Here is a 72,089-nt window from a genome sequence, read left to right on the forward strand (position 1 = left end):
GGAGGACTTTAAGAAGCACACAAATAACTCCCTTAAAGAAATACAGGAAAACATGAGTAAACAAATAGAAGCATTTAAAGAGGAAACACAAAAATCCCTTAAAGAATTACAGGAAAATACAACCAAAGTGGTGAAGGAATTGAGTGAAACTGTCCAGGATAAAGAATGGAAGTAGAAACAATAAAAAAGCACAAATGGAGACAACCCTGGATATAGAAAATCTAAGGAAGAGACCAGGATTCATAGATTCAAGCATCACCAACAGAATACAAGAGATAGAAAGGAGAATCTCAGGGGCAGAAGAAACCATAGAAAATATTGACAGAACCATCAAAGATAATGTAAAATGCAAAAAGCTCTTAGCCCAGAACATTCAGGAAATCCAGGACACAATGAGAAGATCAAACCTAAGGATAATAGGTATAGAATAAAGTGAAGACTCCCAACTGAAAGGGCCAGTAAATATCTTCAACAAAATTATAGAAGAAAACTTCCCCAACCTAAAGAAAGGGATGCCTATAAACATACAAGAAGCATTCAAAATTCCAAATATATTGCACCAGAAAAGAAATTTCTCCTGTCACATAATAGTCAAAATACCAAATGCACAAAATGAAGAAAAAATATTAAAAGCACTAAGGGAAAAATGTCAAGTATCATATAAAAGCAGACCTATAAGAATTAGATCAGACTTCTCACCAGAGACTATGAAAGCCAGAAGATCATGGGCAGATGTCATACAGACCCTAAGAGAATACAAATGCCAGCCCAGGCTACGATATCCAGCAAAACTCTCAATTAACATAGATGGACAAACCAAGATATTCCTTGACAAAACCAAATTTACACAATATCTTTCTACAAATCCAGCCCTAGAAAGGATAAGAGATGAAAAACTCCAACACAAGAAGAGAAACTATACTTTAGAAAAAGCAAGAAAGTAACCTCCTTGCAACAACGCCAAAAGAAGAGAGACACACCAATATAATTCCACCTCCAACAATAAAAATAACAGGAAACAACAATGACTATTTCTTAATATCTCTTAACATCAATGGACTCAATACTCCAATAAAAAGACATAGACTAAGAGACTGAATACGTAAAGAGGACCCAGCATTTTGCTGCATACAGGAAACATACCTCAGAGACAAAGACAGACACTACCTCAGAGTAAAAGGCTGGAAAACAACTTTCCAAGCAAATGGTCCAAAGAAACAAGTTGGAATAGCCATTATAATATCGAATAAAATCAATTTTCAACCAAAAGTCATTAAAAAGATAAGGACGGACACTTCACATTCATCAAAGGAAAAATCCATCAAGATGAACTCTCAATCATAAATATCTATGCTCCAAATGCAAGGGCACCTAAATTCATAAAAGAAACATTACTAAAGCTCAAATCACCCATTGCAACTCACAAAATAATAGTAGAAGATTTCAACATTCCACTCTCACCAATGGACAGATCATGGAAACAGAAATTAAACAGAAACAGAGAAATTAACAGAAGTTTTGAATCAGATGGTCTTAACAGATATTTATAGAACATTTCATCCTTAAAAAGGATATACCTTCTCAGCACCTCATTGTACCTTCTCCAAAATTGATCATATAATTGGTAACAAAACAATCCATAGCATATACAGGAAGATAGAAATAATCCCATGCATCCTGCCAGATCACCACAGACTAAGGGTGGTCTTCAATAACAACAACAATGACAGAAAGCCCACATATACATGGAAGTTGAATAACACTCTACTCAATGATAACTTGATAAAGGAACAAATAAAGAAAGAAATTAAAGACGTCTTAGAATTTAATGAAAATGAAGGTAAAACATACCCAAACTTTTGGGACATAATGAAAGTCATCCTAAGAGGAAAACTCATAGCTCTGAGTGCCTGAAGAAAGAAACAGGAGAGAGCATATGTCAGCAGCTTGACAGCACACCTAAAAGCTCTAGGCCAAAATAAGCAAATACACCCAAGAGGAGTAGAAGGCAGGAAATAATCAAACTCAGGGCTGAAATCAACCAAGTAGAAATGAAAAGGACTATACAAAGAATCAACAGAACCAGAAGCTGGTTGTTTGAGAAAATCAACAAGATAGATAAACCCTTATCTAGACTAGGTAGATGACACAGAGAGTGTATCCAAATTAACAAAATCAGAAATGAAAAGGACAACAAAAGAATCTGAGGAAATTAAAAAAATCATTAGATCGTACTACAAAAGCCTATATTCAAGAAAACTGGAAAATCTGGAAGAAATGAACAATTTTCTAGACAAATATCAGGTACCAAAGTAAAATCAAGAATAGATAAAAGATCTAAACAACCCTATATCTTCTAAAACAGAAAGCAGATATTAAAACTCTCCCAACCAAAAAGAGCCCTGGACCGGTTGGATTTAATGAAGAATTTTATCAGTCCTTCATAGAAGTCCTAATACCAATACTGTACAAAGTATTCCACAAAATAGAAACAGACAGAGCACTACCAAATTCCTTCTATGAAGCTACAATTACTCTTATACCAAAACCACACAAAGACCCAACAAAGAAAGAAAGAGAACTTCAGACCAATTTCCCTTATGAATACCAACACAAAGATACTCAATAAAATTCTTGTAAACTGAATTAAAGAACATATCAATATGATTGCCCATCATCATCAAGTAGCCTTCATCCCAGAGATGCAGGGATTTGACTATATGAAATCCATCAACATAATCCACTATATAAACAAACTCAAAGGAAAAAAATATGATCATCTCATTAGATGCTAAGAAAGCATTTGACAAAATTCAACACCCCTTCATGTTAAAACTCTTGGAAAGATCAGGAATTCAAGGTCCATAACTAAACCTAGTAAAGGCAATATATAGCAAACGAGTAACCAATATCAAATTAAATGGAGAGAAACTTGAAGCAATTTCCTAAATTCAGGGACTAGACAAGGTTGCCCACTCTCTCCCTATTTATTCAGTATAGTAGTGGAAGTCATAGCCAGAGCAAACAGACAACAAAAGGAGGTCAAAGGGATACAAACTGTAAAGAAAGAAGTCAAAATATCACCCTTTGCAGATGATAGGATGGTATATACTTAAGTGACACAAAAGATCCTCTGGAGAAGTAGAAAGCCTGATAAACAACTTCAGCAAAGTGGCTGGGTATAAAATTAACTCAAAGAAATCAGTAGCCTTCATGTACTCAAAGGATAAACAGGCTGAGAAAGAAATTAGTGAAATGACCCCCTTCAAAATAGTCATGCATAACATAAAATACAGTGTGACTTTAACCAAGCAAGCAAAAGATCTGTATGACAGGAACTTCAAGTCTTTGAATAAAGAAATTGAAGAGGATCTCAGAAGTTGAAGAGACCTCCTATGCCCATGCATTGGCAGGATTAATATAGTAAAAATGGCCACTTTGCCAAAAGCAATCTACAGATTCAATGCAATCCCCCAACAAAATTCCGACACAACTCTTTATAGTTAGAAATAGCAGTTTGAAAATTCATTTGGAATAACAAAAAATCCAGGATAGTGAAAAGTATCCTCAACAATAAAAGAACTTCTTGGGGAATCCCCATCCCTGACCTCAAGCAGTAGTATAGAGCAATAGTGATAAAAACTGCATGGTATTGCTACAGAGTCAGGCAGGTAAATAAATGGAATAGAAGACCCAGAAATTAACCCACACACCTATGGTTACTTGATCTCTGACAAAGCAGCTAAAACCATCCAGTGGAAAAAAGATAGAATTTTCAACAAATCATGCTGGTTCAACTGGATGTCAGCATGTAGATGAATGAAAATCGATCTATTCTTATTGCCTTGTACAAAGGTTAACTCCAGGTGGATCAAGGACCTCCACATAAAATCAGATACACTCGAAGTAATAAAAGAAAAGTAGGTAAGAGACTTGAACACAGGGGCACTGTTGAAAATTTCCTGACTAAAACACCAATTGCATATGTGCTAAGATGAAGATTTGACAAATGGGAACTCATAAAACTGCAAAGTTCTGTAAGGCAAAGGATACTGTAATTAGGACAAACAAATTGTGAAAACAGCTAACAAATTGTGAAAAGATCCTTACCAATCCTACACCCGAGAGTTAATATTCAATATATACACAGAACTCAAGAAGTTAGACTCCAAAGACAAATAATCGTATTCAAAAGAGGTACAGTGTTAAACGAAGAATTCTCAGCTGAGGAATATTGAATGGCTGAGAAGCACCTAAAAAGGTTCAACATCCTCAGTCATCAGGGAAATGCAAAACAAAACCACCCCGAGATTCCACCTCACACGAGGCAGAATGCCTAAGATCAAAAACTCAGGTGACAACAGATGCTTTTGAGAATGTGGAGAAAGAGGAACATTCCTCCATTGTTGGTGGGATTGTGAGCTGCTACAACTACTCCAGAAATCAGTTTGAAGGTTCCACAGAAAATTAGATGTTTTACTACCTGATGACCCAGGTATACCACCCCTGGGTATATACCCAGATGATGCTCCAATATACAACATAGTCACATGCTCTACTATGTTTATAGCAGCCTTATAATAGCCAGAAGCTGGAAAGAACCTAGATACCCTTAAACAGAGGAATGGATACCGAAATGTGGTACATCTACACAATGGAGTACTACTCAGCTATCAAAAACAATGACTTCATGAAATTAAAGGCAAATGCATGGAACTGGAAAATGTCATCCTGAGTGAGGTAACCCAATCATCAAAAACCATACATGGTGTGCACTCACATCATCATGGTGTGGATATTAGCCCAAAAGTTCGAATTACCCAAGATAAAATCCAGAGACCACATGAAGTTCAAGAAGAAGGAGGACCAAAGTGTGGATGCTTCAGTCCTTCTTAAAATGGGGAACAAGACTATTCATAGGAGGGGATATGGAGACAAAGTTTGGGGCAGAGACTGAAGGAATGGCCATTCAGAGACGGATGTGTGTGTGTGTGTGTGTGTGTGTGTGTGTGTGTGTGTGTGTACATATATATATATATATACATATATATATATATATATATATATGCAATCACCAAAACTAGATAATATTAATGAAGTCAAGAATTGCATTCTGTCAGGAGCCTGATAAAGCTGTCTCCTGAGAGGCTCAGCCAGAGCATGACAAATACAGAGACAAATGCCAGCAGCAAAACATTGAACTGAGAATGGGGTCCCAACTGGCAGAGTTAGGGAAAGCATTGAAGGACCTGAAGGAGGTTGCAACCCCATAAGAACAATATCAACCAATCAGAGCTCCTAGGGATTAAACCACTACCCAAAGCATAAACATGGATAGAAGCCTGGCTCCAGCAGCATATGCAGGAGAGGATGGCTGTGTTGGGCATGAATGGGAAGAGAAGCACTTGGTCATGCCAAGGCTGAACCCTGCAGTGTAGGGGAGGGAATGTTAGTGTGGGGAAGCAGGTAGGGGGTGTGTTTGGGAAGGGGGAACACCTTCCTAGAAGAAGGGGGTGGTGGATGGGCTAGGAGTCTTATGGATAGGAAACTGGGAAAGGGAATAATATTTGAAATGTAAATAAACATATTCCAAAATATATAAATAAAAGGAAACAAAAGATGAGAATATATTTTGTGTTTCAAATTTATTTTTTTCTTTTATTTTGTTCATAAAAACAGAAATTCACAGCACAGCCCATGGCCCATAATCTATAATATAACCTAGTCTGGTTACAATCTTGTGATCCTACTCCCTCAGCCCCCCAGTGCTGGTACTGTAGGCCTGTGATACCGTGTTAGCCTTATTAATCATTTTCAAAATAAATTTCAAAATGCATGGTATACTTTTAAGTTTTAAAAGAGACATAGAATTACTAAGGGGTGGACATACATAAAATCAATAAAAATAAGGGTACAAAGACTTGCACTAATTTTTGAAAGCCTGTTTTATAAACTAACTGTTGAAGGCTTAGATGTAGAATACTATTTGAGTAAAATTATCTGAGCCCATTAACATAGGTATGACAGAAAGGGATAAAGAGTACAAGTGACTGACATGGTGGATACTGGAATTGTAGAAGGCATTTCCCTTTCAATTAACCATTTTCCTTCTTTAATATTGTATGTCACACATGTTTATGAGAAGATAAATCATTAGCTCAAATGAATAGTAGAATTGGTTTTCTGTGGCTTCAAATATTTTTCCCTATTTGCACCATCAATATTAATATTGATAAATATTGATATGTATTGATATAATGATCTCTCTCTGTCTCTCTCTCTCTGTCTCTCTCTCCCTCTACACACACACACACACACACACACACACACACACACACACACACACACACACACACACACATTCTTGGAACTCACTGTGTAGACTAACCAGGCAGACTTACACCCTGCCCAGGAAACATGCACAGTAAAGAAATAAAAAGCAACCAAGTGTAAAACAGAGCTAAAGGAAAGTTTGACAAAAATGCCACCTCAAACAGAGACTCAGGAAAAAGCAAATGTGAGAAAAGCAGTGATCAGGCGGAGATTAGTTAATCAGGGAGATCCTGATAAAGTATATAGCTCGTCATTGGCCCTCAGCAGACTTGCACTGGAAGAGCAAAGACTGAGCAAACCAGAAGACAGAGGGAGGAACAGTGCAAGTTGAGGCTCACAGAGGAAGGAAGAGCCAAGGACAATGGAGGGTGGCTGAAGGCAGGTGGTGCTACCAGACAGTTACAGAACAGGATTCTACAGGGAAGAGACAGTAAGGAGTGGGGAAACTGCTTTTAGAAAAAAAATGTCTGAAGTTGTCTCAAATTACTTTGAGAAAAATAATCCATACATCTCAGAAGTCTTACCTACTTTAACCATAAAGAATGTTAGAACTAGAGGTGGTAGATGTCTTACAGGACAAGCTGCACACACATGGGTTCACAGTGGAGTGACAAAATACATGAGACATGTATAAGCAGAAGCTAGACACAAGAAACTGAGGAAGTGGGTATGAAGTCTCACTGCTTGTTCCTAGCTGTGGAGCTCTTGATAAATGTTAGCCACTAGGAAAGGAAGAGACAGTTTTCATGAAGAGTGTAATCACCTTAACTCAACCACAGTCCAGTGGAAGGTATATACACATCAGATATACACATAAGAGTATATGACAGCACAAAATTGGTGTGTGTGAAAGAAAGAAAGGAAGTAATGAATGGAGGAAAGGAAGGAGATAAGGAGGGTGGGGGGACAGGGAGACAAACAGACAGTGAAATAGAAAGAAACAAAGAAAAATGAAATGTTAAAAGTAAAAGGAATGAATATTTTCATTATAATTGAAAAGAAAATCATAGAAATACAAATACATAAGCTTAGCACAACGAAGTTAGAGTCACTAACATTAAATGTTATATTATGAAATGAACATTGAAAGCTCATAAATTGTTTTTGCTAATTGAAATTTCAAGGACAGTCAGGCCTGTCCATTGAGACTGTCTCAAAGCAAACAAAAAAGCAGTTGCTACATGAGTACACCAGCAAACACTGACACAGGCAGGGAAAGAGGGCAGAGGGGCTGTCCTGTCTGCACACTAGAACTGTAGAAGGCACAGATCAGTTTTATTAATTGACATACGTGCTGCTCAATGTTAGATGCTGTATAGTGCCCAGATATCAAAAATAACATCGTAAGTCCAAATGAGCTGCAGAAGTACAGTTTCCTGGAGTTCCAAACCCTCCCTTCTCAACACACAAAGTCTGATCTTCCTGTGAGATTGGTTTAGGCTGAGGTCTCTGTGGTGAGAAAGAACAAACATCTGTGGTTTACCAGAGGTGGCCCAGATATACCAAGTTGGATGCTGGCATTGTGCCAAGGGACACAGAGCATCGCAAAGACTGTCAGAAGCAGATATAGGTGTCTGATACAGCGACAGCACAAGATGTTGTAAGCACAACTGAATACAAGATCAGAGGATCTGCTGATGCAAAAAAAAATAGCAGCATGCCCATTGCCCTGAAAATGATGGAGGTGTGTGGATGTTGCTGCTGCTTGGCCATTCAGAGCCCAGTCTTGTAGTGAACATCATGAAGAAAGCCATTTAGAATTGTTCCAACTTAGAAACCACATTCCATCTGGAGCAGGAGTCAATTCCAACACCCAACCCAGTTGTGAGCTTACCATTACGCGCTTTTCAGTGTTGTCCCATTGAGACTCCTCACACATGCCCAAAATTGTGCACAGGTGCTCATGGTGCATTCTGCCAAGGCATTGAAATTACAATGCAAATAACAAAATTTGTTGAAGAATTTTTCATTCTTTTACCTAAAGGATTTGTATTATGTGTTCTGTATCTGGTAGAGATAATAGATACTTTTCTTACAAAAGGTAATTGCTAAGTTTCATATAATTGACAAAACATGAAGAATTCCACACAATATTTCTCTCTGTATTGTTCTACACTTTCAACATTACTGCTTGGATGGAAATCTCAGGATAAGCACTTTCCTTAGAATTCCTTTTATGTCCCTGTTCCTCAGGCTGTAGATGAAAGGGTTCAGCATGGGGGTCACCACTGTGTACATCATGGCACCTGCCATGTCCCTCCCAGCTGAGTGAGGGGATGAAGAGGAGAAATACTCAGCAATGATGGTGCCATAGAAGAGGCAGACCACAGCCAGGTGGGAGCCACAGGTGGAGAAGGCTTTCCATCCTCCCCTGGGGGATGAGACTCTCAAGACAGCACAAGTGATGTGGATGTAGGAGATCAGGATACAGACAAATGGGGTGACAATGATCACAGCTCCCTCTGTAAGAATCATCAGTTCATTGAGATGTGTGTCTGAGCAGGAGAGTTTCAGGAGGGGAGTTGCATCGCAGAAGAAGTGGGGGATGATGTTGTCTGCACAGAACGAGAGGGGAGCCATGAGCAGTATGTGTAACAGACAGTTCAGATTGGCTACCACCCATGACCCCATGACAAGAAGGGCACAGAGCTGATGGGTCATCTTTGTTGTGTACTGTAAAGGGTGGCATATGGCCACAAATCGGTCATAGGCCATCACAGCCAGAAGGAAATTGTCCATATCAGCAAACACACAGAAGAAATACAACTGTGTGAGACACCCAGAGAAGGTAATGACCTGACTCCCTAGTATGTGGTTGACCAGTACCTTGGGGACAGTGGTGGAGGAGAAGCAGACATCCACAAAGGACAGGTTGCTGAGGAAGAAGTACATGGGGGTGTGTAGGTGGGAGTCTGTGCTAATGGCCAGAATGATGAGCAGGTTTCCCAGGACAGTGGCCAGGTACATGGTGAGGAAGAGCAGGAAGAGGAGCTGCTGCTGCTGCTGGGGCTGCCTGGAGAGTCCCAGGAGGAGGAACTCGGAGACACTGGACTGGTTGGTGCTGCTCATGAGCCTGAGGCCAGCTACAGAAAGGAGAAGCCGAAGTCAGAAGGCCATTTTCAGGTTTGGATGATATAACCAGGTTCACATTAATCCTGCATTAGAGTTTATGAATTAAGATTCACTCCTAATTTACATGTACTCTATTTACAAATTTGAGATTTAGGCTGTGTTAGTTTCCTAGATTGTCTCATTAATTTTATTGGATATAACATACGAATATTCATGCACATCATTCTAACCTGTATCTGGTAACATTTCCCGTCTTCCTTCCACTCCTTAGAAGCTCACAGGAAAAGAGGAGTAGCTAGTTATTTTATTGATCTCAAGCTCCAACTGGTGGTCCTGTGACTCCTGCTGCTTCCTCCTCTATGGGAGAGAGTGAGCAGCACATGTTGCAGAAGAAACATTGGCATCTCTAATACCCTGAAAATAGTTAACATGCCAGTTCTATTACTTTTACCTTGGAGGTGTTGGGTAATAGTGTTCATTATTCTAAGGCTTGGAAAATCTTGGGAAAATGGTTAGGTTCTCAGAAGGTGAAGAGTAGATGATCACTGTTCCAGACCTCCGTGTCAGAAGGAGGTCCAGGAGAATAAGATATTTTCTGCAGCATGAAGTCCCACTGGGGATAGAGTCCCCAAGTATCTCATTAAATACCAGTGTAAAGGAGTTGTATAAGTCTGCTCTTGGTCCCCCTTGACCAACAAGTGTGCAACATATCTTCTAAACTCACAGTCAGAACTTGAGGATGAAGCAATCTGTGTGAAGTCCCAGAGAGAATTCCTTGAGACTGATCTAAGCCTTTAGGGTTGAAGATTTGGTTCCCACTCTTCATCCCCTCAGCACAGAAAATGAAGTCATGGCACTGTATGAGGGAAAGTTCTCTCTTCCTCACATTTGATTACTTACCACTTAGGTCTTATGTCTCATTTGCCTATAGGCAGCCCTGGGAGTAACTGGCATTACAGGGTCTGGTTCAATCCTGTAAAATATACAGTGTAAGGTTCAGTGAGATAAAAGTTAGATTGGGGGTGTGTGTAGTCCTCCATGGCTGAAGGATACCCGTCCTCAGATAACCCACATCCTTGGGAATTGTGCCTTGCAGTCCACAGTGATGTGTACAGTTCTGAAACTGTATAGACCCTTGAGCGCAGCTCCAACAGCTTTCTTTATACTCCCCATCCCTTTCTCAGAGATGATTCATGACAGGACTTCAAAACCTAGCATGGGGATATCCTCAATGTGACTTGTCCTGTCTATGTACTTCCAAAAATTTACAACCTGCTTCCACTTGATTTACAGATGAATAAGCAAAATTCTGAGAGATGACATCAAAAACTGCAAACACACAAGAGTAGTGGAAGGAATCAAGGGTAAGTCCTACTTGTTATTGAGTTCAAGATTTTGGGCACTTCTAATGTCAAGTTGACAAAAATGATACCATGTGCTGGATTGCACCTCCATCCAGACACATTTAAGTCTGAAGCAACAAGATTGCTGTCATGTTCCAGGCTAGCTTTATCTACCATACCAGATCCAGCCTCATAAAAACAAGACAGCACAAAGAAAAGCGATATTAGAAGCTGGAGGTGGCTCAGTGGTTTAGAGCAGTTGTTGCTCTTGCAGAGGGACCAGGTTTGACTCCTACCCACAGGAACAAACAAGCAAATAAAAAATAAAATAAGAAAAGAAAGTTTAATGGCATAGATGAAATGATATGAGCTGTTAGATTATTCTTGCATCCATGTGCTTAAACATCTGTGCCATCTGCTCTTAATTTGTGTTTGAAATTAACTACAATAAAGTTCTTAGTTTAAAATCAGTACTTTTCCTGGCTATGGTGATTCATTCCTTTATTTCTAGCACTTGGAAAACAGAAGCAAGTGGGTCCCTGTGAATTCAAAGGCAGTCTGGACTACACAACCAACCTGTCTTAAGAAACAAACAAACAAACAAACAAACAACACATTAGCAAACTTGGAAGGCAGTTCAGAGGGTCAAGCGCTTGCTGTGCAGGGTTAAAGTCCGCAGTTTAGATCCCAGTGCCCACAATATACCTAACAAGTACGGCAGCCAGCCTGTAATCTAAGTGCAAGAGTCAGAGAAGAGATTCTGTCTTAAAGGGGCTAGGTAACCTAGCTTAGTCAGCAAGCTCTGGGTCCAGTGATAGAGTCTGCTTCTGTAAAGAATTTGGAAAGAGATCAAAAAGGATACATGGCACCAATCTCTGAGTTCTACATGCGTGCACACACACATGGACCCCACCTGTCTACACACATAGGAGCACACGAGCATAAATGCATGGACATTGCCTTTACACATGTATTCTCACAACATATCTGTACAGTTTTATTCATGGATTACTAAAATTAAAAGAAGAGGAATATCAGAACTTCTGAGGACGAAGCAAATGATAACCTCATGACCTGCTTGAGAATAAGTTTAAGTCTGATTAAGTCGTCCAGTGCCTGTTTGTATTTGTGTAATTCTCATCAGGGAGACCAAGAAAGGATGATCTAGAGGCCAAGGTCAGCCTGGGCTACACACACACACACACACACACACACACACACACACACACACACATACACACACACACCTGGGTGTGTTGGAGTGCTGCTTGGCAGAATTTTCCACAGAGTCAGAACACATAGAAGCAATATCCTCAGAAAATATTCTTTGTAATTATGCTATCAGTCTTAATGTATTTTTAATTTTATTAAAAATTTTTATCTATGTAAGTTTGTAGGAGGTCCTTGTGCTCAAAGTAAGCCTCAGGGGGCCATAAAAGCTAAGCATACAAAGTTGTCTCTTCAAAAGGAGGGACATATATTTTGTTTTCATCCCAGAAAGATGAGAGAGAATGTGTTAGTAGCCTTGGCTCCCTGTGTGGCCTGGCCAGAGTTGTCACCCAGACCCTTATCTTGAACTTTTCTCAATCTAGACCACAGGCCTCTCCCAGGCCCTCATTATGAGTTTCTTCATCTTTAACCTGCTTCCTCAGTTAATCTACAGCTCCTAACTTTATGGAAGATGTCACTTGCAGTTTATGAGTATCCATGCAGTCACATCTGTACACATGGGATTGAGTTAGTTACACCCAGGAAGCTTGTTTTCAAATTTCCTTTCTGAAACATGTACAAATAAACTTCATTGTATCAGCCTCTCAAGGTCAATCCAACAGCTATGACCGAGGTGAGCTGAACTGTATTGAACTGCATTTTAAAATAAAACTTCCCAAAGACTGTACAAAGAAGGAGAACTTCAGACCAATTTCCCTCATGAATATCAATGCAAAAACACTCAATAAAATTCTTAAGCATTGAATCCAAGAACACATCACAATGATCCTTCACCATGATCAAGTAGGCTTCATCCCAGGGTGGCAGGGATGGTTCAATATGCAGAAATTCACCACCATAATCTGTACATTGATGTCAGTATGCAGGTGATGGCATGTACAAGATAGAATGATGCCTGTCATAGGACGGGAAGAACGAATGGGTGGAAGAACAGTTTTAGAAAGGGAGGAGACCAGAATGAGAGGAGTGAGCAGACAAGAGAACATGGAGGCTGATGTTAAGATTTCTCTCTGCACATTTACAGGTTGTTATGACTATTTATTAGGGAAGGATGTGTGCAGTATTTTGTGTTGTCCAGATGAGCTATTTTATCTTTATCAATTGGATCAGAGGTTATTGTGTGGTGTGTTCTTTCATGTGGTAATTTAATTGAATTCAAGAGAGTGTGAGGTGGCAGGACACAATGGGCCTGCCACAGAATTGGGATGTGTATGTCTGGCAACCTGCCTTGGGAACTAGATGGGTAGGGAGATTGCTGCCAGGCTTATAGAGTAGCCATTAGCAGTGTGATATGAGATGGAACTTAGCAGGTGAGATGCTTTGTTGACTGAGATGAAAATATCCCACAGATGCCATGTGGCCCTACAGTGCCAGCAATAGTGTGAGATAAAAGAAACCTTTTTAAAAAAATTATAGAGCAACAGTAGTCCACTATATAAACAAACTCAAAGAAAAAAAACCACATGATTATCTCATTAAATTCTGAGAAAGCATTTGTTAAAATTCAACACCCCTTAAGGATAAAAGTCTTGGAAAGATCAGGAACTCAAGGCCCTTACATAAATGTAGTTAAAGGCAATATACAGAAAACAAGTAGCCAACATCTAAATACATGGAGAGAAACTTGAAGCAATCCTACTAAAATCAGGAACTAGAAAAGGCTGCCCACTTTCTCCCTACCTTCTCAATATAGTACTCCAGGTCCTAACCAGAGCAATTAGACAACCATAAGAAACCAAACAGATACAAATTGGAAAGGAATAAGTCAAAATATCAGTATTTGCAGGTGATAAAATAGTATACCAAAGTGACTCCAAAATCATAGGAGAGAACTTCTAAACATGATAAACAATTTCAGCAAATTGGCTGGATAGAAAATTAACTCAAACCAGTAACTTTTCTGTACTCAAAGGATAAACACACTGAGAAAAAAACTTGGGAAAGGACATCCTTCACAATAGTCACAAATAACAGAAAATACCTTGGTATGACATGTATGAGAAAAGAGATCTGTAAGTAAGGGATTTAGCTATCCATTTCTGCAACAAAATGCTTGAGAAAATTCAGAGACTCTGTGTCTGACATCTCAGTCTACATTTGCATGGTCTTGTTGCTTTAGATTTATGAAGCTCCACATTTCAAGATGGACATGTGTGTTGGAGAGGTCTGTTCACTTCATGCCATCCTTAAAGCAAAGAAGAGCTCAGGAGAGAATTTGGGAGTCCAAAATCTCCTTCAGGATCTGCTTATGACCTGACATCTTTGCACTTAGCCTTACCCTGAGATGTCCTACCTCTTTCCAATAGCAACCAGATTTGTAACACATGAACCTGAGACACATCTATCAGAAATCCCTGAGTAAGCATTACTACTAATCCCATTCACATTAAAGAATGATAACAAGAGCTGGAGAGATGACTTAGTGGTTAAGAGACTGTCATTCCAGAGGACCTTACTTGGTTCCTAGCATTCATGTAGCAGCTAATCTGTATAACTCCAATTCCAGAAGATGCAATGCTATTCTCTGGTCTTCCAAGGAATTGCACATATAGACTACACAGCCAAACATACAGGCACATGATAGCACCTGCACCACCATGGTATCAAGAACTGGGTGTATGCCTGGGGGATTGAACAGAAGACACCGACTCGGGTTATTCGTGCTGCAAGAATGCCAATTCTTTACTGAGGTTCACAGAATATACACGCCAAGTCCACAGGGTGTAAAAAGCCCTGGAAGCACAATGGAAAAACAAGTTTATGTTCTCAGGATGAAAACAGGAACTGACCCAATGGTCTTACAGCCCATGGCCCAAATAACAAAAGCCAAGATGTAAACAAAAGTTTACATATGTGTCAGTAAGGCTAAGCAGGGGGCAAATGCTGCGGTAGCCCAGAAGGGTCCCACAAGTCCCCCTTTTCGATTTTAAAGTAGCACCTGTCTTAGGCCACTCTGGGAAAACCAATACCATTTCACATCATTGGGAGTCTCTGCCAGTCTCAGTGCCCCTGTCTTACGTGGGAGCTGATCTCAAAGGGTTGTCCATCATAGAGTAGCTACTTCTTGTAAAGGCTGAGCCAGATTTGGGCAGGGGGATTGTCTCCTGCCAAGGAGAGCAACACTTGCTTAGTTGCTGCCTGGGACTGGGAATGTTGCCTATGCATGTGACAAATAAGTAAAGCCAACTACCGCAGCATCAAGGGCCATAACACCGAAGGCTAGTGTAAGGTTTTGAACTCTACCTGGAATCACACAAACATGTGTGAAACTAGGAAAACAGGAGACTATATGAGATAAAAGTGCTGTCTGTTCAGCCATTCCTGACCTGAAGAAATACACAGATACACTGCTAGAGTTCTGTGCTTAAAGTGACAGACAGAAGTTAATGAAAAGACAGAAAAATCATTACATATATCTAAAAATGAAGATCTCAGCCATACATTGAAAGACTGGATCTACCATTATTGCGGGATTGCAGACCTCCTGATGGAATGGCATTCATAGAACAGGAAAGATCTTTAATGACAAGGTAAAAATCAGACACTCTGAATGGTTGCCGGATTGGTTGCAGAAGAGCCATTGTATTACACTCTTACAATTTTTAGTAATGAAGCATATGCTGATTATGAAATGTCAGAAATGATATTGGAGATCCTGATGGTACAGACCTATCATCCAAGCTTCTAGCAAAAATGAGACTGTAAGATAACAAATTCATGGCATGCCTTGGTTACAAAGTAAATGGAAATTCAGTCTGAGTATTTTGGTGGAAAACTAACCATTCAAAAAAAGCACAAAATGGGACAGGATGTCACCCAGTAGTAGCATGCTTTCCTAGCATGTGCAAAGCTCTTTTGATCCAACATCTTTATTATCAAAAACAAATAACAAGCAAGCAAGTACACAAACGAACAAAAAGAATGGAATCGAAGAAGGTTTTAGCATCTGTAGCAATGTTCCAGTCTTTCATTCAACTAGTGATGGAAATTGCTGAAATGGTTCTTGAACCATTGGTTACAGAAATAAATATAACAAAAAGTGTATCTGTACTGCACAGGCGATAACTGTACCTGGCCTAAGGTGTTCAGTTTGGAATGGGTTGAAAACAGTACGTATTAGTAACACACTATTGACTTACGAAACTCTAGAACAATCTCCATGATGTATGCATAGCTAATGAGGTTAGTGACTCAAGGGGAAATTTGAAAATGTCTACCTTCAAACACCTCCTGTTCTGTAAATAAAGGTCCTGTCATCTGGAAAAAAAAGTGCTGTCTGTTCATTTAAATTTAGAATTCCCAATTGTCAGCAACTTCTTTTTTCAGTTTATCCACTGTGCTTGCCTTAACAACAGACTGGGAGAGGGCAATCTCAGATACTGCAGCTGCAGTGGCTGCAGCAGCAATGGCTGTTAAAATAGCAGCAATGATGCCAAAAATCTCAGGATTAGCTGATTTTCTCCTGAATGATGGACAGGCAATGGAACTATGCCTGGGATCCTAACAACCAGGGCAGAGTCCTCTGGTCCCAAGCAGTTTCACATAGATGGCATTCCTGTGAAGAATAGTAAAGTCTATCTCCAGCATTAGTACCATTACAAACCACAAGGAAAATGGAGGAATTAAGACATATTAAAATTTTTACTAAACCTACTATTTTCAAATTTAAGGAAACCTTCAAAGGTGATAGACATATTGTAACAGGCAGTGAAATTAAAAGCTACCCCCTGTCTTAACATCAGAGGAGCAGCATCTAGGCATGTAAGAGCACCACAAAGAAACATTCCAGGATTAAGTGGAGGGAACAATGTGTCCTGCCTGCAACAGCTTGCACATAAGCCCATGTGCTGCCTCCAATCCCCCAGAGAAAAGGGGCCACCACTACACCCACATAGGATCATAACAGGAAGCAACTTAGTAGTGGCCCTCATGACAAGCCTCCCACTCCCATTCCATCTGCATGGGGTCGAATAACCAGTTCCCCATTACACACAGGTTGAGGGTCCCCCTATCACACTTCCCCAAACCCTTACCAGGGGCAAATCCCTGTTCATGCAGCATTTTCTGCACTGTTTTGGTGGCAACTACTGCTCCCATATCATGCAAGATGTTTCTCTCCCATAACACAGAGCATCTCTCTGAGCTGTCTGGGTGTACTGCTCCCAACATTCTCCTCTCCATATGAGATAATCTCCCCCAGACAGCATTGTCCTACATAATTGTAAGTAAAGGGAGCAAATTGTAAGTAAAGGGACCATAAGCAGAGCAACTCCTTAAAACTCAGAGGAATATGTTGTCTAATAAATTGACCTGCGTTGTTGGGGTCCGAGACCTCAACAACAGGATATGCTGCTCCCTGTCTAGGGGGAGGCTCAGGAAAAATTACCACTGTCCTTGGAGCCTTGTCTCCATAACACCACTCTAAGAAAGCAGAGGGTTCATAAGCAGGAGGAGCAGTAGTTCCTTCTTTAAAGAAAGGATTTTCACTAGGAGGGCGAGGTTCTGATATTTTTTAGCAACCTTGCACTTATTAATCTTCCTCTTATGTTCCTCTATTTCTTTTTCTAATGCCTCTTCTTCATCCTCCTCTTAGCTTGAATCCTGATCTGAATCAGAAATTTGTAAAGACTTACCAAAGGCATCATCCCGTGCTGCTCCAAATGATCTTTCTCTAACATTTGTTCCTTTATTTTAGCATTAATACTCAAGAGAGCACCCTTAACCAATCTTCACAAAGAGAATGTGGCAACATGAATGCTCTCAGGGCCATCTCTCTGCAGCGTTTTTTTGCAAATCTGTCTTAACATGATCCCGATCAGAAATACTAAGTCCTCCTGAATGAACAAACCAAGGACTAGTCTTTTCTAAAGTTTTAATAAAGTCCTCAGCTGTTTTTAACCTTTATCCCTGTTCCCTGCTGTTTGAGCAGAGCTACTGCCTGATCTGTTAGCTGTAATGTGGAACTCAAGGTTGCCATGGTGCAACCCTTTTACTTATTGTGAAGTAAAATTACCTTTGGTTTGTCACTGCACCACTCACCCATTATGTTCCTTCCACTTCGCTGGCTGGCTTCCTCCAACGATCCCATCAGGGATTCCTCTCTTTCCCAATCTCAGTGGGACCTCCACTTCATGGTCCCCGCATTGCCACAGTACTGAGAACTGGGCATAAGCCTGGGAGATTTAAAAGAAGTCACAGCCTTGGGTCATTCATGGTACGAGAATGCCAAAGCTTTACTGAGGTTCACAGAATATATACACCAAGTCCACAGGGTGGAAAAACCCGTGGAAGCACAATGGAAAAACAAGTTTACGTTCTCAGGATGAAAACAGGAACTGACCCAATGGTGTTACTGCCCATCGGCCAAACAGCAAAGGCCAAGATGTTCTTCTCTTAAAAACAAAAGTTTCCACATGCGTCAGCAAGGCTCAGCAGGGGCCAAACGCTGAGGGAGCCCAAGAGGGTCCCACAGCCAAAGCATCCATACACATAATAAGAATCTCAAAAACTTAAAGAATGATAAAGGAATACTATGAAGAAATCTCACGAATTCGAAAATCTAGGTGAAACAGACCAGTTCTTTAAAAAATATTTATTTTTATTTCATGTGTACTGGTGTTTATCCTCCATGTATGTTTCTGTGACAGAATAGGATCCACAGGACTTGAGTTATAGACGCTTATAAGCTGCCATGTTGCTGCTGGGAATTGAACGTGGGTCCATTGGGAGAACAGCCAATGCTCTTAAACACTGAGCCATCTCTCCAGCCCCTAGAGCAGTTCTTTTAAAGACACAATCTATATTGAGCCTTACCGAGGAAGAAATTATCTGAACAGATGTACTCACCTTGCCAGCTTGGGGCTTCTTTTCAGATGGGCTCATTTCAAGGACTATGTTGTAAGAAACAAAGCCTTGCTCAGGCATGAAGGGACTGGGTGGGCAAGTGTTGGGAGTTTTCCCTATGAACATGGAGAGTTTCATAGAACAGCCATAGCAAGAAAAATCTCTAGAATTGTGACATCACAAGACACAGAAGGCTGTTGTGGAATGACCACAGAGTACATAAACAAAAGTATTGTCCTAACCATAAAATGACCCATACTGCATGCTCCAGCATGATGACAGGAGTGGCCAGTCAGAGCTCAAGTTTATCTGTTCCTTTCTTCCAGCTGGATACATTAAAAGAGCCAATCACCAGCATCCTGATAGCAGCATCCCATCTGAAGCAGCAGCTAAACCCCAATTCCTTTCTAACATCACCCCCCAACCCTCAGAGCTTATCATAATGTCCTTTAGCATCTTCCAACTGAAACACCCCACTGGTCCCCAAACATGCCTATTCTTCCCTTTTGTAATCAGAAGTAAGAATAGCTGTGTTTGTGGTGCCTTCTGTTGGGATGGCATTCATGGTTGAAATAAAATAATTTCCTTAAAACATCTTCTGAGCAGGAGAGATAGCCCAGCAGTCACTTGCTGTTCTGCCAGAGGAACGAGATTTGGTTTCTAGGACCCACATTGTGTGATTGACATAGATCTGAAACTCAATTCTAGAGAGTCCTCTTTCATTCTCCTTGGACACACATATACAGGTAGAACACACACACACACACACACACACAAAAACATGTGGTACACACAGATGTGGTACACAAACAAATTTTTAATCTTTAAAAGAATTAATTTTTATATTTATTTTGGCATGACTAGGGAGTCAAACCTGAACTTCATATGGACTCAGGAAGTGCTCTACAACTGAGCTGTATATCGAGTGTCTAATCATTTCTCACCTCTTGACTATAACATGGATTTTATTCTCCCAAGAGGTATATCAGATGCTTTCCTAACAAAAATTCTAAGTTTCACACCATAGATTAATAAAACCATTAATTATGTATATGATTTTCTTAGCCTTATTGGTAGATGTAGATTCAAGGTAAACACTTTCCTTAAAGCCCCTTTCATGTCCTTGTTCTTCAGGCTGTAGGTGAAAGGGTTCAGCATGGGGGATACAACTGTGTACATTATGACAGCTGCCATGTCCTTCACAGCAAAGTGAGAGGATGAGGGGTTGAAATAAAGGGATTTGATGGTGCCATAGAAGAGGCAGAACACAGCCAGGTGTGAGACACAGGTGGAGAAGGCTTTCCATCCTCCTCTAGGGGATGAGACTGTCGGGACAGCACAGATGATGTGGATGTAGGAGATCAAAATGCAGAAACATGGGGTGACTACAATCGTAGTTCCCTCTGTAAGAATCATCAGGTCATTGAGATGTATGTCTGAGCAGGAGAGTTTCAGGAGGGGAGTTGCATCACAGAAGAAGTGAGGGATGATGTTTTCCCCACAAAAGGAGAGTTGAGCCATCAGCAGTGTGTGCAACAGAGCATTCAGGTTCATTAAAACCCAGGACCACTCAACAAGCAGGACACAGAGCTTATTGGTCATATTTCTTATATAGTGTAAAGGGTAGCATATGGCCACAAATTGGTCATATGCCATCACAGCCAGCAGGAAATTGTCCATATCAGTAAATAAAAAGAGAAAATACAAATGGATGAGACATCCAGATAAGGAAATGCTTGACTCCTGAGTTTGTGATTGTCCAATACCTCGGGGACAGTATTAGAGGAGAAGCAGACATACGCAAAGACAGGATCTTGAGGAAGAAGTACATGGGGGTGTGCAGGCAGGAGTCTGTGCTGATGGCCAGGATGATGGGCATGTTTCCCAGGACAGTGGCCAGGTACATTATGAGGAAGAGCAGGAAAAGGAGCTGCTGCTGCTGGGGCTGCCTGGAGAGTCCCAGGAGGAGGAATTCAGAGACACTTGACTGGTTGGTGCTGCTCATGAGTCTGAGCCTAGCTACAGAAAGGAGAAGCAAAGTTCAGAAGGACATCTTCAGGTTTGGATGCGACAACCAGGTTCATATTAATCCTTCATTAGAGTTTCTGAATTAAGAACCACTTTTATTTTCTACACACTCAATTTACAAATCCCAGTTTTAGGTTGTGTTGGTTCCTCCAAGTTAACCATTTAGTCTTACTGGAAAAAACATATAAGCATTTATGCATATATTCCACTCTTTTTTTTCTCATCTTTATTAACTCGAGTATTTCTTATTTACATTTCAATTGTGATTCCCCTTCCCGGTTTCCAGGCCAACATCCACCTAACTCCTCCCCCTCCCCTTCTCTATGGGTGTTCCCCTCCCCATCCTCCTCCCATTACCGCCCTCCCACCAAGAATCCCGTTCACTGGGGGTTCAGTCTTAGCAGGACCAAGGGCTTCCCTTTCCACTGGTGCTCTTACTAGGCTATTCATTGCTACCTATGAGGTTGGAGCCCAGGGTCAGTCCATGTATAGTCTTTGGGCAGTGGCTTAGTCCCTGGAAGCTCTGGTTGGTTGGCATTGTTGTTCATATGGGGTCTCAAGCCCCTTCAAGCTCTTCCAGTCCTTTCTCTGATTCCTTTAAAGGGGTTCTGTTCTTAGTTCAGTGGTTTAATGATGGCATTCGCCTATGTATTTGCTGTATTCTGGCTGTGTCTCTCAGGAGGGATCTACATCTGGTTCCTGTCAGCCTGCACTTCTTTGCTTCATCCATCTTATCTACTTTGGTGGCTGTATATGTATGGGCCACATGTGGGGCAGGCTCTGAATGGGTGTTCCTTCAGCCTCTGGTATAAACGTTGCCTCCCTATTCCCTGCCAAAGGTATTCTTGTTCCCCTTTTAAAGAAGGAGTAAAGCATTGACATTTTCATCATCCTTCTTGAGTTCCATGTGTTCTGTGCATTTAGGGTAATTCCAGCATTTGGGCTAACATCCACTTATCAATGATTGCATACCATGTGTGTATTTCTGTGATTGGGTTACCTCACTCAGGATGATATTTTCCAAAACACCAATGGATTATGCTCTAAGATCAAGATTCGACAAATGGGATCTCATAAAACTGCAAAACTTCTGTAAGGCAAAGGACACTGTTGTTAGGACAAAACGGCAACCAACAGGTTGGGCAAAGATCTTTCCCAATCCTACAACAGATAGAGGGCTTATATCCAAAATATACAAAGAACTCAAGAAGTTAGACTGCAGGGAGACAAATAACCCTATTAAAAATGGGGTTCAGAGCTAAACAAAGAATTCACAGCTGAGGAATGCCAAATGGCTGAGAAACACCTAAAGAAATGTTCAACATCTTTAGTCATAAGGGAAATGCAAATCAAAACAACCCTGAGATTTCTCCTCACACCAGTGAGAATGGCTAAGATCAAAAACTCAGGTGACAGCAAATGATGGTGAGGATGTGGAGAAAGAGGAGCACTCCTCCATTGTTGGTGGGATTGCAGACTGGTACAACCATTCTGGAAATCAGTCTGGAGGTTCCTCAGAAAATTGGACATTGAACTACCTGAGGACCCAGCTATACCTCTCTTGGGCATATACCCAAATGATGCCCTGACATATAACAAAGACACATGCTCCACTATGTCCATAGCAGCCTTATTTATAATAGTCAGAAGTTGGAAAGAACCCAGATGCCCTTCAACAGAGGAATGGATACAGAAAATGTGGTACATCTATACAATGGAATATTAATCAGCTATCAAAAACAATGACTTTATGAAATTCACGTATACCACTCTTACCAGTATTTAGTAACATTTTCTATTTTCCTCCCACTCCTTATTTTCAAAGGAAAATAGAAGCAGCCAGTTAATGTATTGATCTCATGCTCCTACTTGTGGACCTGAGCCCCACTATGGAAAAGAGTGAGTAGAACTTGTTGCAGAAGGAACATTGGCCTCTCTACTACCATGAAAATACCTGCACTGCCCAGTTCTATTTTTCCATCGAGTTTCTGGACAATAGTGTTCTTCATTTAAATATCTGAAAGTCTTAGAAATAGAGAAAGGTTCTGAGAAGGTGAAGAGTGGATGATCACCTTCCCAGCCCTCTGTGTTAGAAGGCAGTCTGGGGGAATTAGACAGGTATGTACTGAAGCATGAAGTCCCACTGGGGATAAAGTCCCTGAGTATCTCATTAAATACCAGCACAAAGTGTTTGTATAAGCCATTTCTTGGTCCCTGTTGACCAACAAGTGTGGAACATAACATCTAAGCTCACAGTCAGAACTTGGGGATAAAGCAATCTGCATGGATACAAGTCCCAGGAGGATTCCTGGAGAGTGATCTAAGCCTGTAGGGTTGAAGAATATGTCTCCATTCTTCTTCCTCTCAGCACAGAAAATGAAGTTATGGCATTATTTGAGGGAACATCTGCTCTTCTTCACATTTGGTCACTTACCACATAAGGAATATGCAACATTTGCTTATAGGCAGTCCTGGGAGTAACTGGCATTACAGGGTCTGGTTCAATCCTGTAAAACACCCAGTGTTAAGTTCAATGAAAGAAAATGTAGATGGGAGAGTGTGTAGTCCTTCATGGCTAAAGGCAATCCATGCTCAGAGAACGTACGTCCTTGGGGATGTTGACTTCTGAATGCACAGTGATGTGTGCAGTTCTGAAAATCCATAGCATCTTGAGTGCATATTCAACAGTTTCCTTTATACTCCCCATCTCTTCCTTAGAGAAGATTCATGATATGACTTCAAAATCTAGCATTGGGACATCCTCAGTGTTTCCTGTCTTGTCTATGTATAGTCAGAAATTTACCGCCTTTTCCCATTTGCAGATGCACAAGCAAAATTCTCAGAAATCACAACAAAAACTGCAAACACACAAGAGTAGTAAAAGGAAGTTGGGGAAAGTCCTACTTACTGTTGAGTACAAGATTTGGGACACAAAATAGAAACAGCAGGAACACTACCCAATTCATTCTATAAAGGCACAATTACACTGATACCTAAACAACAAAAAGCCCCAACAAGGAAAAATAACCTCAGAACAATTTCTCTTATGAATATTTATAAAAATCAATTAATTTCTTGCAAAATGAATTTAAGAACACCTCAACATGATCATTCACAGTGATCAACTAGGCTTCATCTCAGGAATTCAGGGATGGTTCAATATATGGAAATCCATCAATGCAATTCACTATATAATCAAATTCAAAGGAAAAAAACACATGATTGACTCATTAGATAGTTAAAAATCTTTTGACAAAATACAACATACATTCATGTTCAAAGTTTTGGAGCAAGCAGGAACTCAAGGTACACACCTAAATATAATGAAAGCAAAGTACAGCAACAGCGAATATTATACTAAATGGAGAGAATGCAAAGCAACTCCATTAAAATCAGGAACTAGAAAAGGCTGCCCAGTCTCTCCCTACCTATGCAATATAGTCCTCAAATACCTTGCTAGAGCAAATACAGAACACATAAGAGATCAAAGGGATACAAATTAAAAAGAAGAAAGTCAAGATATCACTATTTGCAGATGATATGATAAGCAACTGCAAAAATTCTACCAAAGAACTCCTAGAGCTTGTAAACAACATTAGCAAAGTGGCTGGATATAAAATTCGCTCAAACAAATCAGTAACCCATTTATCAGCAAAGGATAAATAGGTAGAGAATGAAATTAAGGAAACAACATCATTCACCACAGTCACAAATAACATGAAATATATTGGTGTAACTCTAACCAAGCAAGTGAAAGATCTATGTGCCAAAATTTCAAATCCCTGAAGAAAGAAATCAAAGACCTCAGAAGATCTCTCATACTCATGGATCAGAAGGAGTAATATAGTAAAATTTGCCAGCATACTGAAAGGAATCTACAGATTTAATGCAATGTCCATCAAAATTCCAACTCAATTCTTCATAAACTTAGTAAGAACAATTCTCAAATTCATTTGGAATAACAAAAAACCCAGGATAGTGAAAACTATTCTCAATAACACAAGAATTTCTGGGGAATTCACTATCTCTGAACACAAAGTATACTACAAAGAAATAGTTATAAAAACTACGTGGTATTCGTACAGAGTTTGACAGGTAGATGAATGGAATAGAATTGAAGACTCAGAAATGAGCCCACACACCTATGGTCATTTGATCTTTGACAAAGAAGCTAAAACCATTCAGTGGAAAAAAGACAGCATTTTGAACAAATGGTGCTGGTTCACCTGTGGTCTGCATGTAGAAGATTGCAAATTGATCCATTATTTTCTTGTACAAAGCTCAAGTTCAAGAGTTTCAAGAATCTCCACATAAAACCAGATACAAAAGATCTAATAGAAGAAAAAGTGGGAAGAGCTGTGTATACTTGTGTACAGGGAAAAACTTCCTGAACAGAATACAAAATGGCTTGTGTTTTAAGATCAACAATTGACAAATGGGACATCATAAAATTGAAAAGCTTCTATAAGGCAAAGGGCACTATCAATAGAATGAAAAGGCAACCCACAGGTTGGGAAAAGCTTTTGTAAACAATCCTACATCTGATAGTCATCTAATAACCAAAATATACAAAGAATTTAAAAGTTAGACTCCAGAAAAACAAATAACCCTATTAAAAATTAAACTCCAGAGTGATACAGAATTCTCAACAGAGGAATCTCAAATGGCTAAGAAGCACCTAAAAAAAATTCAACATCCTTAGTCATTAGGAAAATGCAAATCAAAATGGCCCTGATATTCTACCTCAACACCAGTCAGAATGGCTAAGATCAAAAATGCAGGTGACAGCAGTTGCTGGTGAGGATATGGAGAAAGAGGAACACTTGTTCATTGCTTGTAGGATTTCAAGTTGGTACAACCACTCTGGAAATCAATCTGATTGTTTCTGAGAAATTTGAAAATAGTTCTACATGATGAGCCAGCTATACCATTACTGAGCATTATCCAAAAAATGTTCCAACATATAAAAAGGACACATGCTCCCCGAGGTTCATAGCAGTCATATTTATAATATCCAGATGCTGGAAACAACCACCAGATGTCACTCAACAGAAGAATGGATAAAGAAAATGTGGTACATTTACACAATTGAGTACTACTCAGCTATTAAAAACAATGTCTTTACAAAATTTACAGGCCGATGTTTGGACCTAGAAAGTATCATCTTGAGTGAGGTAAACCAGTCACAAAAGAACACACATGGTATGCACTCACTGATAAGTGGATAGTAGTTCAAAATCTCACAGTGCCCATGATTCAATTCACAGACCATATGGAGCTTAGGAGAAAGGAAGACCAGGGTGTGAATGTTTCATTACCACCTTTATAGGGGAACAGTATCATTACTGGAGGTGCAAGTAGAGGGGGACCTGGGACAGAGAGAGGAGAGGGAGGAAATAAAGGGGTAGTATCAGGTACTAGAAGGTATAGGAGAAAGATACAGAAGGTCAAGAAATCAAATACAAATATGTATCAGGGTGAGGGATAAGGAACTGGAGGTTCCATATGCCAGGGAAAGGGTGGACATCAGCCAAAATCCATGCAGCAAAGTGAGAGATAGAACTTGTAGAGACCACCTCCAGCAGATAGGCAAGGTCCCCTGTGGAGGGATGAGGGCATCACCCATTTCAAAGGTTTTAACCCAGAAATATTACTATCCAAAGGAAGAAAAGGGAAAAAATGATCAGAGTCTGATAGAGGGGCCATCAGGAGACTGACCCACCTTGGAATCCATCCTGTCTGTAGACATCAAAACCTATACTGGTGCTGTGATCAAGATGCATTTGCTGACAGGAACCTGGTGTGACTGCTCTTTGGGAGGTCTGGCCAGCAACTGACCAATGCATATGTGGATGCTTGGAGCTAACAATCAGACTGAGCTGAGGGATTCTGTGGCAGAGCTGTGAAAGGACTAGAAGAGCCTTCTAGAGGGTTTGCAAACCAAGAGGAAGAACAATGTAGGCCGTCTGGACCACCCAGTGTTCCCATGGACTAGACAGCCAACCAAGGAGTATACAGTGTACCATGTGTTGCGGTAAAATTTGAAAAATGTTTCTTTTATCCCATACTAGTGCTGGCACTGTAGCGTCAAATATTATCTGTGGTATATTTTCATCTCAGTTAAAGTGTCTCACCCGCTAAGCTCCATCCCATATCACACTGCCAATGGCTACTCTCTAAGCCCGGCAGCAATCCCTCTACCCATCTGGTTCCCAAGACAGGTTGCTACCATGCCAGGGAAACACACCCCAATTCTGTAGTGGGCCCAGTGTGTCCCACCACCATACACTCTCTTGAACTCAATGAAGTCACCACATGAAAGGAGAGACCACACAATAACCTCTAATCCAACTGATAAGATGTAATTGTCCATCTAAACAGCACAAAATCCTGTAAACATCCATCCCTTAAGAAAAGTCATAAAACCCTGTATCTATGGAAAGATGCATGGTGAGGATCATTCCCGCCTGCTTCGGGATTGAAGTATCAAAGAAAACACTATCCTGGAGGGGTAGTGCAACTAAGCTAAAGTGGTTATGAGGAATGAGGGTGGGGGTTGGGAGGACAAAGGATCATTGAACCAAGTAATTGTCCCATGGGTTGTACAGTTTGAGGTTTTAAACAGATTAATCTAGCTAGACATCATGTTTTCCTTACTATCATGTAACTTTCCCCAAGTTCAGTAGCCATTTTGCTTTGGCAAGAGAGTTTATCTGTAGCTGGGAGGTCCCAAGTTTGGGGGATGACGGTCTCAGCTGTTATCTGTGGATCTCAGTTTGTGTCTCCGGGAGTCATCAGTCAAATGGGGTGTGTGGAGAAAGGTACCTTTGTTGACCCAGGCAGGTCAGAGGAGATGGCATTCAGTCTTGGATGGATCTGTGGAAACAGCACTGAAGAAAAACCTGTAGGGTGATCACAACAGAGAAGTGTGAAGTCTGCATAGGATGGGTAGTGTGGGTTAAACCTGTGATGATTTGCTTGGGAGCACTTCATGGTCTGCTGTTATGATCCTAGAAATACAAGTGTGTTTGAGGAATTTAGTCATGGAAGGTGTCTTTTAACTCTGCTTTGAATGGCTGAGGAAGAAAATAGCTTGTTAATTATGTATCTCCATAGGCAGTAACAGTTTGTGAAAAAAAACTGATTGTTAATTAAGGATTAAATAATGGTTATCAGTATAGTTGGTTTGACCTGTGGGAGTAGATAAGATGACTTTTAAACCTTATAGGAAAATTGGAAAATTTGGGGACTTAAATCATGAATGCTAGGGAGAAAATAAATATTTTAACAAAGAGACATGGAAATTTTAGGTTTGAGAGATGGCGTCTTAAGGCAGATAAGAAAATGAAAAATTCCAGGGCATCTGGTACTGATTCATTCACCGGCCCTCCGAATGACTCCGGATGTGTGTAAACGAGTAACAAGCCCTACCCCTGTGATGTTTGTCCAAGTCCTTATTGTATACTGTTCTAGTCATTGTGTCCTGCAGATAGAGTTCCAGGGAACTGGAGCAAAGCCTATCCAGATGTTTATCAGGTGCAGGAGCTTCATCAACTCTAACAAACATTTACCCTAAAAGGACAAAGAAGAGGCCTGCTTTGGGAACAATGAGGATGACCTGACCATCCTCCGGCCTCAATAGCCATGCTCCAGGAACTAGCTGACCATAAAACACTGTCATGAGGACAATCCTGTGACTTTGAGAGTTTCCCCTTGTGACATTTTTGGTATTTCCTTCTGACATACCCCCATCTCCTGGAGCTTGTGACTTCTTCCTTTAAAAATCCCTTCTCCCAGCAACTCGGGGTCGACACCTCTGTCTCCTGCGTGGGATACGTGTCAGCCCAGAGATCTCCGTAATAGGTCTCCGTAATAAACCTCGCCTTTGCGTATTACATCCAAAATGGTCTCTCTGTGTCTGGGGTCCACGATTTCCCGAGACTTGAGTAAGGGTCTCTCTTCAGGGATCTTTCACTACCAGTTCTGCTCCTTTCAGCTTCTGACACGTCAGTTCCTCCCACTGGACTGAGCCAGTAGTTGACTGACTAGCTGGTAAGGCATGCAGGGGAGCTTCTGGCGGCGATGTTGGGAGAGCAGATCTCTTCTCGAAACGGTGGTGTTACAGCTCTTATGATAGAAGTTCTCAGACAATGGAATAATTCCTGCACACCTTTAATTTTGAACACAGTACTTAAATATAGTTTTTGGATGGGTCAGTGTCTGACAGCAGGTACTTCCTATTGGTTTGGGCTGAGATCTTGGGAAGACCTCATCTACATATTTGGTGGTGTGGTCCTGCTTCTGCATCTTCTCTGTCTTGAGCCTACATGACCTGTGGTCATGTCCTCACTTGTGGAAGAGGGGCTTGGGGCATTGCTCTACGAAATTGGTCTGTCTCAAACCTCAAAAAAAGAGTTTATGGGGGGCTGCAGCTAGTAAAGCCTTGATCTGGGAGGCTGGGAATGCATCTGCTCTCCCTATTAGGGTTTCCCGGGATTCAACCTGTCTCGACCAGGAATCAGGGTATCATTCACAGCTCAGTGCCCCACAATTTTCTAATTCCCATATACTGTACATTTCCATGTTTCAAAAGATAAACAGAATTACTAAGGTGTGGACTACCTAAAATTAATAAAATAGAAATATAAAAACTTGAAGTAATTTAGAAAATTCTTTTATAAAATAGATATGACAGAAAAGAATAGAGAATGCATGAATGGCATGCACTATACTGGGATTATGGAAGACATTTCCCTTTTTATTAACCATTTTCCTGCTTTAATATTGGATGCCACATATTTTCATGAGAAGATAAGCATCCACTTAAATGAGTAGTGGAATTGTTTTTCTGTAGCTTCCAATAAAATTTCCCTATTTACACCATCAGTACTGTGATTCTGATATATATATTGATATCAAGGTCTTTACATCTCTATTTCTGTCTCTGTGTCTGTGTCTCTTCTTTCTGATTCTGACTCTGTCTCTCTGTATCTCTGTCTCTGTCTCTGTCTCTGTCTCTGTCTCTCTCTCTCTCTCTCTCTCTCTCTCTCTCTCTCTCTCTCTCTTTCTGAAACAAGGTCTACACATAGTCCCACTGCCCTGGAATTCACTATGTAGACAAAACTGGCAGACATACTCACTGACCAGAAAAGAAACAACAAGCCAGCAGGTGTAAAACAGAACTAAACAAAAGTTTGACAAAATTGTCAGATTAAACAGACTTCAGGAAGAGGAAATGTGAGAAAAGCAGGGATCAGGTAGAGATAGAGAATGAGAAGATCCTGATCAAAAGAAACAGCTTATTAGAGGCCCTCAGTAGACTTGTACTGGAAGAAGAAAGAGTGAGCAAAGCAGAAGACAGGGAAAGTGTTAGCACAAGCTGGAGATCAGAGAGAAAGGAAGAGACAAGGACAACAGACAAAGGGCAAAGACAGGAAGTACTGCCAGACACATGACAAGATTCTACAGGGAAAGAAAGGAAGGAGTTGGGAAATTGCTTTTACAAATAATGTCTGAAGATTTCTCCAATTGCTTTGAAAACAATAATCCATACATCTCAGAAGTCCTATTAACTTTAAACATACAGCGTATAAGAACTAGAGGTAGTAGATGTCTTCTGGGCCAAGCTGCACACATGGGCTCACAGTGGAGTGACAACACATCTGAGACGTGTGTAAGCAGAGGCTATAAACAAGTAGCAGAGGAAGTGGAAATGAAGTCTCACCGCTAGCCCCTAGCTATAGAGCTGTTGGCAAGTGTTAGCCACTAGGAAGAGTCTGTTTTCTCTAAGAATGTATCCTCTTCTGTTCAACCACAGTCCAGGGGAAGGCCACACATCAGAGTATATGGAAGCAGAAGTTAAAATGGTGTGAAAGAAAACAAGCAGGGATGAAAGGGAGAGGGAGGAGAGTAAGAGGGAAGGATGAATACAGGAAGGGAGGAAGGGTGGTTGGAAGGGAGAGTGAGAGACAGAGAGAGTGAAACAGACAGAAACAAAAAATGAGAAGAAAAGATAAAAATAAAAGGAATGAATATTTTCATAACAGTTGAAAAAGAAAAATCTTAAAAATAAAAATACACAAGATCAATAAAGCCAAGTTTCAGGCACTAACTTTGAAAGTTTTACTATGAAATAATAAACTATTTCCTAAGTGAAAGATTCAGGCTTGCATGGAATGTCTGTCTCATACAAAACAGCAACAACAGCAAGAGCAACAACAACAAGAACAAAAGAGTTGCTACCTGGGAACACCAGCAGACATTGACAGAGACAGGAAAAGAGGACAGAGGGACTGAAAGGTCAACCAAGAACTATAGAAAGCACAGCTCATTTTTATTGAATCAACCTATTTCCTGCTAAATGGTAGATGCTATGTAATGCCCAGATGTCATCATATAACATCACATATTCTGAGCTCTGTATCTGGTAGAGATAATTGATGTTTTTCTTAGAAAAAGTAAGTTCTAATTTTCAGATAATTGACAAAGTATGAAGAATTCTTAGACAATAGTTCCCTCTGTGATGTTCAACATTTTCAACACTACTGCTTAGATGGAAATCTCATGTTGAGCACTTTCCTTAAAGCCACTTTCATGTCATTGTTCCTCAGGCTATAGATGAAAGGGTTCAGCATGGGGGTCACCACTGCATACATCACTGCAGCTGCTATGTCCCTCCCAGCTGAGTGAGAGGATGAGGGGTTGAAATACACAGCGATGATGGTGCCATAGAAGAGGCAGACCACAGCCAGGTGTGAGCCACAGGTGGAGAAGGCTTTCCATCCTCCCCTGGGGGATGAAACTCTCAGGACAGCACAGGTGATGTGGATGTAGGAGATGAGGATGCAGACAAATGGGGTGACCATGACCACAGCTCCCTCTGTATGAATTATCAGCTCATTGAGATGTGTGTCTGAGCAGGAGAGTTTCAGGAGGGGAGTCACATCACAGAAGAAGTGGGGGATGATGTTGTCTGCACAGAAGGAGAGTCGAACCATGAGCAGTATGTGCAACAGACAATTCAGGTTGGCTACCACCCATGACCCCATAACAAGAAGGGCGCAGACCTGATGGTTCATCTTTATAGTGTAGTATAAAGGGTGGCATATGGCCACAAATCGGTCATAGGCCATCACAGCCAGAAGGAAATTGTCCATGTCACCAAGCACACAGAAAAAATACAGCTGGGTGAGACACCCAGAGAAGGAAATGGCCTGACTCCCAAGTATATGGTTGACCAATACCTTGGGGACAGTGGTGGAGGAGAAGCAGACATCCACAAAGGACAGGTTGCTGAGGAAGAAGTACATGGGGGTGTGCAGGCGGGAGTCTGTGCCGATGGCCAGGATGATGAGCAGGTTTCCCAGGACAGTGGCCAGGTACATGGTGAGGAAGAGCAGGAAGAGGAGCTGCTGCTGCTGGGGCTGACTCGAGAGTCCCAGGAGGAGAAATTCAGAGACACTGGACTGGTTGGTGCTGCTCATGAGTCTTAGTCCAGCTACAGAACAAAGAAGCAGTGGTGAGAAGTCCATCTTCAGGTTTGGATGCTACAACCAGGTTCACATTAATCCTGAAGTTAATTAAAAATTAGATTTTCTGTATTAAGATCCACTCCTATGTTCCACATACCCATTTTAGAAATCCAAGTTTTAAATAGTATTGGTTCCTTTCAGTTTTATTGGATATTACATACACACTTTCATGCACATCACTCTTATCTGTATCTGGTAACAAATTTTGTCTTTTTCCCACTCCTTAGAACCTCAAAAGAAAAGAAAAGCAGCCAGTTATTTGGATCTCAAGCTCCAACTGGTGGAACTGTGACTCCTGCTGCTGCCTCCTCTCTGAGAGAGAGAGTGAGCAGCACTTTGTGCAGAAGAAACATTGCATCTCTAATACCTTGAAAATGCCTAACATGCCAGTTCTGTTATTTACCTTTGGTGTTGGGTAAGAGTGTTCTATATTCTAAGGCTTGGAAAATCTTGGGAAAATGGCTAGGTTCTCACAAAGTGAAGAGTGGATGATCACTGTCCCAAACCTCTGTGTCAGGAGGAGGTCTGGGAGAATAAGATATTTTCAGCAGCATGAAGTCCCAGTGGGGATAGAGTCCCTGAGTGTCTCATTAAAGACCAGAAGAAAGTAGTTGTGTAAGTCTGCTCTTGGTCTCTCTTGACCAACAAGGATGAAACATATCATCTAAGCTCGTATCAGAACTTGGAGCTGAAGCAATCTGTATGGAGTGAAGTCCCAGAGAGAATGTCCTGAGACTGATGTAAGCCTTTAGGGTTGAAGAATCCATTCCCATTCTTCATCCCCTCAGCAAAAAAAAGTGAAGTTATGACACTATCTGAGGGAAAGTTCTCTTTTGCTCACATTTGATTCCTTACCATATAGGACTTATGTCTCATTTGCCTATAGTCAACCCTTTGAGTAACTGGCATTACAGGGTCTGATTCAATCCTGTGAAATATAGAATGTAAAGTTCAGTGAGAGAAAATTTAGATTGGGGAGTATGTAGTCATCCATGGCTGAAGGATACCCATCCTCAGACAACCCACATCCTTGGAAATTGTGTCTTGCCAGCCCACAGTGATGCTGCTCCAACAGCTTCCATTATGCTCTCTGTCACTTTAATATTTATTATTCATGACAGGAATTCAAACTCTAGCATGGGAACATCCTCAATGTGACTTGTCCTGTCCATGTACCTCCAGAAGCTTACAACCTTTTCCCACTGGATTTATAAATGAATAAGAAAAACTCTGAGTACTGACAACAAAAACTGCAAACACACAAGAGTAGTGGAAGGATGTTTGGGAAAGTCCTACTTGCTGTTGAGTTCAGGTTTTGGGGCACCAATCTCCGAGTTCTACATATATGTGCACACACATGGACCCCACTTGTGTATACACATAGACACACACACAAGCATAAATGCATGGACATCACACACACACACATGTGCCTCACAACAATTTTATTCATTGATTACTAAAATTTAAATAAGAGGAATATCAGAACTTCTGAGGATGAAGCAGCAGATAGCCTCATGCCCTCTTAAGAATAAGTTTAAGGGATGAGTAAAGCCTGTATATACTTGTGTTAGTCTCATCAGAGAGACTAAGGAAGGATGATCTAGACACCAATGTCAGCCTGGGACACACACACACACACACACACATACACACACACACGTACACCTTTGAGAATTTTCCACAAAGTTAGAACACAAAGCAAGAATGACCTCAGAAACTATTCTCATAAAGATGCTATCAATCTTAATGGATTTTTAATTTTTAAAAAAAATTTATTTGTACAAATGGGTAGGAGGTCCTTGTGCTCACATATAATCCTAAGGGTACCATAAAAGTTAAAATTATAGGGTTGTCTCTTCAAAAGGAGAAACTTATAAGCTGTTTTCCTACCAGAAAAATGAGAGAGGATATTGCTAATAGCCTTGACTCCCTATGTGGCCAGAGTTGTCACCCAGGTCCTTATCTTGAACTTGTCTCAATCTATAGCACCAGCCTCATCTTTACCCTGCCTCATCAGTTAATCTACAAACCATATTTTATGGAAGATGCCACTTGCACTTTCTGACTTTCCATTCAGTCATGTCTGAAGCTTTCTTGTGCACAAGGGATTGAGTTAGTTACTCCCAGGAAACTTGCCTTCAAATTTCCCTTCTGAAATATGTCTAAAATATACTTCTTGGTATCAGACCTGCTAGGTTGAACCAATAGCTACAACTGAGTTGTGCTAAACTGTATTGAACTGCATTTCAAAAATATCTTCCCAAAGACTGTAAAAAGAAGGAGAATATCAGACCAATTTCTCTCATGAACATCGATGCAAAACAGTCAAAAAATTTCTAGAAATCTGAATCCAAGAACACATCAAAAAGATCATTTGCTATGATCAAGTAGGCTTCATCCCATGGATGCAGAGATGGTTCAATATATGGAAATCCATCAAGGTAATCCACTATATAAACAAACTCAAAAAACAAAACAGATGATCATTTCATTAGATAGTGAGAAATAATTTGATGAATTTCAACACCCCTTCATGATAAGAGACTTGTAAAGATCAGGAATTCCAGGCCTATGCCCAAACATAGTAAACACAATATACATCAATCCAGTAGTCAACATCAAACTAAATGGAGAGAAAATTGAATCAATCCTACAAAAATCGGGGACTAGACAAGGATACGCATTCTCTCACTACCTATTCAATATAGTACTCGAAGTCATTGCCAAAGCAATTAGACAACAAAAAAGGTAAAGGGGGTAAAATTGGAAAGGAAGAAGTAAAAATATCACTATTTGCAGATGATATGATGTATATGATAGTATACTTAAGTGACCCCAAAATTCCACCAGAGAACTCCTAAACCTGATAAACAATTTCAGCAAAGTGACTGGATATAAAATCAACTCAAACAGACCAGTAGCCTTCCTCTACTCACAGGATTAATAGGCTGAGAAAGAAACTTGGGAAATGACACACTTTACAATAGCTAGAAATAATATAAAATCCATTGTCTGACTCTAACCAAGCATGGGAAAGATCTATATGACAAGAAATTCAAGTGTCTGAAGAAAGAAATCAAAAATGATGTCATAAAATGGAAAGATATCCCATACTCATGGATTGGCAGGGTTAGTATAGTAAAAATGGCCATCTTGCCGAAAGCAATCTACAGATTCAATGCAATCTCCCTGAAAATTTTAACTCAATTCTTTATAGAGTTAGACAGAGCAATTTGCAAATTCATTTGGAACAACAGAAAAATCAGGATAGTGAAACTATACTCCACAATAAAGAACTTCTGGGGGAATCACCATCCCTGACCTCAAGCAGTATTACAGAGCAATAGTAGTAAAAAGTGTATGATATTGGTACAGAGACAAGCAAGTAGATGACTAGAATATAATTGAAGTCCCAGAAATGACCCCAAACACATATGGTCACGTGATCTTTGACAAATGAGCTAAAACTATCCAGTGGAAAAATGATACCATTTTCAAAACATGGTGCTGGCTCAAGTGAAGGTCGGCATGTAGAAAAATGCAAATAACCCCTTTTTATCTCCTTTTACAAGGTTCAAGTTCAAGTGGATCAAAGACTTTCACATAAAATAAGATACACTGAAACTAATAGAAGAGAAAGTTGGGAAGAGCCTCAAACACATTGGCACAGGGGAAATTTTCCTGAACAGAACACCAATGACCCATGCTTTAAGATGAAGAATCAATGAATGGGACTTCAGAACATTTCAAAGGTTCTGTAAGGCAAATGACACTATCAATAAGATAAAATGGAAACCAACAGATTGGGAAAAGATGTTTACCAATCCTACATTTGATAGAAGGCAAATATCTAATATCCAAATAACTCAAGAAGTTAGACTCTGGAGAACCAAATAATCCTATTTAAAAATGGGGTAGAAAGTTTATAAAAGAATTCTCAAATGATGGATATTGAATGGCTAAGAAGCATTTAAAGAAACGTTCAACATCCTTAATCATCAGGGAAATGCAAATTAAAACAACCCTGAGATTCCACCTCACACCAGTCAGAATGACTAAGATCAAGAACTCATGTGACAGCAGATGCTATTGAGGATATGAAGTAAATTCCTCCATTTCTGGTGGGATTTCAACTTGGTCCATCCTATCTGGAAATCATGTTGGTGGTACCTCAGAAAATTGGACACAGTATTATCTGAGGACCCAGCTATACCACTCCTGGGCTTATAGCCAAAGGATGCTCCAACATATAACAAGGGCACATGCACTACTATGTTCATAGCAAACTTATGTATGACAGCCAAAAGCTGCAAAGAGCCCTGATGTCCTTCAACAGAAGAATGAATACAGAAAAGGTGGTACATTTACACAATGGAGTTCCACTCAGCTATTAAAAACAATGACTTTATGGAATTCTTAGGTACATAGATTGAAGTAGAAAATATCATCCTGAGTGAGGTAACCAAGTCATAAAGAACACAAATGATATGCAATCATTGATAAGTGGATATTAGCCTCAAAGCTGTGAATACTCAACAGTTTAAAGACCATATGAAGCTTAAGAAGGAGGAAGACCAATATGTAGATGCTTCAGTCATTATTAGAAGGGAAAACAAAATACTCATGGGAGAAAATACAGGGATAAATGGTGGAGCGGGGTCTGAAGGAATTTGATCCAGAGACTGCCCCCCCCTGGAGATCAATATCATATGTAGCCACCAAACCCACATACTGTTGTACATGCCAAGAAGTACATGATGACAGGAACCCAATTGATATAGCTGTCTTCTGAGAAGCTCTGCCAGAGACTTACTGAAACAGATGAGGGTGCTTGCAGCTAACCATCATACTGAACACAAGGACTCCAATGGAGGAGTTAGAGAAAAGACTGAAGGAACTGAAGAGGTTTGCAACCCCATAGGAAGAACAACAATATCAACAAAATCACCCAGATCTCCAGAATACTAAACCACTAACCAATTAGTACACATGGAGGGACCCATGACTCCAGTAGCATATGGAGCAAAGGATGGTATTGTCTGGCATCAATAGGAAGAGAAGCCCTTGGTCCTTTAAAATCTTGTTTCCCAAGTATAGTGGAGTGCCAGGGTGTTGAGGTAGAATTGGGTGGGTTGGAGGGGGTGGATGGGAAAGGGGACATCTTCATAGATGCAGGACAAAGGGGGGAGGCCTAATGGAAGAACAGGAAAAAGGGGAAAACATTTGAATGTAAATACATAAAGTATCCTATAAAAGAAATAGAAAAAATCTTCCTTGGATTGTTGCTTTGCTGGCCTTGGAGTCATAAAGAGGTCACACAGACCCCTTTGTGAGTGTTTACCTTGAATGCATGTATGTGCACCACATGCATGCCTCTTGCCCATGGAGAGCAGAAGAGGATGTCAGATCTCTTGGAAATGGTTTTCCTGACGGTTGTGAACTACAATGTAGGTACTGGGAATAAAACAAAGGTCCTTTGAAAAATCAATCACCGCTCTTACCTCTGAGCCTTCATTCTAGATCAGATGCTTAAGTACACTTTATTTCTATCAATATAGAAGTCGATGTGGTTTATCAGCTCCTGTGGTCAACAAAGTAGACAAGAGTTTTATTAACTTTTGAGCCATGCCAGGCTGATGACAGGCTGAAAGTTGTTTTATGTGAGGATCCTCATCAGAGGATCCACAGTGTCAGAGGGATAAACTTCATAAAATAACCCAGTCAACAATAAACAAGAACAAACACAGCAGGGGGAACAAGAACCTCAATATGCAATGATATATTCCCAAAATATCCAGTATTTGAAAACAAAATGAAGATTGCAAAGAAACGGGCATTTACATGCAAATATATGTATGACTTTTACATCAGAAGGACAAACAAGAGATATGTCCTCTGGCAAGAGCAGAAGCCATCTTTAACAAAAATATCTCCAAGTAGCCATTGTATAAATGTTGACAGATGGAAAGGTGAATAATATTGAAGAAGTAAACAAAAATATGAAAACAATGACAAAAAATCAAATAGGGAATAAAGATCCAAAAATTATGGAAAAAAGTTAAATGGGAATTCTGATTTGGAAAGTCAAAAATGGATATAAACTGTTCACTAAGGCTGTTCAGACTCTGACCAGATCTGAAGGGACCCGGTCAAACAGCTCCCTGCACCCAAATTCCATGGGAAGGATTGCTAGACCTTCAGAGAGGCAGACACCCAGCTCTGAGGAGCGAGTTCAGGCCTGAGATAAGAGGTAAGACCAAATTTTCTGCTCTAAGTGACCTGACTGGTGGACACAGGACACACGCCCACAGGAACACCTGAAGACCAGTAGACAAGAACTGCTACATGCCTGAAAGCAGAACACTCTGCTCACATAACTGGCTGAAAGAAAACAGGAAAACAGGTCTATAGCACTCCTGACACACAGACCTATAGGACAGTCTAACCACTGTTCTATAACAGAAATAGCAGAACAAGGTAAGACCAGAGACAATATGATGGCAAGAGGCAAGTGCAGGAACCCAGGCAAAAGAAACCAAGACTACATGGCATCATCGGAGCCCAATTCTCCCACCAAAGCAAACACTGAATATCCAAACACAACAGAAAAGCAAGATCTAGATTTAAAATCACATTTGATCATGAGGATGGAGGACTTCAAGAAAGACATAAAGAACTCCCTTAGAGAAATGCAGGAAAACACAAAATAAATAAGCAGAAGCCTATAGAGAGGAAACACAAAAATCCCTGAAAGAATTCCAGGAAAACACAAACAAACAGGTGAAGGAATGAAAAATGGAAATAGAAGCAATAAGGAAAGCACCAAGGGATATAAAAAACCAAAGGAAGAGACAAGGAGGCATAGATACAAGCATCACCAACAGAATACAAGAGATAGAAGAGAGAAATCTCAGGAGCAGAAGATTCCGTAGAAATCATTGACACAACTGTCAAAGATAATGTAAAACAGAAAAAGCAACTGGTCGAAAATATACAGGAAATCCAGGACTCAACGAGAAGATCAAATCTAAGGATAATAGGTATAGGAGAGAGTGAAGACTCCCAGCTCAAAGGACCAGTAAATATCTTCAACAAAATTATAGAAGAAAACTTCCCTAACCTAAAGAAAGAGATGCCCATAAACATATAAGAAGCCTACAGAACTCCAAATAGATTGGACCAGAAAAGAAACTCCTCCCATCACATAATAGTCAAAACACCAAATGCACAAAACAAAGAAAGAATATTAAAAGCAGTAAGGGAAAAAGGTCAAGTAAAAAGTAAAAAGGTCATATAAAGGCAGACCTATCAGAATTACACCAGACTTCTCACCAGAGACTATGAAAGCCAGAAGATCCTGGACAGATGTCATACAAACCCTAAGAGAACACAAATGCCAGCTCAGGTTACTGTATCCAGCAAAACTCTGAATTAACATAGATGGAGAAACCAAGATATTCCATGACAAAACAAAATTTACACAATATATTTCCATAAATCCAGTGCTACAAAGGATAATAAATGGTAAAGCCCAACATAAGGAAGCAAGCTGCACCCTAGAAAAAGCAAGAAACTAATCACCCTGGCAACAAAACAAAGAGAAGAAAAGCACACAAACATAAACTCACATCCAAACACGAATATAAGAGGAAGCAACAATCACTATTCCTTAATATCTCTAAACATCAATGGACTCAATTTCCCCCCCCCCACAAAAGACACAGATTAACAAACTCGATATGCAATGAGGACCCAACATTTTGCTGTCTACAGGAAACACACCTCAGAGACAAAAACAGACACTACCTTAAGGTGAAAGGTTGGAAAACAACTTTCCAAGCAAATGGTCTGAAGAAGCAAGCTGGAGTAGACATTATAATACCGAATAAAATCGATTTTCAACCAAAAGTCATCAAAAAAGATAAGGAAGGACATTTCATACTCATCAAAGGAAAAATCCACCAAGATGACCTCTCAATCCTAAATATCTATGCCCCAAATATAAGGGCACCTACATACGTAAAAGAAACCTTACTAAAGCTCAAAACACACATTGCACCTCACACAATAATAGTAGGAGATTTCAACACTCCACTCTCATCAATGGACAGATCAGGGAAACAGAAATTAAACAGAGACATAGACAGAATAAGAGAAGTCATGAACCAAATGGACTTAACAGATATTTATAGAACATTCTATCCTAAAACAAAAGGATATACTTACTTCTCACCACATCATGGTACTTTCTCCAAAATTGACCATATAATCAGTCATAAATCAGGGCTCAACAGATACAGAAAGATAGAAATAATCCCATGCATCCTATCAGGCTACCACAGGCTAAAGTTGGTTTTCAATAACAGTAAGGAAGAACGCCCACATATACATTGAATTTGAACAATGCTCTACTCAATGATAACCTGGTCAAGGAAGAAATAAAGAAAGAAATTAAAGACTTCTTAGAATTTAATGAAAATAGAGGTACAACATACCCAAACTTATGGGACACAATGAAAGCTGTGCTAAGAGGAAAACTCATAGCTCTGAGTGCCTGCAGAAAGAAACAGGAGAGATCAGCTTGACAGTACACCTAAAAGCTCTAGGACAAAAAGAAGCAAACACACCCAGGAGGAGTAGAAGGCAGGAAATAATCAAACTCAGAGCTGAAATCAACCTAGTAGAAACAAAAAGGACTATACAAAGAATCAACAGAACCAAAAGCTGGTTCTTTGAGAAAATCAACAAGATAGATAAACCCTTAGCCAGACTAACCAGAGGACACAGAGTATGTGTACAAATTAACAAAATCAGAAATGAAAAAGGAGACAGAACAACAGAATCAGAGGAAATTCAAAAAAATCATCAGATCCTACTACAAAAGCCTATCGTCAACAAAACTTGAAAATCTGCAGGAAATGGACAATTTCCTAGACAGATATCAGGTACCCAAGTTAAATCAGGAACAGATAAACCATTTCAATAACCCCATAACTCCTAAAGAAATAGAAGCAGCTTTTTAAAAGTCTCTCAACCAAAACAAGGCCAGGACCAGATGGGTTTAGTGCACAATTTTATCAGAAATGCATAAAAGACTTAATACTAATACTTTCCAAACTATTCCACAAAATAGAAACAGAAGGAACATTTCCCAGTTCCTTCTATGAAGCCACAATTATGCTTATACCTAAACTATACAAAGACCCATCAAATAAAGAGAACTTCAGACCAATTTCCTTTATGAATATCAAAGCAAAAATAGTTGATAAAATTCTTGAAAACTGAATTCAGAAACACATCAAAGAGATCATTCAGAATAATCAAGTAGGCTTCATCCCAAGGATGCAGGTACGGTTCAATATGTGGAAATCCATCAACGTAATCCACTATATAAACAAACTCAGAAAAACACATAATCATCTCATTAGGTAGTGAGAAAGAATTTGACAAACTTCAACACCCCTTCATGATAAGAATCTTGGAAAGATCAGTAATTCCAGGCCCATACCTAAACACAGTAAACACAATATACATCAATCAAATAGCCAACATCAAACTAAATGGAGAGAAACTTGAAGCAATCAAGTTACTGAAGTCAGGGACTACACATGGCTGCCCACTCTCTCCCCACTGATTGAATATAGTACTCAAAGTCCTAGCCAGAGCAATTAGACAACAAAAAGAGGTCAAATGGGGACAAATTGGAAAGTAAGAATTCAAAATATCTCTATTTGCAGATGATATGATAGTATACTTAAGTGACCCCAAAATTCTACCAGAGAACTCCTAAACCTAATAAACAATTTCAGCAAAGTGGTTGGTTATAAATTAACTTAAACAAACCAGTAGCCTTTCACTAATCACAGAATAAACAGGCTGAGAAGGAAACTTTGGAAATGACACCCTTCACAGTAGCAAGAAATAATATAAAATACTCGTGTGACTCTAACACAGTAGGAAAAATTTGTATGACAATAAATTCAAGTCTCTGAAGAAAGAAATCAAAGCTGATCTCATAAGACAGAAAGATCTCCCATGCTCTTGGATTGGCAGGATTAATATAGTAAAAATGGCGATCTGCCAAAAGCAATCTATAGATTCAATGCAATCCTCATCATAATTTTATATCAATACTTCATAGAGTTAGACAGAGCAATTTGCAATTCATTTGGAATAACTAAAAATCCAGGATAGCAAAAATTATACTCAAAAATAAAAGAACTTCTGGGGGAATCACCGTCCCTGACCTCAAGCAGTATTACAGAGGAATAGTGATAAAAACTGTATGGTATTGGTACAGAGACAGGCAAGTAGAACACTGGAATAGAATTGAAGACCTAGAAATGAACCTACACACTTTGGTCACATGATCTTTGACAAATGAGCTAAAACCATCCAGTGGAAAAAAGATAGCATTATCAAAAAATGGTGTTGGCCCAGCTGCAGGTCAACATGTACAAAAATAAAAATCACCCCTTTCTTATCTCCTTTTACAAAGCTCAGTCTAACTGGATCAAAGACCTCACATAAAACTAGATACACTGAAACTAATAGAAGAGAAAGTTGGGAAGAGCCTCAAACACTTAGGCACAGGGGAAATTTTCCTGAACAGAATACCAATGGCCTATGCTCTAAGATCAAGAATCAACCAATGGGACCTCATAAACTTGCCAATCTTCTGTATGGCAACAGACACTGTCAGTAGGCCAAAATGGCAACCAACAGATTGGGAAAAGATCTTTACCAATCATACATTTGATAGAAGGCTAATATTTAATATCCAAAGAACTCAAGAAGATAGACTCTGCAGAACCGAATAATCCTATTTAAAAATGGGGTAGGGAGTTTAACAAAGAATTCTCAACTGAGGAGTATTGAATGGCTGAGAAACATCTAAAAAAGGTTCAACATCCTTACTCACCAGGGAAATGCAAATCCAAACAACCCTGAGATTCCACATCACAGTATTCAGAATGGCTAAGATAAAAAACTCAGGTGACAGCAGATGCTGTTGGTGATATGAAGAAGACTCCCCCATTGCTGGTGGGATTATAAGCTGGTACAACCACTCTGGAAACTATTCTGGTGGTTCCTCAGAAAAATCGGACATAGTACTACCTGAGGGCCCAGTTATCCTACTCTTGGGCTTATATACAAAGGATGCTTCAACATATAACAAGGACACATGCTCCCCTATGTTCATAGCAGCCTCATTAATAATAGCTAGAAGCTGAAAAGATTCCCCCATATCCTTCAAGAGAGGAATGGATACAGAAAAGTTGGTACATTTACACAATGGAGTACTACTCTACTATTCAAAACAATAACTTTATGAAATTCTTAGGTACCACGTTCAAACTAGAAAATATCCTGAGTGAGGTAACCCAGTCATAAAGAACACACATGATATGTACTCACTGAGAAGTGGATATTAGCCCCAAAGCTGGGAATATTCAACAATTTAAAGTTCAAGAAGAAGGAAGACCAAAATGTTGATGCTTCAGTCCTCCATAGATGGGGGAACAAAATACTCATGGCAGAAAATACAGAGAGAATTGGTAGAGCAGGGTCTGAAGGAAATGTGATCCAGAGATTGCCCCACCTGGGGATTCGGGCCATATGCAGTCACCGAACCCAGACACTGTTGTGCATGCCAAGAAGGGCATGATGTCAGGAACCTGATTGATATAGCTGTCTTCTGAGAAGCTCTTCCAGAGACTTACTGATACAGATGAGGGTGCTTGCAGCTAACTATCAGACTTAATACAAAGACCCCAATGAAGGAGTTAGATAAAAGACTGAAGGAGCTGAGGGGGGTTTGCAACCCCATAGGAAGAACAACAATATCAACCAACAAGTACCCCAGAGCTCCTGGGTACTAAACCACTAACCCATTAGTACACATGGAGGGATCCATGGCTCCAGCAGCACATGAAGCAGAGGATGGCATTGTCTGGCATTCATATGAAGAGAAGCTCATGGTCCTGTAAAGGCTTGTTTCCCTAGTGTAGCAAAAAGCCAGAGTGTTGATATAGCTATGAGTGAGTTATACAGGTAGATGGGAATGGGTACTAGTTCATAAAAGCAGAGGGAAGTGGGGGAGGCCTGAATGGAGAGCGGGGAAAGAGGGATAACATTTTAAATGTAAATACATAAAGTATCCAATAAAAGAAAAAGAAAAAAATCTTCCTTGGATTGTTGCTTTGCTGGCCTTGGGCTCATGAAGAGGTCACACAGACCCCTTTGTGAGTGTTTGTCTTGCATGCATGTATGTGCATCACATGCATGCCTCTTGCCCACAGAGAGCAGAAGAGGATGTCAGAATCTCTTGGATATAGTTTTCCTGATGGTTGTGACTGGCAATGTAGGTGCTGGGAATAAAACCAAGGTCCTTTGAAAAAGTGATCACTGCTCTTACCTCTGAGCCTTCATTCTAGATCAGATGCTTAAGTGCACTTTATTTCTAACAACATAGTAAGTCATTGTGGTGTAAAGTTCATCAGCTCTGTGGTCAACAAAGTGGAAGAGAGTTTTACTAACTTTTGAGCCATGCCAGGCTGATGACAGGCTGACTGAAAGTTGTTTTATGTGAAGATCCTCATCAGAGGATTCACAGTGTCAGAAGGATAGACTGCCAACAATAACCCAGCCAACAATAAACAAGAACAAACACAGCAGGGGGAACAAGAACCTCAATATGCAATGATATATTTCCAAAATATCCAGCTTTTTACAACAAAATGAAAGATTGCAAAGAAACAGGCCTTTATATTGATATATATGTATGACCTTCTTTACAGCAGAAGAACTAGCAAGAGATATGTCCCCTGGCAAGAGCAGAAGGCCATGTTTAACAAAATATCCCCAAGTAGCCACTGTACAATGTTGGCAGATGGAAATGTGAACAATATTGAAGAAGTAAACAAAAATATGAAAACAATGTCAAATCAAATAGGGAATAAAGATCCAAAAATTATGGAAAAAAGTTAAATGGAAATTCTGACTTGGAAAGTAATCAATGGATATAAGGTGTTCACAAAATGGGCTCTACAACTTTGAACAGATCAATAAGTAATAGGCAAATTTTCAAATAATCATATAGACATTTTAGAAGTTGAAGAAAAGGAAATAAATCAGGAAAAAAAATGAATGCTGGTGATTCAGCCCAAATACTTACATTAAGGATTCTTAGGTGAGAGAAAGGGGGAAATGACTTATGAAAAAATACTGACTGTAACCTCATTTAAAAATGATCTATGAATATAGGAAGCTCATTTGATAGAATTAGATTTACATTTTTATTGCGAACACAGTCAGGAGTCATATTCAATCTGCTGAAAATAAAAGATGAGGAGGTACAACAGAGCAATGGATACAGAAAATGTGGTACATTTGCACAATGGAGCACTACTCAGCTACTAAAAACAATTACTTCATGAAATTCATAGGCAGATGAATGAAACTAAAAAATACCATTCTGAGTGAGGTAACCCAATCACAAAAAAAATACATGTTATGCACTCACTGATAGGGGGACATTAGCCTAAAAGCTTGGATTACCCAAGATACAATCCACAGACCACATGAAGCTCAAAAAGAAGGGCAACAAAGTACATATGCTTAAAGTCCTTCTTAAAAGGGGGAATAAAAATATTCATTGCAGGAGATATAGAGACAATTATTGGAGCAGAGACTGAAGGAAAGGCCATTCAGAGCCTGCCCCACCTGGGGATTCAGCCATTACACATACAGCCACCAAATGCAGACAATATTGCTGATGCCAAAAAGTACATGCTGACGGGAGACTGATATAGTTATCTACTGAAAGGTTCTGCCAGAGCATGACAAATGACAAATACAGAGGTGAATGCTTGCAATCAACCATTGAACTGAGAACAGGGTCCCCATTGGAGGAGTTAGAGAAAGGCTTGAAAGAGCTGAAGGGACTTGCAGCCCCATAAGAAAAACAATACCAACCAATCAGAGCTCCCTGTGACTAACCCACTATTCAAAGAGTACACATGGACAGACCCATGGTTCCAACTGCATATGTAGCAGAGGATGGCCTTGTTGGGCACCAATGGGAGGAGAACTCCTTGGTCCTGCCAAGGCTGAACCCCCCCCCCCAAGTATAGGGAAATGTCTGGGAAGGGATGCTGAAGGTTTTGGATGGTTGGGTGGGGGAACACCCTCATAGAAGAAGGGGGAGGTGGGATGCGATAGGGGGATTAGGGATGTGACGCCAGGATATGGAATAACATTTGAAATGTAAATAAAAACCCAATAAAAATAAATAAAAAACAAACAAACAAAGAAATGTTAGGGAGAAAATATTTTGTGTTTCAAATTTATTTCCTTTTGTTTTCTTTTTGTTGTTGTTGTTGTTGATAAAGACAGAATTTCACAGTGTAACCTATGACATGGAACCCATAATATAACCTAGTCTGGCCACAAACTTGTGATCCTCCTCCCTCAGCCCCCTGGTGCTCGTACTATAAGGCTGTGATACCAAGTCAGCTTTATTAGTTATTTTCAAAAGAAATTTCAAAGTACAAGCTACATTTTCATGTTTTAAAAGAGAAATAGATTTGTTAAGAGGTAGACAAACAAAAAAATCAATAAAAATGAGAGTATGAAGACTTACAGTAATTTTGCAAGTCTGTTTTATCTAGTAACTGTTGAAGGCTTAGATGTAGACTACTATTTGAGTAAAATTATCTGAGACTATTAACAGAGTTTTGACAGAAATGGATAAAAAGTGTAAGTGACTGACATGCTGGATACTGGGATTGTAGAAGGCATTTCCCTCTTAATTAACCATCTTTCTGCTTTAATATTGTGTGTCACACCTGTTCACAAGAAGATAAATCATCAGCTCAAATGAGTAGTAGCATTGGTTTTCTGTGGCTTCAAAGAGTTTTTCCCTATCTGCACCATCAATATTGTGACATTGTTATTTACTGCTATAATGCTCGCTCTCTCTCTCTCTCTCTCTCTCTCTCTCTCTCTCTCTCTCTCTCTCTCTCTCTCTCTGCCACACTCTCTCTCTGCCTATCTGTCTGTCTTTCTCCCTCTCCTTCTCCCCCTCTCTTTTCCCAAAACAGCATCTTCATACAGTCCCACTGTCTGGAATTCAGTATGTAGACGATCCTGGCAGACATGTTCCCTGCACAGAAAACATGCACAGTAAACAATCAACAAACAAGCAAGTGTAAAACAGAACTAACAGAAAGTTTGAGAAAAATGCCACTGCAGACAGAGAAAAGATGAAAATCAGGAAAGATGAAATGGGAGAAAAGCAGGGATCAGGTGGTGGTTAGGGGATCAGGGAGATCCTGATAAAGTACACAGCTCATCAGGGCCCTCAGCAGACTTGCACTGGAAGAACAAAGAGTGAGCAAACCAGAAGACAGAAGGAGGGACAGTGCAATTGAGGCCCACAGAGGAAGGAACAGTCAAGGACAATGGAGGGTGGCTGAAGGCAGGCAGTGCTGCCGGATACATACAGAACAGGACTCTACTGGGAAAAGACAAGAAGGAGTGGAGGAACTGCTTTTAAAAATAATGTATGTAGATGTCTCACATTTCTTTGTGAAAAATAATTTATACATTTCTTAAGTCCTACTATTTTTAACCATAAAGAATGTAAGATCTAGAGGTGGTTGATATCTTCCAGGCTAAGCTGCACACACACACACACACACACACACACACACACACACACACACTTACAGTAGAGTGAGAACATATATGAGAGGTGTAAGCAGAAGCTAGATACAAGCAGCAGAACAAGTGGATATGAAGTCTCACTGATTGCTTCTGTGCTACAGAGCTCTTGATAAATATTATCCACTAGGAAAGGAAGAGACAGCCCAGTGGAAGGAAACACATTGGAGCATATGTCTGCACACGTTAAACTTGGTGTGTATGAAAGAAAGAAAGGAGAAAAGAAAGAAAGTGAGGAAGGGAGGGAGGGAGATAAAGAGGATGAGAGAAACAGTAAGAAAATCAGACAAAGAAAGTGAAACAGAAAGAAACAGAAAAACAAAAAGACAAAAATAAAAGGAATGAATATTTTCATTACAATTTAAAAAGAAAAGTCTTAGAAATACACAAGATCAACAAAGCTAAGTTATAGTTAGTAACTTTAAATGTTATACTATGAAATGAACATTGAAAGCTCATAAGGTTTTTTTTGCAAAATCAGATCTTTAGGACAGTCAGGCCTGTACAGCGAGACTCTGTCTCAAACCAAACAACAACAAGATAGTTGCTACATGAAAACACCAGCAAACACTGACAGAGGCAGGGAAAGAGGCCTCAGAGACTGACAGATCTGCCCACTAGAACTGTAGAAGACACAGATCATTTTTATTAAATTGGCATACTTGGAGCTTAATGTTAGATGCTATATAATTCCAAGACATCAAAATAACATCATAAGTCCAAATGAGCTGCAGAAGTAGGGTTTTCTGGAGCTCCAAACCCTCCCTTCTCAAACCACCAAGTCTGATCTTCCTATGAGATTGGCTCAAGCTGAGGTCTCTGTGGTGAGAAAGAACAAATCTCTGTGGTTTTCCAGAGGTGGACCAGAGACTCCCAATTGGGTGTTGGCACTCTGTCAAAGGACACAGAGCATTGCAAAGAATGTCAGAAACAGATAGGTGTCTGACACAGTGACAGCACAAGATGTTGTAAGCACAACTGAACACAAGAACAGAGGAACTGCTGATGCCAACAAAATAACAGCACGCCATTGCCCTGAATATGGCATAGGCAGTGGATGCTGCTGTTTGCCCAGTCAGAGCTCAGTCTTGTAGTGAACATCATGAAGAGAATCATTCAGAATTATCCCAACTCAGAAACCACATCCCATCTGGAGCAGGAGTCAATTCGAACACCCAACCCAGTTTTGAGCTTACCATTACTTGCTTTCCAGTGTTGTCCCATTGAGTCTCCTCACACATGCCCAAAATTGTGCAGAGGTTCTCATGGCATTTTGCCAAGTAATCGACATTTGTTAAAGGGTTTTTCATTCTTTTAGCTGAAGGGTTTTTATCCTGTGTTCTGTATCTGATAGAGGCAATAGATATTTTTCTTACAATAGACAAGTACTAAATTTCAGATAATTGACAAAACATGAAACACTCTTCTTCTTTTTTCTTTTTTTTTCTTTTTTTTTTTTTCGGAGCTGGGGACTGAACCCAGAACCTTGCGCTTGCTAGGCAAGCGCTCTACCACCGAGCTAAACCCCCAACCCCAACATGAAACATTCTTAGACAATAGCTCCCTCTGTGATGTCCAACACTTTCAATATTACTGCCTTGATGGAAATCTCATGGTGAGCACTTTCCTTAAAGCCCCTTTCATATCCCTGTTTCTCAGGCTGTAGATGAAAGGGTTCAGCATTGGGGTCACCACTGTATACATTATGGCACCTACTATATCCCTCCCAGCTGAGTGAGAGGATGAAGAAGAGAAATACTCAGCGATGATGGTGCCATAGAAGAGGCAGACCGCAGCCAAGTGGGATCCACAGGTGGAGAAGGCTTTCCATCCTCCCCTAAGGGATGAGAATCTTAGGACAGCACAGGTGATGTGCATGTAGGAGATCAGGATGCAGACAAATGGGGTGACCATGATCACAGCTCCCTCTGTATGAATCATCAGCTCGTTGAGATGTGTGTCTGAGCAGGAGAGTTTCAGAAGGGGAGTTGCATCACAGAAGAAGTGGGGGATCATGTTGTTTCCACAGAAGGAGAGTGGAGCCATGAGCAGTATGTGCAACAGACAGTTGAGATTGGCTATGATCCATGACCCCACAACAAGAAGGGCACAGAGCTGATGGGTTATCTTTGTTCTGTAGTGTAAAGGGTGGCATATGGCCACAAATCGGTCATAGGCCATCAAAGCTAACAGAAAATTGTCCATATCAGCAAACACACAGAGAAAATAGAGCTGAGTGAGACATCCAGAGAAAGAAATGATCTGACTCCCAAGTATGTAGATGGCCAATACCTTGGGGACAATTGTGGAGGAGAAGCAGACATCCACAAAAGACAGGTTGCTGAGGAAGAAGTACATGGGGGTGTGCAGGCGGGATTCTGTGCCGATGGCCAGGATGATGAGCAGGTTTCCCAGGACAGTGGCCAGGTACATGGTGAGGAAGAGCAGGAAGAGGAGCTGCTGCTGCTGGGGCTGCCTGGAGAGTCCCAGGAGGAGGAACTCTGAGATGCTCGACTCGTTGGTGCTGCTCATGTGTCTGAGCCCAGCTACAGAATGAAGATGCAGAGGTCAGAAGGCCATCTTCAGATTTGGATGTTACAACCAGGTTCACATTAATCCTGCATTACGGTTTCTGAATTAAGATCCACTCTATTTTCCACAATCTCAATTTACAAATCCCAGTTTTAGGTTGTGTTGCTTCCCCAGAGTGAACCATTTAATCTTATTGGAAGTAACATACAAGCATTCATGCACATACAGCACTCTTACCAGTATCTGATAACATGTACTGTCTTCCTCCCACTCCTTAGAAGCTCAAAGTAAAAGAGAAGCAGCCAGTTATTTTATTGTTCTCAAGCTCTTACTGGTGGTCCTGTGACTCTTGCTGCTGCCACCTCTATGGGAGAGAGTGTGCAGCACTTGTAGAAGTAACATTGACATCTCTACCACTCTGAACATACCTGGAAATGCCAGTTCTATTACTTTACCTTGGAGTTGTTGGGCAATGGCTTTCTTTTCTAAGGATTAGAAAATCTTGGGAATATGGTTAGTTTCTGAGTAGGTGAGGAGTGGATGATCACTGTCCCAGACCTCCATGTCAGAAGGATGTCCGGGAGAATTTTATAGATATTTACTGTAGCATAAATTCCCTCTGTGGATAGAGTCCCCAAGCATCTCATTAAAGACCAGCAGAAAGTAGCTATGTAAGCCTGCTCTTAGTCCCTCTTGACCAACCAGTGCGGAATATATCATCTAGGTTCTCAGTCAGCACTTGCGGATGAAGCAATCTGTGTGGAGTAAAGTCCCAGGGAGAATTCCCTGAGACTGATCTAAGCCTGTAGGTTTGAAAAATTAATTTCCATCTTCTTTCCCTCAGCACAGAAAATGACATTATAGCACCATTTGAGGGAAAGTTCTCTCTTTCTCACATTTGATAATTTTCCACATGGTGCTTATGGATCATTTGCTTATAGACAACCCTGGGAGTAACTGGCTTTACAAGGTCAGGTTTGATCCTATAAAATATACAGTGTAAAGTTCAAGGATAGGACAGCTTGATCAAAAAGTGCACAGTCCTCCATGTCTGAAGGTGTCTTGTGCTCAGGGAACCCACATCCTTGGGCATGGTGTTTTCCCAGCCCACAATGATGTGTGCACTTCTCAAAATCTATAGACTCTTGAGTGCATCTCCAACAGCTTCCTATATACTCCCCATCCCTTTCCCAGAGATGATTCATGGCAGGACTTCAAAACCTAGCATGGGGACATCCTCAGTGTTTCTTGTCCTGTCTATGTACCTCCAGAAGCTTATAACATTTTCCCACTTGATTTACAGATGAATAAGCAAAATTCTGAGAGATGACAACAAAAACTAAAAAAACACAGAATTGTGAAAGGAAACTGGGAAAAGTCCTACTTGCTATTGATTTCAGGATTCAGGGCACTTTTAATGACTGGAGAGATGAGGCCTTCATTCCCAGTCAGTATCAAACAGTAAAAGCCAATTCTTTCTCAGCTAAGCTTGGGAAGTAGTTGATAAGAATGTTAGCATGTAAACCCTGAGAGAGAGAGAGAGAGAGAGAGAGAGTTAGTTCACTGCCCAGATAGGTGGGCACTCCTGAGACTGCAGAGTGGGAGAGACCGCCAATACTGCCCACCTTTGCCCACATCCCTGGCCCAAGAGGAAACTGTATAAGGACTCTGGGAACAGGAAGATAGGGGCACTCAAACGGCAGGTCCCCTGCAGTCCAGACACCACCCAGATCTGAAGGGACCCGGTCAACAGCTCCCTGCACCCAATTCCATGGGAGGGAGAGCTAAACCTTCAGAAGGGCAGAAATGCCTGGAAATCCAGAAGAGACTACACTCTGACCACATTTCTGACTCTAGAGGAAAACACCTAATGCCATCTGGGACCTCTGTGCACAGGGGCCCGAGAAAAGGCGGGGAAAAGGTGGGGCAGGCCCTTCTGGTTGCCTCCCTCATGGAGAGCTGAAACACAGCCCCCCAGGAGTGACTTCAGCTCCAAATGACATTCTTGGTGGACTCAGGACACATGCCCACAGGTGCAGCTAAAGACAAGTAGACAGTAAAGACTACACGCCTGAAAGCAGAACATTCTGTGCCCATAATTGGCTGAAAGAAAACAGGAAAACTGGTCTACAGTACTCCTGACACACAGGCCTACAGGATGGTCTAGCCACTGTCAGAAATAGCAGAACAAGGTAAGACCAGAGACAACCTGATGGCAAGAGGCAAGCGCAGGAACCCAAGCAACAGAAACCAAGACTACCTGGCATCATCAGAGCCCAATTCTCCCACCAAAGTAAACACTGAATATCCAAACACCCTAGAAAAGCAAGATCTTGATTTTAAATCACATTTGATCATTATGATGGAGAACTTCAAGAAAGACATAAAGAACTCCCTTAGAGAAACAGAGGAAAACATAAATAAACAAGTAGAAGCCTATAGAGAGGAATCACAAAAATCCCTGAAAGAATTACCAGAAAACACAATCAAACATGTCAGAGCCTCCTGGGTTCCCTGCAATGTTTCACCACCCTTGCCAGACCCTTCTGGGTCTCTTGCAGGGTTTGACCCCTGCTGAGCCCTGCTGATGCATGTGGAAGCCTGTTCCTAACAAAGGAGCAGTCTGGCCGGATACTGACACACCCACACCAGGGCAATGGTCAATCCATTCCTGTCTTTTGTCTTCCCAGTCTTTTGTTTTTGAGATTTAGGCTGGTCTTCCAGGATTTCTCCCTAGTAAATTCACTCTTTTGTTACCGAAGTCTTGAGCTGGGGTTTCCCACTGTGCTTCCCAGACCTTTTCCACCTGGTAAACTTGGGGTATATATATTTGGTGAATAAAGCTACAGGAGCCCCCTTCCTTTTCTTGCTTAACATGAGTAACCTGTGTGTGTATGTTTTTTTAATTCCGCAGACTTATGCCCAATTCTCGGGGTCATGTCGGTGTGGGCATCGACAACTGGAGGTTCCACTGAGATCGGAGAAGAGAATATTTCTGACGGGACATCCTGGAAGGCTGGCCAGTGAGGAAGCAGGGACGTATTGGGGTAAGATGACTAGAAAAGGCCTAGGTGATTTGGGCCAGCATGAGTAAAACTTGTAATAAAAAAAGGACAAGTTAACAGTAAAGTGTTTTTGCATATGACTTCTTTTAGAGTTATGTTTTAGTCTTTGGATCCTGACTAGAGATAGTTTATACCCTAGACATGAGAGAGAATGAATGGGTTTGGGAAAAACAGTCCTCCCGGACTCTCCGCAGATGCTTTGGAGAAAGAGAAAAACTTTTTCAGAGCTCTCCTAGAAACAGAAGGAAGGCAGGAGACGTCCTGCCTCTCTGCTAGCTCCTATTGGAGAAATGCTTATTTCTGGTTCTGAGTTCCATAGGTAGGATATCTGGGTCCCTTTGGTGGGATACCATCTAGATTTTTCCTTCTATGTCTATTGTCTGTCCTTGGTGTACCCAGCTGTCCGTGTCTGTCAGTTTATGTCTATGGTTTTTGTTTCTCATTGCTTAAATGTTTTATGTTTCATGTTCAAAAGAAAAAATAGTTAAAAAACTTTATCTGCTGGTCATTCACACCTTGATTTGGTTTTAACACATTTCAAAAAAGGAACAAATGAATAAAAAACAGTTTCAATCGGCCTTTGGAGCCCTGCACCTGTAGCTAGGAGCATAGGTCATCTGGAGAAGCTGCCCGGGGTGAGCGTCTGCATGAGCTGATCTTCAAGGCGCCAGCAGCTCCTCAGTTTCTATGGTAGGGAGCTGATGGCTGTTTCTCTTAGAAAAATCCCTGACTTATTACTGGACTTAGCAGGTGACAAGGTGCTTCTCTTAAAATTACAGCTAGAAAAAGTAAAAATGGTGTTTGGTCTAAATATTAAAGATATGTGTAGCCACTTCATTTTTGTTTCTGATTGGCTTTAAATGTATAAATATGCTCTACATGCCTTAGTTATGAACTATTGGCTTTTAAGTTATTGGATATGGTTAAAAAAATGTAACATTGGTAACAGAAAGTTGGATTAAAACTGGTCATTTGGATAGAGTCATTCTAGACAACATGTGGCATGAGCCAACCTAAGGGAACAGGTCTAAATTGAGATAATATTTTTATGGAACTCTTATCCTAGAAACCAGGCTTCTAAAAGAATTTAGGGCAATGTCTCTTTGTTGATGTATTGGAGACCACACTATCGTGTATTCATATGTAGGAATTGGCAGTCGAACTTTATAGCATGAAGGATAGACTCAGTGTTTTGGAGACTGGATTTTGGAGGCTAGATTGTTTGTTAGAGATTGAGTTTTGCTTTCTGAAGTCGTGATTGTGCTCTGGTGTTATGAGGAGAACTTAAAGGTTGTGGTTAAGGATTGCTAGTGTTACATTGACTAACTCAAACTTATTTGTAATTTAAAAAAAAATCAAACAGGTAGAGATTGTTACAGGAATTACGAAGGACTGATGAGGTTTTAGAACTTGTGAGAACATTATAGCCTGTTTGCTTACTCCAGCTGCCATTTCAAGATAGATTTAGAGGATTGTTTTTATGCAGTTTATGTGAAAGATCCCCAAAGGGAGACCCTTACTCAAGTCTTGGGAAATCGCGGACCCCAGACACAGAGAGACCATTTTGGATGTAATACACAAAGGTGAGGTTTATTACGGAGACCTATAACGGAGATCTCTGGGCCGACACGTATCCCACGCAGGAGACAGAGGTGTCGACCCCGAGTTGCTGGGAGAAGGGCTTTTTAAAGAAAGAAGTCACAAGCTCCAGGAGATGAGGGGATGTCAAAAGGAAATACCAAAAATGTCACAAGAGGAAACTCTCAAAGTCACGGGATTGTTCTTAAGACTCTAGGGTTTAAATGAGGGGAAAGGTCAAGCATTCTCCTGAGAACAGATCTTGATTGTCCTTTAGGGTAAATGTTTGTCAGAGTTGATGAGGCATCTGCATCTGAAACACATCTAGTTAGGCTTGGCCAGCCAATTTCCTGGAATACTCTCTGCAGGACACAATGGCTGGAGGGCACAATGAGGGCTTGAACAAACATCACCGGGGCAGAACAAAACCCATTACTTATTTACTCTCATCCGGTGATAATCGAAGTGTCGATGAGTCTGTACCAGTTCTCCTGCATTTTTAACAATCTGTCTTCCTGAGTCAGATCCTGTTGCTGAGTTTTGAGCTAATTTAAAACTCTATCTTTCAATGTCCTGGCGATTGTGAGGAGTTTTCATTTAGTAAGCTTGCTTATAATTTTAGAGAGCCCATGAAATGCTATCCTTAAAAAATTTTACAAAAGAATGGCTAATAGCTTTGTATTATGTAATTTTGTTGCTTCTTCAATGTAAAAAGTTAGAACTTTGAATCTTTCAGTGTATATGGAAATTTTAGTACAAACCTTTACTCCCACAATGAACTTTAATATTTGGGGAGTAGCTGTTGCTCCAGAAAAGATTCAATATTCCTTTTTAATATTTGAAACTAATTTTAAGCTTCTAAGGATATGTTAATTGGCTAAGTACCTTACCAGAGGACTTAAGCCTTTGTTTGATATCCTCATTGGAGATAAAGCTTTTGTTGTGTTGATACAGAATTGTAGGCTAGAGTCATGGAAGTATTTTAAAAAGAAACCTGGTGAAACATACCTTATTCCAAACAGCAATTAAATTGGTTATTACAAAATACTGATATTTGGCCTATCACATATACAAATTTTTTAGGAAAAATTGATAATTTTACTCTTTGCATGCTTTTTGTATTTCCTGTAAATTTGCGCATGCAACCCATAGAAAATGTGCTTACTGTATTTATAGGTCATTCATCTAATGAGAAGGATACATATATGATTGAATCACATGTTTATTCTCTTGAGTTTCCCCCTGCTTCAACACAGATTATTGAATTATGTGCTGTAGCTGCTGTTTTTAAATGTTAAAGAATCAAGCTTTCAATTCATACACTGTAGCCAATGTGTGGCTTATGGTTTACAATTGATTAAAATTTTTTCCTTTTTTTATATACTACTACAATTACTTAATGCTTTACGGGAGGCAAGTTTTCTACCTGAAATCTGTGAGTGATGATTTCAGTGTGAATGTTTGACAACTCGCTGCCCTTTCAGAGCTCCGGCTCAGACAACTAAAGAAAACCATACACTCATACCCAGCTCTTTGAAAATGGTAATGGAGTTGATAGCACACCCTCACAAAAAAACGAAGACTCCATTTGCTTACTCTCAACTCCCAGCCTCATCCTGCCAGCTCAGGGATTTCTAAGGCTGAATTTGGACAACATTTACAGAATTTGGCATTTCTAATTAATGTTTAGGTAAATAAAGCTTGTGAGGAGCTGGAGAGGTGGCTTAGTGATTAAGAGCACTAAGTACTGTTCCTTTATAGGCCATTTAAGAACTCACAGTGGATTGCCTGGACCCCTTAGTAAGGGAGGGAAATGATACCAGGAAGATTATAGGCCCTACACAGGAACAATGAGTCAAACAATCTCATTCTTTATATCACCAAAACAATAATGCTGGAGACAATAATTTGGTATACAATTCAAATTATAAATACAAGTGCTCAGTGTCCTCAATTTCTTCCTGTATCACGTAATAGTGTTAATCATCGAGGACTTATCTTAATAAATAATATCTTAACAATATCTTAATAAATAAAAAAGGGGAGTTATATCCCTGTATGCTATACAATTATTTAAATAATGCTCTTTTTATTTCAAATTTAAAATTTGGGTGCCAAGGAAAACTCTGGGTGTTTATGGCACCCTACAACTAGGCATACTTTTGCCTAGGTGAAATAGAAAGGTCCACGTATTAGCATGATCCTGTTCAGGTATTTTATGTGGGGAAGAGGGCATGTTTGTGTTTTTCCTACAGGATGCTGCAGGAATATGCCAGCTGCCAGAGGTTGTTGTTGAGACTTGCCGATCCTGGGAGCATGAAGATTCAGTCTCATGGTTCGAGTCCTTGGAGTCATCCCTGTGCCCTTGGAGGAAGATGGAAGATTCCCACTCATCTTTTGCAATCAGAGATTCTGGCGTTGCTGCAGTCCTTGTTACCACCACGTGTGTCCTGTCCCACCTTGGCCTGCGCTCCGACCCTCTGTGCACTACTGCTCACCAGAGAAGACTGGACTCCAGCCGTTACCCTTGCCCCTCCTCATTCCCCTGGCGACTCTCACCACAATGACTGGTGTTGCCATTTTGCAGTCTGTGACTTCACAAGAATGCCATCTCCATGAATAGCCTATTAAGAACACCAGTGGAAGGGGAAGTCCTTGGTCCTGCCAAGACTGAATCCCCAGTGAACGCGATTGTTGGGGGGAGGGCGGTAACAGGGGAAGGATGGGGAGGGGAACACCTATATAGAAGGGGAGGGGAAGGGTTAGGGCAATGTTGACCCGGAAACAGGGAAAGGGAATAGCAATTGAAATGTAAATAAGGAATACCCAATTTAATAAAGATGGAGGGGAAAAAAGAAAAAAGGGATAATAGTGTCTAAAAATGGAAAAAAAAGAAGAAACAAAATACTCACAGGAGGAAATATGGAGACAAAGTGTGAAGCAGAGACTGAAAGAAAGGCCATCCAGAAACTGTCACATATGGGGATCCATCCCACATGCAGTCACCACACAGTCACTATTCTGTATGCTAAGAGGTGCATGCGGACAGGAGCCTGATATAGCTGTCTCCTGAGAGGCTCTGTTTGAGCCTGACAGATACAGAGCCGGATGCTTGCAGCCAAACATTGGACTGAGATCAGGGTCCCCAATGGAGGAGTTAGAGAAAGGAATGAGATTATTGAGGAGGTTTACAACCCCATTAGTAGAAAAACAATATCAACTAACCAGACACACCAGAGCTCCCAGGGACTAAACTACCAACCAAAGGGTACACATGGATCAATCCGTAGTCCCAGCAGTGTATGTAGCAGAGGATGGCCTTGTTAGTCATCAAGGGGAGGAGAGATCCTTGGTCCTATAAAGGCTTGATGCCCCAATGTAGTGTAATGTCAGGGCAGGAAGGTGGGAGGGATTGGGTGGTGGGTAATATCCTCATCAAGGCAGGAGGGATGGGATGGGATAGGTGGTTTTTGGAGGGGAAACTGGGAAAAGGTATAACATTTGAAATTTAAATAAAGAAAATATCCAAAAACAGAAAATAAAAAGTAAAATGAACTGCAGAATGTTCATTTTTGACATTTTGTGGAAGAATTTGAAGGGTATTGGTGTTACTTCTTTGCAAGTCTGGTAGAATTTTGTGCTAAAACAATATAGCCCTAGACTTTTGTTTTTGGAAATGTAAATAAAGAAAATATACTATAAAAAGGGGAAATGTAAACAGATCCATATTTATCATCCTGAAAAATACTCAACTCCAAGTGAGTCAAAGACCGTAATATAAAACCAGGTTCACTAAATCTAAAAGATAGGAAAAGAGAAATTTCCTGTAACATTTTGCTACATGATACAACTTCTTGAAGACAGCACTCATAGCTTATGCACTAAGATCAACAATTAATAAATCTGACATGAAACTGAAAGGTCCTGTAAGGCAAAGGACACCATCTATAGCACAAAATGGAAGTATACACAATGGGAAATAAAATTTTTACCCATCCTACATCTGACAGAGCTAATATTCAAAATAAGTAAGTAACTCAAAAAGTCAATACACCAAGAAAGCAAAGAACCCAAGTACACAATTGTGTACTGAGCTAAACAGAATTCATCAAAGAAATCTCAAATGGCTGAAATAGGCTTAGGGAAATTCAATGATTTTAGCCAAAAGATTAAAATATTGAGAGACAGCACATGATTGGGAGGATGTGGGGCAAGGGGAACACTCTTCCTTGGCTGGTGGGAGTGCAAACTTGTATAATCCCTCTGGAAATAAATTTGGCAGTTTTCCAAGAAAACTGTAAATAGTTCTACCACAAGACTCAGATACACTACTCCTGGGCATATATGCAAATGTACCTCCACTATAATACATGGACACTTGCACAATTATGTTCATAGAAGCTTTATTCATAATAACCAGAAGCTGGAAGTGTCCCAGATGTCTATCGAGTGAATAATGGATGATGAAAATGTAGTCTATTTACACAATTGAATTTTAATAAAAAACAATGTCATCATGAAAATCACAGAAAAATGGATGGAAATAGAAAAGATCATCCTTAGTGAGGTAATCTATACATACCCCAAAGGATATGCATGCTATGTACTCACTTATAAGTAGATACCAGCCCTAAAGTACAGGATAACCATGCTACAATCCAAAGATTCAAAGAAGCCAAACAATGAAGAAACCCAGGGGAGGATGCTTAAATATCACCCAGAAGAAATTAAATGGACATTGAAGGTGGATGGAGGGAGGAAACTGGATGGGAGAGAGGATGGGAAGGGAAGCTGAGTGAGAGATGAGGTGTAGGGAGATCATGGGAGAAAGAGAATGGAAATCGGCAATGGGTAGATAGGTGGTTGGGGCCACATCTCTGGGATATGCCAGAGACTTGGGATGAGGGAGGGTCAAGGGAGTGTATACAGGTGACACTATGTGGAACTCCTAGTTGTGGAGATATGGAACCTTAAGTGGGTACCTCCTCTAGCCAGGCAGAACTCCCAGTTGAAGGATAAGGACAGCATCCCACTCAAAGAACCCTGTACCTAAAATGTGTCCTTACTACAAGATGTGCAGGAAAAAAGATGGAGCAGACTAAGAATGGCCAACTAATGACTGGCCCAACTTGACATCCATGCCATAAACAAGTACCAATTAATGACCATTCGTGATACTGTTAATGGTTGTACATAGGAGCCTAGTGTTAACTGTCATCTGAGGGTCTGAATTCACAGCAACTGACAGAAACAGATGCAAAGACTCACAGCCAACATCAGACAGAGCTCTGGGAGTCTTGTGAATGAGCTGGGGAAAAGATTAAGGGACCTGGAGGGGATTAAAGACTTCACAAGAAGACCAACAGGGTGAAGTAACCTCCACATTGGGAGGCTTCCAGAGAATCATGTGCCAACAGAAACATTGGCTGGATCGTCCTCCACCCCATCCCACAAATATGTAGCAGATATGCAGCTTGGTTTTTTGGCAGGTCCCCCAAGAACGGGAGCCAGGCTCTCCCTCCGTTGCCTGCCTCTTGATTCTGCTCCCCTAACTGGGTTGCCTTGTCTGGCCTCCATGGGAGATACATGTCTAGTCCTACAGTGATTTCATGTGCCAGGGTAAGTTGATACCAGACACTAGCTCATGTGCCTCCCTTGCTAGACTTGGGCTGATGACTAAGCTGATCTTTAATTTCTTGTACCCATATTTGCCCTCTGCTTCCTGATATGATTTAATAAGAAATCGTTAATGAGTAGAAGTGTACTTTAAGGCTTTAAAGTAGAAATGACTGATGTTTATGTAGAAGTGTAGATTTGTGATGCTCTTATAGATTTTTTGTAAGATTACTTTTTAGCTACAAACTGCGGCCTGCTCGAAAAAGAAACTGGCTGAGAAAAATACCTTGCGTGCTTAAACTTTGCTGACCTATAACACATTGCTTAGTTACAAATGTATATGGGCTCTTAGGAATAATTTTTGTCAACAATACATAAAACATTTGATCATATGAAGGTATTGGGCAACATGTTTTATCTTAGCATACTCATTGCAACCTTTCACTTAAAGACAATAGAATGTAAGCACATTGTTGTTTTTGTACTGTTTATAAGATACTGCTGGACATATACGTTGTGGTAGAAAAATTGTTAGAGCATTGCTGAACCCAAAAATAAATAAATAAAAGTTTTACTATGAAATGAAAATTAAAATCCAATGTATAAGTGAAATTTACAGGACATCTAGGTCTGCATAGCAAGACTCTGTCTTAAATAAAACAGTGACAACAAAAAAAAAAATAGTACCTGCAGGAGAACACAAGGAAACACTGACAGAGTGAGGATAAGAGGGCAGATGGACTGACAGGTCTGCACACTAGAATTGTAGAAGGCACAGATCATTTTTACTAAATTGATGTATTTCCAGCTTAATGTTAAATGCTATATAATACCCAGATAACAAGAATAACATAATAAGTCCAAATGAGCTGCAGAAGTAGGGTTTCCTGGAGCTCCAAACCCTCCCTTCTCAACCCACCAAGTCTGATCTTCCTGTGAGATGAGCACAGGCTGAGGTCTCTGTGGTGAGAAAGAACAAACAGCTGTGGTTTACCAGAGGTGGCCCGGATAATCCCAGTTGGGTGCTAGCTCTGAACCTAGGGACACAGAGCATTGCAAAGAATGTCAGAAGCAGATAGGTGTCTGATACAGTGACAGCACAAGACGTTGTAAGCACAACTGAGCACAAGAGCAGAGGATCTGCTGATGCCAACAAAATGGCAGCACACCCATTGCCCTGGCTATAGCATAGGCTGTGGATGCTGCTGCTTGTTCATTCAGAGTCCAATCTTGTAGTAAACGTCATGAAGAGAGCCAATCAGAATTATCCCAACTCAGAATCCACATCCCATCTGGAGCAGGAGTCAATTCCCCATTCCAACACCTTTTGAGTTTACCATTATTTGCTATCCAGTGCTGACCCATTGAGACTCCTCGCGCTTCTCTAAATCTGTGCAGGGGTGCTCATGGTGCACTCTGCCAAAACATTGACATAACAATCCAAATAACAACATTTGTTAAAGAGTTTTTTTCTTTATTTTAGCTAAAGGATTTGTATCCAGGTCTCTATATCTGATAGAGAGTGTAGATGCATTTCATAAAAAGGACAAGAGCTAACTTTCAGATAATGGACAAAAATGGATGATTCTTAGATGATAGTTCCCTGTTTGATGCTTGACACATTCACTATTACTTCTTAGATGGAAATCTCATGGTGAGCACTTTCCTTAAAGCACCTTTCATGTCCCTGTTCCTCAGGCTGTAGATGAACGGGTTCAGCATGGGGGTCACCACTGTGTACATCATGGCAGATGCCATGTCCCTCCCAGCTGAATGAGAGGATGCGGGGTTGAAATACACAGCGATGATGGTGCCATAGAAGAGGCAAACCACAGTCAGGTGGGAGCCACAGGTGGAGAAGGCTTTCCATCTTCCTCCTGTGGAGGAAACTCTCACAACAGCACAAGCTATAAGAATATAAGACATGAGGATACAAACAAATGGGGCTAACAGTATCAGCCCTGCAACAGTAAGAATCATCAGCTCATTGAGGTGTGTGTCTGAGCAGGAGAGTTTCAGGAGAGGAGTTGCATCACAGAAGAAGTGGGGGATGATGTTGTCCCCACAGAAAGAAAGTCGAGCCATGAGCAGTGTATGTAAAAGAGCATTCAGATTGGCAGCCACCCATGACTCAACAACAAGAAGGGCACAGAGCTGACGGGTCATCTTTTCTGTGTAGTGTAAAGGGTGGCATATGGCCACAAATCGGTCATAGGCCATCACAGCCAGCAGAAAATTGTCCATATCAGCAAACACAGAGAGAAAATACATCTGTGTGAGACACCCAGAGAAGGAAATTTCCTGACTCCCAAGTATATGGTTGGCCAGTACTTTAGGGACAGTGGAGGAGGAGAAGCAGACATCCACAAAGGACAGATTGCTGAGGAAGAAGTACATGGGGGTGTGCAGGTGGGAGTCTATACTGATGGCCAGGATGATGATCAGGTTTCCCAGGACAGTGGCCAGGTACATAGTGAGGAAGAGCAGGAAGAGGAGCTGCTGCTGCTGGGGCTGACTGGAGAGTCCCAGGAGGAGGAACACTGAGACACTGGAATGGTTGGTGCTGCTCATGTGTCTGAACCCAGCTACAGAAAAGAGAAGAGGTCAGAAGGCCATCTTCATGTTTGGATGCTATAACCAGGTTCACATTAATCCTGCATTAGAGTTTCAGAATTAAGATCCACTCCTGTTTTCCACATACTCTACAAATTCCAGTTTTAGGTTCATGTTGGCTCCACAGAGTTTTGTTTGGAAATAACATAAAGGCCTCTTGCACATACTCTGCTCTTACCTGTATCTGGTAGTATTTCCAGTCTTCCTCCCACTTCTCAGAAGCTTAAAGGAAAAGAGAAGCAGCCAGTTATTGTATTGATCTCAACCTCCAAATGGTGGACCTATTACTCCTGTTGCTGCCTACTCACTGGGAGAGAGTAAGCAACACATTTTATAGAAAAAACATGGTTCTCTACTACTCTGAAAATATCTAGACAAGCTAGTTCTATTGTTTTTACCTTGGAGTTTCTGGGCAATATCATTCTTTATTCTAAGGAATGGAAAGTCTTAGGATTATAGGAAGGTTCTTAGAAGGTGAAGAGTGGATGATCACCTTCTATCCCTCAGTGTCAGAGGAGTTCTGGGATAATTAGACGGGTTTTAACTGCAGCACGAAGTCCCACTGGGCATAGAGTCCCTGAGTATCTCATTAAAGACCAACAGAAAGTAGTTGTTTAAGCTAGCTCTTGGTCCCTCTTGACCAACAAAAATAGAATATATCATCTAAGTTTGCAGTCAGAACTTAGGGATGAAGCAATCTGTGTGGAGCCAAATCCCAGAGAGAACTCCATGAGACAGATCCAAGACACCAGGGTTGAAGAATCAGTCCCCATTCTTCCTTTCAGCATAAAGTGAAGTTATGGCACTTTCTGAGGGAAAGCCCTCTCTACCTCACATTTTATCACTTACCACATATGGTTTATGGCTGACGCTCACATTACAGGGTCAGCCTCGAACCTGTAAAATATCCAGTGTAAAGTTCAAAGAGAGAAAAGTAGATGGGAGAATGTATAGTAGTCCTCCATGGCTGAAGGCGACCCATGCTCAGAGAATCTACATCCTTAGTCATGGTGTCTTTCCAGCCCTCAGTAATGTGTGCACTCCTGAAAATGTAAGGACTCTTCAGTGGAACTCCAATAGCCTCATTTATATCCCCCCATCCCTTCTCCAGAGAGGATTCATGACAGAACTTTGAAACCTAGTACGGAGACATCCTCAATGTGACTTGTCCTCTCTAGGTACATTTGCCTGCTTGATTGACACATGAACAAGCAAAATTCTAAGAGATGACAATAAAAAGTGCAAACATACGGGAGGAGTGGAAGGAATCTGGGAAAAGTCCTATTGACTGCTGAGTTCAGGATGTGGACTACATAAAACAACCTGATAGATGAGTCCTTCGTTTCTAGTCAGTGTCAAACAGTAAAAGCCAAGTCTTTCTCAGCTCAGCCTGGAAAATATTTAATAAGAATGTTAGGATATGCTGGTTTACACCTCTTATACAGACACAATCTAGACAAGAAGATTGCTGTCATGTTCCAAGCTAGCCTTATCTACCATACTAGATGCAGTCTCATAAAAACAAAAACAGCACAAGGAAAAGAAGACATTAGAAGGTGGAGAAATGGCTCAGTGCTTTAGAGCATTTGTTCATTCTGCAGAAGGACCATGTTCTACTCCCAGCACCCATATAGTGTTTCTCAATCATCTCTACCACCAGTTTCAGGTAATCTGAGATCTAATACCACCTACTAGTCTCCTTCAACATGTACATGGTGTACAAGCATTTATATGCGGGCAAACCACATACAAATCTATCTTTTTAAAATAAAAATGATAATGGCTATGTAGTCTTGGCTACAGAGGCATGTCTCACCATAAAACAAAAGAAAACAAATAAAATAATAATATAATAATAATAGTATAGAAACACTAGTTATGCAGTGGTGGTGCCTTTAATTCCAGCACTGTGAAGAGAGAAACAGGTGAACCTCTGAGTTCTATGCTAGCCTGGTCTATAAAGCGATTTTCAGGAAATCCAGAGTTGTTACACAGTGAAATTCTGTCTCAAACACCATATCCAAAACAAATAAACACATAAATTAAATAGGAAAACAAAGTTAGGTAATTCATGTATTCATGTGCTTAAACATCTATGCTGTCTGCTCTTAATGTGTTTTTGAAATTTTCTACAATAAAGTTCTTAGTTTAAAATCAGAAGTTTTGTTGGCCATGGTGGTGCATTCCTTTAATCCCAGCACTTGGAAAATAGCATCAAGTGGGTCCCTGTGAATTCAAATCCAGTTTGGGCTACAAAGTAAGACCTGTCTTAAGAAAAAAACAAATAAAATCATTACTTTTCCAAACTTGGAAGGTGGCTCAGTAGGTAACGTTCTGGCTGTATAAATTTAAAGACCACAGACCCCAGCACTTACAAATATACCAAAGAAGTGCACAGCCAGCCTGTAATCTAAAGGCAAGAGGCAGAGAAGAGATCCTGGGGCAAATTGATTAGGAAAACTAGATGAGTCAGCAAGCTCTGAGTTCAGTGAGACAGCCTGCATTTGTACAGAATTGGAAAGAGATCAAAGAGGATACCTTCCACCAATCTCTGACTTCTACATGTGGGTGCACACATGGAACTCCACAAATATACACACACATTGGGAGCATACATGTATGCTTACACATATACATGTCTGTATAGTTTTATTTGTTCATAAGTAAAATTTCAAGAAGAGGAATATCAGAATTTCTGATGAGGAAACATAAGACAGCCTCATGACCTGCTTCAAAATAATTATAAGGAGCTCGGTGAAGTGGTTAAATGTCTGTTTGTACTTGTCTAAGTCTCCTCAGGAAGACTGAAGAAGGATGATCCAGAGGTCAAGGTCAGCCTGGAACACACACACACACACACACACACACACACACACACACACACACACACAGAGAGAGAGAGAGAGAGAGAGAGAGAGAGAGAACTTGGGAGAGGTTTCCACAGAGTCAGAACACATACCAGTAATGACCTCAGAAGCTATTCTTTGTAAAGATGCTATGCAATTTTACTAGATTTTTATTTTTTATAAAATTTTATCTGTATAAGTGCGCTTCTGCTCACACATAAGCCTTAGAGAGCCATAAATGTTAAACATGGGGTTGTCACTGCAAAAGGAGAGATTTATAAGCTGTTTTCCTTCCAGAAAACTGAGAGAGGATGTGTTAATAAGCTTTGGCTCAACCTGCACCCAGAGCCAGCACTGGCCCACAGCTCTCAGATGCAAAAACTGCCAGCAGAGAGCTGGCCTGCCAGGAGTGCTCACCCTGCTAAGCCCACAGCATACAGAAAGGACTACACTTTCTCTCCACTGACTATCCAAAGAGAGACCCATCAGGAGTGCACAGGCCTCAGGAGCTACAGGGCAGCCTAGGACAAGAGCCATGAGGTTTCCATCTGTGACCAGAGCTGGGGCTGTACCACAGATCTTGAACCCAAAAGCAGTCCTGAGAGAGGTGGTCTCCCAGGAGCATTCCCACTCCTAAGATCACAGGCTCACAGGATGGACAAGATCCAGACAGACAAAGCAATACCAACAAACATCAGAGATTAACCAGATGGTGAGAGGCAAGAGCAAAAACCTAAGTAACAGAAACTAAAACTACTTGGCAATATCAGAACGCAGCTCTCACACCATACCAAATAATGGATATCCCAACATGCCAGAAAACCAAGATTTGGATTTAAAATCAAATTTTATGATGATGATGGAGAAATTTAAGAAGGACATAAATAACTCCCTTAAAGAAATACAGAACACAGGTAAGCAACAAAAGCCCTTAAAGAGGAAACACAAAAATCCCTTTAAGAATTATAGGAAAACACAAACAAATAGGTGAAAGAAGGGAACAAAACCATCTAGGATCTAAAAATGGAAATAGAAACAATAAAGAAAGCACAAAGGGAGATAACCCTAGAGATAGAAAACCTAGGAAACAGATCAGGAGTCATAGACACAAGCATCACCAACAAAATACAAGAGATAGAAGAGAGACTCTCAGGTGTAGAAGATAATATACTTGACAATCAAAGTACTTCTGGGGAATCCCCATCCCTGACCTCAAGCAGTATTACAGAACAATAGTCATAAAAACCTCTATGCTATTGGTACAGAGACAGGCAGGGAGATCAGTGGAACAGAATTGAAGACCCAGAAACGAACCCACACACCTATGGTCACTTGATCTTTGATAAAGGAGCTAAAACCATCCAGTGGAAGAAAGATAGCATTTTCAACAACTGGTGCTGGTTCAAGTGGAGGTCAGAATGTAGAAAAGTGAAAAATGATCCATTCTTATCACTCTGTACAAAGCTTAAGTCCAAGTGGATCAAGGACCTCCACATCAAACCAGATACACTGAAATTAATAGAAGAAAAAGTAGGGAAGAGTCTCCAACATATGGGCACTGGGGAAAATTTCTTGAACAAAACAAAAATGGCTTATGCTCTAATATCAAGAATCAACAAAAGGGACCTCATAAAACTGCAAAGCTTCTGTAAGACAAAGAACACCATCATTAGGGCATAATACCAATCAACAGATTGGGAAATCTTTACCAGTCCTATATCTGATACAGTGCTAATATTCAAAGTATACAAAGAACTCAAGAAGATAGACCCCAGAGATGAAATAACCCTATTAAAAATGGTGTACACAGCTAAGCAAGATTTCACAGCTGAGGAATATTGAATGGCTGAGAAGTACGTAAAGAAATGTTCAACAACCTTAGTCATGATGGAAACGCAAATCAAAACAACCCTGAGATCCCAAGTCACACCACTCAGAAAAACTAAGATAAAAAACTCACAGCAGATGCTGGGGAGGATGTGGAGAAAGAGGAACACTCCCTCATGTTGGTGGCTTGCAAACTGGTACAATCTCTCTGGAAATCAGTCTGGAGGTTCCTCAGAAAATTGGACATTGCACTTTCTGAGGACCCAGATATACCTCTCCTGGGCATATACCCAAAAGATGCTCCAACATACGACAAAGACACATGCTCCACTATGTTCATAGCAGCCTTATTTATAATAGCCAGAAGCTGGAAAGAACCCAGATGCCCTTCAACAGAAGAATGGATACAGAAAATGTAGTACATCTATATAATGGAGTACTACTCAGCATTCAAAAACAATGACTTCATGAAATTCATAGGCAAATGGATTGAACTAGAAAATACAATCCTGAGTGATGTAATCCAATCACAAAAAGACACACATGGCATGCACTAACTGATAAGTGCATATTAGCCCAAAAGCTCAAATTACCCAAGATGCAATCTACAGACCACATGAAACTCAAGAAAAAGGATGACCAAAATACAGATGCTTTACTCCTTCTTAAAGGGGAAACAAAAATATTTATAGGAAGGAATAGGGAGGCAAAGTTTAGAGCAGAGACTGAAGACACAGCCATTCAGAGCCAGCCCCACATGTGCCTCACACATATACAGCCACCAAGACAAGATAAGATTAATGAAGCTAAGAATTGCATGCAGGCAGGAACCAGATATAGCTCTCTCCTGAGAGACATAGCCAGAGCATGTCAAATATACAGGCAAATGCTAACAGCAAACCACCGAACTGAGAACGGGACCCATGTTGGAGGAATTACAGAAAGAATTGAAAGAGCTGAAGGGGCTTGCAACCCCATAAGAACAGAATGCCGACCAACCTAAGCTCCCTGGGACTAGACCATTATCCAAAGACTATACATGGACTGACCTATGACTCCAACTGCATATGTAGCAGAGGATGACCTTGCTGGGCACCAATGGAAGGAGAAGTCCTTGGTTTTGCCAAGGTTGGACCAGAGGTGTAGGGGAATGTTGGGGGGCATGAAGGGTGGGTAGATGAGGAGGGGATCACCCTTATTGAAGAAGGGAAGAGGGTGAAAATGGGGACTTAAGTCCGGGAAACTGGGAAAGGGAATAACATTTGAAATGTAAATAAAAAATAATCCAATGAAAAAATAGTTAAAAGCCAAAAAAATTTCAAGAAATCAAGGACACAATGAAAAAACCAAGCCTAAAAATAATAGTTATAAAAGAGTAAAGATTTTGAACTCAAAAGTCCAGAAAATTCTTCAATGAAATTATAGATGAAAACTTCTCTAACCTGAAGAAAAAATTGACCATAAACATACAAGAAGCCTACAGAACTCCAAATAGATTGGACTAGAAGAGATATTCATCCCATCACAAAATCATTAAAACACCAAGTTCACAAAACAAGGCAAGAATTTTGAAAGCTGTAAGGGAAAAAGGTCAAGTAACATATGTGACAAACCTATCAGAATTATACAAGATTTCTCAACAGAGACTCTAAAAGCCAGAAGATTTTGGGCAGATGTCAGAAAAACCCTAAGAAAACAAAAATGGTAGGCCAAATTACTATACCCAGCAAAACTCTCAATTACCATTAATGGAGAAACGAAGGTGTTTCAAGAGAAAGGCAAATTTAAACAATATTTACACTAATCTACCCTCCAGAAGATATCATAAGGAAAGTCCAAGAGAAGGAAGGAAACTATATCCAAAAAAGCAAGAAATTAATCTTTTTACAATAAACCCAAAAGAAGAAAAACACACAAACATAATGGCACTTCTAACAACAAAAATAACAGGAAGGAATAACCATTGGTCCTTAATATTTCTCAATATCAATGGACTCAATTCCCCCAAAAAATATGTAGGCTAGATATGTAAACAGGACCAGAATTTTGCTGCATACAGGAAACACACATCAGTGACAAATACAGAAAAAGTAGCAGGCAGGAAAATATTTCCAGCAATTGGTCCCAAGAAACAAGTTGGAGTAGACATTCTAATATCCAATAAAACAGACTTTCGACTAAAAGTTACCGAAAAAGATGGGGAAGAACACTACATACCTATCAAAGGAAAAACCCATCAAGATGAACTCTCAATTCTGACTATCTATGCCCCAAATGCAAGGGCACCCACATTTGTAAAAGAAACATTACTGAAGCTCAAAGCACACATTGAACCTCACAAAACAATAGTAGGAGATTTCAACACCCCATTCTCACCAATGGACAGATCATGGAAACAAAAACTAAACAGACACAGGGAAACTAAAAGAAGTTATGGACCAAATATATTTAATAGATATCTACAGAACATTTCGCTTTAAAACAAAAGAATACACCTTCTTCTCAGCACCACATGGTACCACCTCCAAAATCGACCATTTATTTGTACACAAAACAAACCTCAACAAATACAGGAACATTGATTTAATCTTATGTATTCTATCAGAACTCTATGAAATAAGGCTGATCTACAATAAAAACAAAAGCAATAGAAAGCCAACATACACATGCAAGTTGATCAACTATCTCCTCAATGATAACTTACTCAATGTAGAAATAAAGAAATAAATTAAAGGGTCTTTAGAATTTGGTGAAAATGGAGGCACAACATACCCAAACTTATGGGACACCATAATAGCAGTGCTAAGAGAAAAACTCATATCTCTGAGTGCCTCCAAAAAGAAATTGGAGAGATCATACACTAGCAACATTTACATCACACCTGAATGCTCTAGAACAAAAAAGCAAATACGCCCAAGAGGAATAGAATGCAGAAAATAGTCAAACTCGGGGCTGAAATCAACCAAGTAGAATCCAGAAGAACTATACTAGAAAACAAAAACTAGAAGCTGGTTCTTTGATAAATTCAACACGATAGATAAACCCTTAAACAAACTAACCAGAGGGCATGGAAACACTATCCAAATTGACAAAATCAGAAACAAAAATGGAGACACAACAACTGGAACTGAAGAAAATATAAAAAAATTACTACTACAAAAAAGATTCTACTACAAAAGCATATACTCAACAAAACTGAAAAATCTAAAATAAATGGATGATTTTCTAGACAGAAACCAAGTACCAAAGTTAAATAAGACTGAGATAAGCTATCTAAACCATCCCAGAAACCCCAAAGGAAAGAGAAGCAGACATTAAAAGTGCCCCAACTCAAAAAAGGACCAGAAGGTTTTAGTGCAGAATTCTATCAGACCTTTGAATAAGACCTAGTACCAATACTTCTCAAAGTGTTTCATAATATTGAAACAGAAGAAATACTGCCTAATACATACTATAAAGCCACAATTACACTGATACCTAAAACACACAAAGACCCCACAAAGAAAGAGAACTTTAGGTCAATTTCCCTAATGAATATTGATGCAAAAATACCCAATAAAATCTTGGAAAACAAATCCAAGAACTCATCACAGTGATCATTCACCATGATTAAGTAGGATTCATCCAAGGGATGTAGGGAAAGTTCAATATATGGAAATCCATCAACACAATCCACTATATAAACAAACTCAGAGGGGAAAAACACATGATCATCTGATTAGATGCTGAAAAGCCCTTCGACAAAATACAACACCCCTTAATGCTAAAACTATTGGAGAGAATAGGAATCCAACATCCATACCTGAATATAATAAAAGCAATACACAACAAGCCAATAGCCAACATCAAACTAAATGGAGAGAAACTTGAAGCAATCCCACTAAAATCAGGCAAAAGACCAAG

The 72,089-nt window shown here is 40.3% G+C and overlaps 4 protein-coding genes and 1 pseudogene across 11 annotated transcripts; all 5 read right to left on the bottom strand.

Annotated features, from left to right (window-relative positions):
* Positions 1-8,414: 8,414 nt before the first annotated feature.
* On the bottom strand, positions 8,415-18,945 carry Or1f20 (olfactory receptor family 1 subfamily F member 20). 7 transcript variants are annotated; one of them, XM_087573514.1, is made up of 5 exons: positions 17,992-18,205; positions 10,306-10,378; positions 9,636-9,762; positions 9,160-9,416; positions 8,415-8,888 (listed from the first exon to the last, which is right to left on the bottom strand). In XM_087573514.1, exons 3-5 carry the CDS (start codon positions 9,649-9,651, stop codon positions 8,844-8,846), a joined length of 318 nt encoding a protein of 105 aa, XP_087429640.1. In that variant the 5' UTR covers positions 9,652-9,762; positions 10,306-10,378; positions 17,992-18,205; the 3' UTR covers positions 8,415-8,843. The 7 variants fall into 7 exon arrangements, 4 of the variants coding, with proteins under 4 accessions (XP_087429640.1, XP_087429638.1, XP_087429639.1 ...); XR_015630860.1 differs by lacking the exons at positions 8,415-8,888; positions 9,160-9,416 and adding an exon at positions 18,825-18,913 and having other exon boundaries at positions 9,566-9,762; positions 18,018-18,151; XM_087573512.1 differs by lacking the exon at positions 9,636-9,762 and having other exon boundaries at positions 8,415-9,416; positions 18,018-18,205.
* Or1f22-ps1 (olfactory receptor family 1 subfamily F member 22, pseudogene 1) lies at positions 19,866-20,826 on the bottom strand (annotated as a pseudogene).
* On the bottom strand, positions 31,391-32,332 carry Or1f20e (olfactory receptor family 1 subfamily F member 20E). The gene has a single exon (NM_214825.1). The coding sequence runs from the start codon at positions 32,330-32,332 to the stop codon at positions 31,391-31,393; it is 942 nt and encodes a 313-aa protein (NP_999990.1).
* Positions 32,333-49,699: 17,367 nt separating this feature from the next.
* Positions 49,700-50,641, bottom strand: Or1f20d (olfactory receptor family 1 subfamily F member 20D). Its single transcript, NM_001000494.1, is given in 1 exon segment — positions 49,700-50,641. A coding segment is annotated over 1 exon segment (942 nt).
* Positions 50,642-60,382: 9,741 nt separating this feature from the next.
* Or1f19e (olfactory receptor family 1 subfamily F member 19E) lies at positions 60,383-63,471 on the bottom strand. Of its 2 annotated transcripts, XM_087573510.1 has the most exons (2): positions 62,563-63,471; positions 60,383-60,412 (listed from the first exon to the last, which is right to left on the bottom strand). In XM_087573510.1, exons 1-2 carry the CDS (start codon positions 63,469-63,471, stop codon positions 60,383-60,385), a joined length of 939 nt encoding a protein of 312 aa, XP_087429636.1.
* Positions 63,472-72,089: the final 8,618 nt, after the last annotated feature.

The sequence above is a fragment of the Rattus norvegicus genome, chromosome 10 (genome assembly GCF_021556685.1).
Source record: "Rattus norvegicus strain SHRSP/BbbUtx chromosome 10, alternate assembly SHRSP_T2T, whole genome shotgun sequence".
NCBI classification, from domain to species: domain Eukaryota; kingdom Metazoa; phylum Chordata; class Mammalia; order Rodentia; family Muridae; genus Rattus; species Rattus norvegicus.

Excerpts from the sequence above, each read along its gene's own strand:
- Or1f19e (XM_087573510.1), bottom strand. The coding sequence starts at position 63,471 with ATGAGCAGCACCAACCATTCCAGTGTCTCAGTGTTCCTCCTCCTGGGA. Across the intron at positions 60,413-62,562 it reads TGAAAGGTGCTTTAAGGAAA|TTGGGCCAGTCATTAGTTGG; the intron begins GTGCTCACCATG and ends ATGGATGTCAAG.
- Or1f20e (NM_214825.1), bottom strand. The coding sequence starts at position 32,332 with ATGAGCAGCACCAACCAGTCCAGTGTCTCTGAATTTCTCCTCCTGGGA.
- Or1f20 (XM_087573512.1), bottom strand. The coding sequence starts at position 9,402 with ATGAGCAGCACCAACCAGTCCAGTGTCTCCGAGTTCCTCCTCCTGGGA.